Source organism: Melospiza georgiana, chromosome 33, assembly GCF_028018845.1.
Source record: "Melospiza georgiana isolate bMelGeo1 chromosome 33, bMelGeo1.pri, whole genome shotgun sequence".
Classification (NCBI taxonomy): Eukaryota; Metazoa; Chordata; class Aves; order Passeriformes; family Passerellidae; genus Melospiza; species Melospiza georgiana.
In genome coordinates this window covers 3,420,375-3,492,463 of record NC_080462.1, presented here as the reverse complement: position 1 = coordinate 3,492,463, position 72,089 = coordinate 3,420,375, and the positions used below count along the sequence as shown (strand labels likewise).

The window sequence follows — 72,089 nt, the reverse complement described above, 5'->3', positions numbered from 1 at the left end:
TGTGGCAGCAGCTTGGGTCTGGGAGGCATCCTGCGCCATGTGGAATTTCAGAAGTCAGCCGGCCACTAAGGGCCTCTGGGCCCTGAAAACCAAAGCCGCCCTTTACACAGGGAAGTGTAACTCACCAGCTCAGGTTCCTGATGGCAGATTGCTGGGCCCATTTGGGACCTTCAAACCAGCCTGACTTTGAGGTGGTGGCGGCTGGGGTCGGGGAGGCATCCTGCGCACTGCAGAATATGAAGAGCCAGCCGGCCACTAAGGGCCCCTGGGCACTGGAACCAAATGCCGCCCATTACACAGGGAACTGTAACTCACCAGCACAGGTTCCTGATGGCAGATTGCTGGGCCCATTTGGGACCTTCAAACCAGCCTGACTTTACGGTGGGGGCAGCTTGGGTCTGGGAGGCATCCTGCACAATGTGGAATTTCAGAAGTCAGCCGGCCACTAAGCGCCCCTGGGCCGTGAAAACCAAAGCTGCCCTTTACACAGGGAAGTGTAACTCACCAGCTCAGGTTCTTGATGGCAGATTGCTGGAGGCACTGGGGACCCTCAAACCAGCTTGACTTTGCGGTGGTGGCAGCTTTGGTCGGAGAGGCATCCTGCGCAGTCTTAAATTTCAGAAGACAGCCGGCCCCTCCGGTCCCCAGGCTCCTGAACACTAATGCTGACCCTTTCCCCAGGTAAGCAAAAGTCAGCAGCCCAAGTTCCTGGTGGCATATTCCTCGAGGCGCTTGGGACTCTCAATCGAGCTCAACTCGGCTGTGGCAGCAGCTTGGGTCTGGGAGGCATCCTGCGCAATGGAGAACTTCAGCAGGCAGACGGCCGGCCACTCCAGACCACAGGCCCCTGATCATTAGGGCTGACCCTTTCCCCACGTAAGCAAAAGTCAGCAGTCCAAATTCCTGGTGGCAGATTGCTCAAGGCGCTTGGGACTCTCAAATGAGCTTGACTCAGGTGAGGTGGCAGCTTGAGTCTGGGAGGCATCCTGCACAATGTGGAATTTCAGAAGTCAGCCGGCCACTAAGAGCCCCTGGGCCCTGAAAACAAAAGCCGCCCTTTACACAGGGAAGTGTAACTCACCAGCTCAGGTTCCTGATGGCAGATTGCTGGGCCCATTTGGGACCTTCAAACCAGCCTGACTTTGCGGTGGTGGCAGCTTTGGTCGGGGAGGCATCCTGCGCACTGCAGAATATGAAGAGCCAGCCGGCCACTAAGACCCCCTGGGCACTGGGACAAATGCCGCCCATTACACAGGGAAGTGTAACTCACCAGCTCAGGTTCTTGATGGCAGATTGCTGGAGGCACTGGGGACCCTCAAACCAGCTTGACTTTGCGGTGGTGGTAGATTTGGTCGGGGAGGCATCCTGCGCAATCCTAAATTTCAGAAGACAGCCGGCCCCTCTGGTCCCCAGGCTCCTGAACAGTCATGCTGACCCTTTCCCCAGGTAAGCAAAAGTCAGCCGCCCAAGTTCCTGGTGGCATATTCCTTGAGGCGCTTGGGACTCTCAATCGAGCTCAACTCGGCTGTGGCAGCAGCTTGGGTCTGGGAGGCATCTTGCGTAATGTGGAATTTCAGAAGTCAGCCGGCCACTAAGGGCCCCTCGGCCCTGAAAACCAAAGCCGCCCATTACACAGGGAAGTGTAACTCACCAGCACAGGTTCCTGATGGCAGATTGCTGGAGTTACTTGGGACTCTCAAACCAGCCTGACTTTACAGTGGGGGAAGCTTGGGTCTGGGAGGCATCCTGCGCAATCTTAAATTTCAGAAGACAGCCGGCCACTCTGGTCCCCAGGCTCCTGAACAGTAATGCTGACACTTCCCCCAGATAAGCAAAACTCAGATGCCCAGGTTCCTTGTTGCAGATTGCTGGTGGTGCTTGGACTCTCAAACGAGCTCGACTCGGCTTAGGTGGCAGCTTACCTCTGGGAGGTATCCTGCGCAATGCGGAATTTCAGAAGGCACACAGACAGCCACTCCGGGCCACAGGCTCCTGAAAACTAATGATGACCCTTTCCCCAGGAAAGCAAAAGTCAGCAGCCCAAGTTCCTGGTGGCATATTCCTCGAGGCGCTTGGGACTCTCAAACAAGCTCGACTCAGCTGAGGTGGCAGCTTGGATCCGGGAGGCATCCTGCGCACTGGAGAACTTCAGCAGGCAGACGGCCAGCCACTCAGACCACAGGCCCCTGATCATTAGGGCTGACCCTTTCCCCACGTAAGCAAAAGTCAGCAGCCCAAGTTCCTGGTGGCAGATTGCTCAAGGCGCTTGGGACCCTCAAATGAGCTTGACTCAGGTGAGGTGGCAGCTTGGCTCTGGGAGGAATCCTGCGCCATGTGAAATTTCAGCAGGCAGCCGGCCCCTCCAGGCCGCAGGTTCCTGAAAACTAATGCTGCCCCTTACCCAGGTAAGAAAACCTCAGCCCCCCATGTTCCTAGTTGCAGATTGGTGGAGGCGCTTGGGACTCTCAAATGAGCTCGATTCGGCTGAGGTGGCAGCTTGGCTCTGAGAGGCAGCCTGCGCAATGCAGAATTTCAGCAGACAGCCTGTCACTAAGGGCCCCTGAGTCCTCAACACCAATGCTGCCCTTTACACAGGTAAGTGTAACTCACCAGCTCAGGTTCCTGATGGCAGATTGCTGGACACATTTGGGGGCCCTCAAAGCAGCCTGACTCTCCAGTGCTGGCAGCTTGGGTCTGGGAGGCATACTGCGCAATGCAGAATTTCAGCAGGCAGACGGCTGGCCACTCCGGGCCACAGGCTCCTGAACACTAGTCCTGTCTCTTTTCTCAGGTAAGCCAAACTCAGCCGCCCAGGTTCCTTGTTGCAGATTGCTGGTGGTACTTGGGACTCTCAAATGAGCTCGATTTGGCTGAGGTGGCAGCTTACATCTAGGAGGCATCCTGTGCAAGGCAGAATATCAGAAGTCACACAGACAGCCACTCCGGGCCGCCGGCTCTCTAAAACTAATGCTGACCCTTTGCCCAGGTAAGCAAAACTCAGCCCCCCAGGTTCCTTGTTGCAGATTGATGGAGCTGCTTGGGACTCTCAAACGAGCTCGTCTCAGGTGAGGTGGCAGCTTGGGTCTGGGAGGCATCCAGGTGTTCCCCCCGACCCTGTGAGAAGCTCTCGCAGTCCTTCCATGAGACAGCGCCGGGAGCGGCTCATAAACCCCTCCACTCAGCAGCTCCATGCAAAAGGGAGCTGAGGCAAAGCCTCCCCCTAAAACAGCCTCGCCCCGGCAGGAGCCACCCCCTCATCATCCTCACACTCACACCTGGGCTGCTCCGAGCCCCCATCATCCTAACAGCTCATACCTGGGCTGCTCCCAGCCCCCATCATCCTCACACTCACACCTGGGCTGCTCCGAGCCCCCATCATATATTTTTCATATTTATATTCACATGTATATTTAGAATTTATATTACTGTATAATAAAAATTATATTATATATTGCATCTCTTCATGTTACTTACATAGATTTCTATTTCTATTTCTATTCATAGTTTGGTATTATATAATAAATATATAGAGATATAAAGATATATTTCTGTATGTCGATTTACATTTCTATAGTACTTATATTATTTAAAATAAAACCCCTGCCTCTAACGACATAAAAAGCTAAGACACCCCTTTCTTTAAAACACATTTAAAATTTTAAAAATAATTTTGTTTGTCATAATTCTATTCACATCTATATTTGTAATTTTCATTTGTTATATTTATAGATATTATATATATTGGAGAGAATACCTTTTTATATAATAATAGATACATTCTTTTGATACAATATATTTCTTTTACTTATATAAATATATATTAAATATTTATTGATATCGACATATATCTGATATATTTGCATTTCTAGTTTTATATTTTTTATGAAATCTCCAGCCCATACCCCAATAAAAGCCAAACAATCCCCAATTCATTTAAACTATATTTAAACATAAATCCTGTCACAGCTGCGTTGCTCAGCAGTGCCCCAAGCTAATCTGACACTTGTTCATCTCCTGGACCTGAATCTGAACCCGCTCACCTTGATCGCACCTGGCAGAACCATTTTCGTACCTTTTTCTGGCATGTCTTGTTTTTGTTTTTTTTTGTCTTGAGTTTTTGTGCCCTTTATTGCCTCTCTTTCTTGCCTTGTTTCTTGGGGCTTTTACTCCCTTTTTCCTTGATTTTTTTCTGGCATTTCTTGGGGTTTTTTCTTCGTTTCTTCTTGCCCATTTTGGTGTTTATTCTGGTTTTTCCTTGCCCCCCTTGGGGGTTTTTTTTCAGTTTGTTTTTTTTTTTTTTTTCTTCCCCATCTTGGTTTTTTGTTGTGATTTTGTTTCTTGCCCATCTTGGGGTTTTTCTCTGGTCTGTTTTCAGGGATTTTTCTTGCCCATCTTGGTTTTCTTCTGTGAGTTTGTTTTTTGTTTTTTTTTTTCTTTTCTTTTCTTTTTCTTTTTTTCCCCCCTAGGTTTCTCCTCGCCCTCCTTGTTTTTGGTTTTTTTTGTCTGTCTTCCTCCCTTCCTTCTTTCTTCCTTTCAGTTCCTTTCCTTATTTTCTTTTTTTCTTTCTCTTCCTTTCTTTCTTTCTTTCTTTCCCTGTATTTCTAATCTTGGTTTTCATTTCTAGCTTTAGAATAAAAAAGCAGCAGTAGAAACTTTCAGGCTATCTGGGATTAAAAAAACTCCAAAATGTAAATGATTTAAAGAAAACTATTTATTTCCTGGGAACCTGAAATTTTCTACTGCTGCACGTGACATAGAGCGTTTATTCCTTCTTATAGATAGTTGATATTTCATACTTACTTTATACAGCGCTCCCTGCTGTGTGCACCGGCGCGCTGCAGGCACAGCGCCCCCTGCTGTCTGCACAGGCACACTGCAGGCACAGCGGTGCGGCGACGTTCAGTTCTGTTTAATGAAACTCGGCTGAATTCGGCTTGGTTCGGCTCTTGGTCTAAACACATTTAAGTTCGGCTCTTCGAAACAATTCGCACAGTAACGCTTTACGGCACCTTTTACGACAGTCGCGCTTTACGGCACCTTTTACGACAGTCGCGCTTTACAGCCGTATTTACGACAGTCGTGCTTTACGACGTCTTTTACGACAGTCGTGCTTTACGACGTCTTTACGACAGTCGCGCTTTACGGCACCTTTTACGACAGTCATGCTTTACGGCAGACTTTACGACAGTCGCGCTTTACGACGTCTTTACGACAGTCGTGCTTTACGACGTCTTTTACGACAGTCGTGCTTTACGACGTCTTTACGACAGTCGCGCTTTACGGCACCTTTTACGACAGTCGGGCTTTACGACGTCTTTACGACAGTCGTGCTTTGCGGCACCTTTTACGACAGTCGTGCTTTACGACGTCTTTTACGACAGTCGTGCTTTACGACGTCTTTACGACAGTCGTGCTTTACGGCACCTTTTACGACAGTCGTGCTTTACGACGTCTTTTACGACAGTCGTGCTTTACGACGTCTTTACGACAGTCGCGCTTTACGGCACCTTTTACGACAGTCGCGCTTTACGGCCGTATTTACGACAGTCGTGCTTTACGACGTCTTTACGACAGTCGCGCTTTACGGCACCTTTTACGACAGTCGTGCTTTACGACGTCTTTACGACAGTCGTGCTTTGCGGCACCTTTTACGACAGTCGTGCTTTACGACGTCTTTTACGACAGTCGTGCTTTACGACGTCTTTACGACAGTCGTGCTTTACGACGTCTTTACGACAGTCGCGCTTTACGGCACCTTTTACGACAGTCGCGCTTTACGGCCGTATTTACGACAGTCATGCTTTACGACGTCTTTACGACAGTCGCGCTTTACGGCACCTTTTACGACAGTCGTGCTTTACGACGTCTTTACGACAGTCGTGCTTTGCGGCACCTTTTACGACAGTCGTGCTTTACGACGTCTTTTACGACAGTCGTGCTTTACGACGTCTTTACGACACTCGTGCTTTACGACGTCTTTACGACAGTCGCGCTTTACGGCACCTTTTACGACAGTCGTGCTTTACGGCAGACTTTACGACAGTCGCGCTTTACGACGTCTTTACGACAGTCGTGCTTTGCGGCACCTTTTACGACAGTCGTGCTTTACGGCCGTATTTACGACAGTCGTGCTTTACGACGTCTTTACGACAGTCGCGCTTTACGACGTCTTTACGACAGTCGCGCTTTACGGCACCTTTTACGACAGTCGTGCTTTACGACGTCTTTACGACAGTCGCGCTTTACGGCACCTTTTACGACAGTCGCGCTTTACGGCAGTCTTTACGACAGTCGCGCTTTACGGCACCTTTTACGACAGTCGCGCTTTACGGCACCTTTTACGACAGTCGCGCTTTACAGCCGTATTTACGACAGTCGTGCTTTACGACGTCTTTTACGACAGTCGTGCTTTACGACGTCTTTACGACAGTCGCGCTTTACGGCACCTTTTACGACAGTCATGCTTTACGGCAGACTTTACGACAGTCGCGCTTTACGACGTCTTTACGACAGTCGTGCTTTACGACGTCTTTTACGACAGTCGTGCTTTACGACGTCTTTACGACAGTCGCGCTTTACGGCACCTTTTACGACAGTCGTGCTTTACGGCAGACTTTACGACAGTCGCGCTTTACGACGTCTTTACGACAGTCGTGCTTTACGACGTCTTTTACGACAGTCGTGCTTTACGACGTCTTTACGACAGTCGTGCTTTACGACGTATTTACGACAGTCGCGCTTTACGGCACCTTTTACGACAGTCGCGCTTTACGGCAGTCTTTACGACAGTCGCGCTTTACGGCACCTTTTACGACAGTCGCGCTTTACGGCACCTTTTACGACAGTTCTGCTTTACGGCACCTTTTACGACAGTCGCGCTTTACGGCCGTATTTACGACAGTCGTGCTTTACGGCACCTTTTACGACAGTCGCGATTTACGGCAGTCTTTACGACAGTCGCGCTTTACGGCACCTTTTACGACAGTCGCGCTTTACGGCACCTTTTACGACAGTCGCGCTTTACGGCAGTCTTTACGACAGTCGCGCTTTACGGCACCTTTTACGACAGTCGCGCTTTACGGCACCTTTTACGACAGTCTCGCTTTACGGCACCTTTTACGGCAGTTCTGCTTTACGGCACCTTTTACGACAGTCGCGCTTTACGGCACCTTTTACGACAGTCGCGATTTACGGCAGTCTTTACGACAGTCGCGCTTTACGGCACCTTTTACGACAGTCGCGCTTTACGGCAGTCTTTACGACAGTCGCGCTTTACGGCAGTCTTTACGACAGTCGCGCTTTACGGCACCTTTTACGACAGTCGCGCTTTACGACAGTCTTTACGACAGTCGCGCTTTACGGCACCTTTTACGACAGTCGCGCTTTACGGCACCTTTTACGACAGTCGCGCTTTACGACACCTTTTACGACAGTCGCGCTTTACGGCCGTATTTACGACAGTCGTGCTTTACGGCACCTTTTACGACAGTCGCGCTTTACGGCACCTTTTACGACAGTCGCGCTTTACAACACCTTTTACGACAGTTCTGCTTTACGGCACCTTTTACGACAGTCGCGCTTTACGACACCTTTTACGACAGTTTTTTTTTCTTCCCAATTTGGAGTTTTTCCTGGGTTTTTTTTGCCAGTCTTGCGGGGTTTTTCCAGGTTTATTCTTGCCCATCTTGAATTTTTTTTCTGGGTTTTTTTTCTGGGTTTTTTCTTGCCCATCTTGGTGGTTTTTTCCCCTTTTTTTTTTCCTTTTTTTTTTTTTTTTTTCTTGGTTTTTTCAGGTTTTTTCTGTTCCATCTTGCTTTTTTTCTTGCCCATCTTGGGGGGATTTTCTGTGATTTTTCTGGGTTTTTTGAGGATCTTCTCCTTGCCCATCTTGGTTTTTTTTTTTTTGCGTTTTTTCCTGCCAGTCTCGGGTTTTTGTTCTTGGTTTTTTTCTGGGTTTTTCCTTGCCCATCTTGGGAATTTTTTTCCGTTTTTTTTTCCTGGTTTATTTTTCCTGGTTTTTCCTGCGTTTTTTCTGGTTCATCTTGTGGGGGTTTTTTGGGATTCTTCTTGCCCATCTGGTTTTCTGTGGGTGTTTTCTGCGTTTTTTCTTGCCCATCTTGGGGTTTTTTTCTGGGTATTCTCGCCCATGTTTGGTTTTTTTCCTTGGTTTTTTCTGGGTTTTCCTTGCCCACCTTGGGGGTTCTTCCGGTTTCTTTTTCCTGTTTTTTTTTTTTTTTCTGGGTTTTTTCTGGGCTATTCTTGCCCATCTTGGTTTTTTTTCCTGGTTTTTTCTTGCCCATCTTGGGGTTTTTAGCTTTTTTTCCCGGGTTTGCTCTTGCCCCTCTTGAGATTTTTTCCCTGGGATTGTTCTGGGTTTTTTCTTGATTTTTTTCTTCCCCATCTTGCAGTTTTTTTCCTGGATTTTTGTGGGGTTTCTTTGTTGCCCATTTTGGGGTTTTTTCTGCTTTTTTCTGGGTTTTTCTTGCCCATCTTGGGTTTTTTTACTGGGTTTTTTGGGCCTTTTCTTGCCTATCTTGGAGTATTTTTCTGGGTTTTTACTTGGCCGGGACCAAAAAAAAAAAAAACAGCCAGGGTGGAAGGCAGCTGGGGATTTTTTATTCTCAATTTAACAATGAGTTGCAAAACCTGAAAAGCAAAAGTCATATACACAAGGTTAAATCCAGTCAGCATGCGCTCACACACGCAGAGACGAACAGACAGACACAGCCACGTGCTCTCACACACACTCCTTCTTACACGCTCACTGTGGCCCTTCTCTGAGATGCTGAAGAAGGTGCTTTGACACATCTTCTGGCTGCCACTCCTTGAGCTAAATGGCAGATCCTGGGGAAATCAGCAGCCTCGGGGACCTGTGAGACAACAGGAAGGGTCAACAAGTGGCTATCTGACAGCTAGGACTTGTCCCCACTCTGGACTGATGAATTTTCTACCCAAAATCCCACAAAAGACAGATGAACAGTAAAGTTGTTATAACTGTTCTACCTAACTGTGACTATGTGCCAGGGCAGGGCAGCTCCGATCATAAGTGGTACAGTCTACACACAATATAAGCTGACGCATACAGTGCAAGTGTACACAGAGTGTAAGTACACACAATATAAGGCGACATGCTTACATGCAGTGTAAGTACAGACAATATAAGGTGATGCACTTACATTGCATGTACCTATGCTGGCTTATACTGTACGTACTTATACTGTATGTAAGTACATACAATATAAGCCAACATAGGAACATACAATATAAACCACGACTTAAGAAAACTCTCTGGAAGATTACTTATTGAGCCCTGTATCCTTTGAGAAGATGGAACCTATAGAACTACTGCAGTCACGTGAGGAGGGTGTAAGATGCTCCCTCTAGAAGTTCAAGAAAATGGAAAAAAACCCACTACCAAAGCTGATAGTGAGAAGGAAGATGGATGAGAACATCTTGTCCCTGTGAGACATTCCTGTCTCAAAGAGTAAAAATGTAAAGATGCTGGAATAAGAGATATCCGGCAAGGAATGTGAGTAGAATATGGCACAGAAGAGAGCTGATAAAGCATTGAGATGTAACAAAGGCCTATGCCGTGGAAGACAATGGACACACACACCATAACATAGACACAGATGACATAACACAGAGACAAGTTGCAACTGCTTGGCACTTTCCCTTTAGGGACCCGAGAGTCCTAGCACAAGACGAGCCAGAGGCCAATGAGGCCAAGGGAAAGGAAGCCCTATGACAACAGCACGTGATGATGAAATGCAACTCATTAAAGGAAGTTAGGGCCAAAGCAGTTAGGAGGATGCTCGAGAGGCTCAGCAAGCCTAGAGAAGGAAGCGGACTGCCAGGTGACTGCGGCTACAGCTCCGGACCTGAAGGCAAGCTCCACGGGGGAAAGAGCCGTGACGACTTCAAGTCGAGGAAGGCAGATGACGCAAAGTTCACGAGAATGTGGAGATGGGTAGGAACTGCCCTGCCCGGCAAAGGCTCTGGTGAGGCTGAGGAGAAACCCTCTCCCTTTACTTCCAGGGAGCCTGTCCCACTACAGACCTCTCCACTAAGCTGACATCAGATTGCCTCCTGTGATAGTAAAGGCTTTTCCCCTTCTCCCAACCACTGGCCCCGACACTTAGCTTTTGGAAGACAAGCAGACAAAATCCATCCTCGGTCGGACGTGGACGTTGAGACGTTCTCAATGTGTGCGCTTCGGTGCTGCCGCTTCCAAGCTGTGGCTACAAGCCTGCCCAGGGTACCTAAGGCAAAACAGAAAACGTGACTATTGCCCTCAAAAACAGTAATCCCCGGGACTCCTTCGCACCCCTGCCCCAGCTCACCTCAAGTCTTGATTTGACTCCAGAGGCCGCCTGGAAGATACCTGCAAAAAGAAAATGTACACACTTAGCATGCTGCTGCATAACGCTCACCTAGGAATCAGCCCGCCTAAACTCCGAGTCACCTGCCCTCCTCTCTTCCCCGACATGCCTAGGGCAGCGACAGCACCTGCAAAGAAACAAAGCAGAAAAGCATGCTGAGATACTGTGAAAACACAACCTCCCAACCCTGACAAGTATGCCACACTGATACCTTAAGCTTGAACCCACCTGGCATGGGCATGCTGGGCTAGGATAGATGGCAAGCAGTCCATCTAAAATAAAAAGAGGAATAATACATACCTAGAGCTGCACCAGAAACTGAGACCTCAGCAATAACAACTGTTTCGGTACCCTACTGAATGCTCACCTTGCCCACTCAGCCTTGACAGCTGCTCTCTGCCTTGACTTCCTAAAAATAAAGACAAAGAGCAGAGCTGCAGCAGCCACAATTTATGCTTCCTCTGCAGAGACAAACAGTGACTGACCTTCACAGGGGAATCCCCTCACCCAGAATGGGGGGCTCTGCCCTGGATTTATCCTTCTGCAACTAAAAGAAAGTTAGGATGAAAGTGAAAGGGCTGCAGGATAACTTATGGGCTCCACGTATCCTGTGTCCATCTACAAATCCCATCTAGAATCCAACTACACATTACAAATTCCAAGTCCCTGAGACTTCTCATATTGCAGCAGGGCAGAACAGCAGCTCCAGCACAAATGTGTGCAGACACCCGTGACACAGGACAGACAAGACGTGACAAACACTGGGGACACAACAGGAACGGAAATCTCTTAGCAAGGAAAATGGCTGCAAGGACTGAGAGAATGCAAAAGAAGAAGAGTTGAAGCTGATGGCGAGCTGATGAGGCTCAGAGAACCCTGGAGGAAGAAGATGCAAACAGAATGATTTATTCCAAAAACTGCAAAGATGGATGCCCGAGAATCCTACAGTCAGAATCCTCTCCCTAACCTCACATCCTTACAAGTCCTACTCTGCTATAATGGATCATTGTGCACAATGGCTGTCCGTACAGGTCAGAACAAGACATGACAAGACATTTGACTGGACGCTTCTAAAGAGAGATGCATTTCTGATGCCTGTGTGAGCTCCCCAGTCAAAAGATCTATGGCATGGGTGCCAGGGCGAGGAACGCTGAGATCACGGATGCTAGGAAAGGTTTCTGAGAGGCCCCTCACAGGGCTAAGATAAGAGACATGAGATATCCAGGAAAACACACAATACACAAGTGACACAAGACACACCAGGACTGCTCTGCCCTGCTGCGCACCTCAGCACTGTGACCAAAAGGGAGACTTTGCTTTCATGGGGCCTAAGGGGCAACATCTTGGCTAACCTCATTGCCAGAGCCAACTCAGACCCCCACCTCAGGGAGTCCTGACAAAGCACCCCACGTTCATCCCCTCTGAGGGTTGCAGCCCTCTGCTTATCTCTCAGACATCTGGGGATGCCTGTGTCAGGTGCAAAGAAAGGCCACCTCGTCACCTGGTAAGGTCCTGCTGGCACCGGGCTGGTGTCTCTCAGACAGCTAGATTAAAGAGAACCAAACATCAGTGCCTGACCTTGGCACCGCATCGGCCAAAACCCCACCACTCTGCTACTCACCATGCTCCTAGGAATGCCCAGCACCTCCTAACCCTGACCCTCTGCCATGGATGCAATGCATCCACACCTGAAAGAAAGTTAGAACATATGTCACACACCTCCACAATAACTTTAACTTTCAAGCTGGAAACACCTTATGTAAACCTAGGAATAGCACCTAGTGCCCAAGTAGAGCCCACATTCAAATTTCAACTCCCCAGGCTTGTCCCATTGCAGCACGCCATGCGGCAGGGCAGAACAGCTCCGGCACAAATACCTGCAGACACCCGTGACACAGAACGTGACAAACAGGGGGACACCAAACACAACACATCATGCTTGTGGTGAGGGCCTCGAGGGAAGAGGGCAAAAGGGACCCCAAAGACACACTAGGGAACACAGCACACCAGACAACAGGATACAGACCGGAGCTGTTCTGCACTGCCCGCCTGAAAGCTGCCATCAAAAGAAGAGCCTCTCCCTTTAGCTGTCCTAACAGGCCCTTGGAGAAGATTGCTTTTCCCTCTGCTGCTTTTTAACTCTGCCCCAAGAACTCCCAACCTGCTACACTCCCATCTCCAGGCCGTGGCCCCCAACTTATCTTTTGGATGATTGGTGAGGGGAATCCACGCTGCACCTGAAATGAGTCTGCCTCGGGGGGCTCTGTGATGGCCTGTTAGCCTCCCAGTCAGCTACAATAAAGAAAACCAAAACCAAAGTATGAGTTCAGACTTATGTGGGCCAAATCCCAGCAAGGCAGCTACTTGCCCTTTCCTGAGCGTGCCTGGCTCCCTCAGGCTCCAGCTTCATCCTGATTCCAAGGCTGTGGCCTTCCTTAGGAGTGGCACCTGGGTTAGAGAAAGGCAAAGTTAAATGGCATTGCTGTGAGTGCAGTGGATGACCTTGTGTGCTCTAAGACATGGCAATGCCTCTGCTAGGCTTCTGAACAGCCTTGTGTTGGGGGGGCCCTCAAATAAACAAATAAACACCCTTTCTCACCCTGCTGCCTGCAAACCCCCTCCCAAGAACTCCTTACTGGATACCTGATCACCCTCCCTCTCCCAGTCACCATCCTCAACTCACCTGAAGCCTCAATCCCAAACATCATCCTTGACACTGGGCAGATCCCTCTTGTGACACGATGAATCTGCTGAAAAATTGTTGTGCTTCAGAGCTGAGCAATAACAACCACTTCTCTCTGCTGCTCACCTTGGCTGCTGGTATCCAGAGTTACTTCCTAAAAAGAAAGACAAAGAACAGAGCTGTAACACAGTCACCATACACACTTCTGCTGCAGAGACAAATGGGGCCTCACCTGCTCAGGGGAATCCCCTCAACGGGACGGGGCCCTCTGGCACAGATTTAATCCATCTCAATCTGAAAAAAAAGGTAGGACAAGAGTCAAACTGTTGCAGGATAACTGAGGAGCTCCAGATATCCTGTGTCCATCTACAAATCCCATCTAGAGTCCAACTACACCCCGCATTACACATTCCAAGTCCCCAGGACTTCTCCTATCGCAGCTGGCTATGCCGCAGGGCAGAGCAGCCCCGTCCCAAATGTGTGCAGACACCCGTGACACAGGACAGACAGGACAGGACAGACAACGGGGACACAACGGGAACAGAAATCTCTTGGCAAGGAAAATGGCTGCAAGGACTGAGAGAACGCAAAAGGAGATGACCGAGCTGAGACCAATGGTGAGCTGATGAGGCTCAGAGAACCCTGGAGGAAGAAGATGCTAACTGAAGGATTTATTTCAATAACTGCAAAGATCAATGCCTAGGAATCCTATGGTCAGAATCCTCTGCCTGCCCTCACATTTTTTACAAGTCCTAATCCACCACAATGGATCCAGGTGGGGCATAGCTGTCCGGACAGCTCAGAACAAGACCTGACAAGACACCTGACTGGATGCTTCCAAAGAGAAAAGAGAGTCTGATGCCTGTCTGAGCTCCCCAGTCAAAAGTTCTGTGGCCCGGGTGCCAGGCCAAGGAATGCAGAGATCACAGATGCTAACAAGGATGCCAAGGTTTCTGACAGGCCCCCCTAAGGTAAAAGACATGGGATACACAAACAACACATAATGCACAACAGACAAGTGACACGAGACACACCGGGACTGCTCGGCCCTGCACACCGCAGCACTGCGATCAAAAGTGAGACGTGGCTTTTATGGGGCCTAAGGGGCCACTTCATGAACACCCCCCACCTCCAAATTGGACTCAAAAACCCCTCCCGGTAATTCCCAAACCAGCACCATGCCTTCATCCCCTCTGTGGGTCACAGCCCTCTACTTATCTCTCAGACATCTGGGGATGCTGGTCCCTGTCAGGTGCAAAGAAAGGCCACCTCGTCACCTGGGAAGGTCCTGCTGCCACCGGGCTGGTGTCTCTCAGACAGCTAGATTAAAGAGAACCAAACATCAGTGCCTGACCTTGGCACCGCATCGGCCAAAACCCCACCACTCTGCTACTCACCGCGCTCCTAAGAAGGCCCAGCACCTCCTAACCCTGACCCTCTGCCACACACGGAATGCATCTGCACCTGAAAGAAAGTTACAACATATGTCAAACACCACCAGGGTAACTCACAAGCTGCAAACACCTTATGTCAATCTAGGAACAGCATCTAGAGCCCAAGTACAGCCCACATTACAAATTTCAACTCCCCAAGGCTTGTCCTACTGCAGCAGGCCATGGGCAGGGCAGAACAGCTCCAGCACAAACGTGTGCACACACCCGTGACAGAGAACGTGACAAACAGGGGGGACAAGAAACACGACACATCATGCTTGTGGTGAGGGCCTCAAGGGGAGAAGGGAAAAGGGACCCCAAAGACACACTAGGGAACACGGCACACCGGACAACACCAGACAGACCAGAGCTGTTCTGCACTGCCCGCCTGAAAGCTGCCATCAAAAGTAGAGCCTCGCCCTTTAGCTATCCTAAGAGGCCCTTGGAGAAGATTGCTTTTCCCACTGCCAATTTTTAAATCTGGCACAAGAACTCCCAACCTGATACACTCCCATCTCCAGGCCGTGGCACCCGACTTATCTTTTGGATGATTGGTGATGGGAATCCACGCTGCACCTGAAATGCGTCTGCCTCGGAGGGCTCTGTGATGGCCTGTGAGCCTCTCGGTCAGCTGCAATAAAGAAAACCAAAACCAAAGTGTGAGTCCAGAGTTATGCGGGCCAAATCCCAGTAATGCAGCTACTTGCCCTTTCCTGAGCGTGCCTGGCTCCCTCAGGCTCCAGCTTCATCCTGATTCCAAGGCTGTGGCCTTCATTAGGGGTGGCACCTGGGTTAGAGAAAGGCAAAGTTAAATGCCATTGCTGTGAGTGCAGTGGATGACCTTGTGTGCTGCAAGACATGGCAATGCCTCTGCTAGGCTTCTGAACAGCCTTGTGTGGGGGGGAGCCCTCAAATAAACAAATAAACACCCTTTCTCACCCTGCTGCCTGCAAACCCCCTCCCAAGAACTCCTAACTGGATACCTGATCACCCTCCCTCTCCCAGTCACAATCCTCAATCACCTGAAGCCTCAATCTCAAACATCATCCTTGACACTGGGCAGATCCCCTCTTGTGACACAATCAATCTGCTGAAAAATTGTTGTGCTTGAGAGCTGAGCAATAACAACGACTTCTCTCCGCTGCCCACCTTGGCTGCTGGAATCCAGATTTATTTCCTAAAAAGAAAGACAAAGAACAGAGCTGTAACACAGTCACCATACACACTTCTGCTGCAGAGACAAATGGGGCCTCACCTGCTCGGGGCAATCCCCTCACCCGGGATGGGGCCCCCTGGCACAGATTTAATCCATCTCAATCTGAAAAAAAAGGTAGGACAAGAGTCACACTGTTGCAGGATAACTGAAGAGCTCCAGATATGATGTGTCCATCTACAAATCCCATCTAGAGACCAACTACACTCCACATTACAAATGCCAAGTCCCCAGGACTTCTCCTATTGCACCAGGCTGTGCGGCAGGGCAGAGCAGCCCCGGCACAAATGTGTGCAGACACCCGTGACACAGGACAGGCAGGACAGGACAGGACAGACAACGGGGACACAACAGGAACAGACATCTCTTGGCAAGGAAAATGGCTGCAAGGACTGAGAGAATGCAAAAGGAGATGACTGAGTTCAAACTGACGGTCAGCTGATGAGGCTCAGAGAACCCTGGAGGAAGAAGATGCTAACTGAAGGATTTATTCCAAGAACAGCAAAGATCGATGCCTAGGAATCCTATGGTCAGAATCCTCTGCCTGCCCTCACATTCTTACAAGTCCTAATCCACCATAATGGATCCAGGTGGGGCATAGCTGTCCGGACAGCTCAGAACAAGACCTGACAAGACACCTGACTGGATGCTTCCAAAGACAGAAGAGAGTCTGATGCCTGTCTGAGCTCCCCAGTCAAAAGTTCAATGGCCCGGGTGCCAGGCCAAGGAATGCAGAGATCACAGATGCTAACAAGGATGCCAAGGTTTCTGACAGGCCCCCCTAAGGTAAAAGACATGGCATACACAAACAACACATAATGCACAAGAGACAAAGGACACGAGACACACCAGGACTGCTCTGCCCTGCGCTCCTCAGCACTGTGATCAAAAGTGAGACGTGGCTTTTATGGGGCCTAAGGGGCCACCTCATGAACACCCCCCCCTCCAAATTGGACTCAAAAACCCCTCCCGGTAATTCCCAAACCAGCACCATGCCTTCATCCCCTCTGTGGGTCACAGCCCTCTACTTATCTCTCAGACATCTGGGGATGCCGGTCCCTGTCAGGTGCAAAGAAAGGCCACCTCGTCACCTGGGAAGGTCCTGCTGCCACCGGGCTGGTGTCTCTCAGACAGCTAGATTAAAGAGAACCAAACATCAGTGCCTGACCTTGGCACCGCATCGGCCAAAACCCCACCACTCTGCTACTCACCGCGCTCCTAAGAAGGCCCGGCACCTCCTAACCCTGACCCTCTGCCACACGTGGAATGCATCTGCACCTGAAAGAAAGTTAGAACTTATGTCAAACAAAACCAGGGTAACTCACAAGCTGCAAACACCTTATGTCAATCTAGGAACAGCATCTAGAGCCCAAGTACACCCCACATTACAAATTCCCACTCCCTATGGTTTGTCCTACTGCAGCAGGCCATGGGCAGGGCAGAACAGCTCCGGCACAAACGTGTGTACACACCCGTGACACAGAACGTGACAAACAGGGGGGACAAGAAACACGACACATCATGCTTGTGGTGAGGGTCTTGAGGGGAGAAGGCAAAAGGGACCCCAAAGACACACCAGGTAACACGGCACACAAGACAACACCAGACAGACCAGAGCTGTTCTGCACTGCCCGCCTGACATCTGCCATCAAAAGTAGAGCCTCTCCCTTTACCTGTCCTAAGAGGCCCTTGGAGAAGACTGCTTTTCCCACAGCCAATTTTTAAATCTGGCGCAAGAACTCCCAACCTGATACACTCCCATCTCCAGGCCGTGGCCCCCGACTTATCTTTTGGATGATCGGCGATGTGGATCCACGTTGCACCTGAAATGAGTCTGCCTCGGAGGGCTCTGTGATGGCCTGTGAGCCTCTCGGTCAGCTGCAATAAAGAAAACCAAAACCAAAGTATGAGTTCAGACTTATGTGGGCCAAATCCCAGCAAGGCAGCTACTTGCCCTTTCCTGAGCGTGCCTGGCTCCTTCAGGCTCCAGCTTCATCCTGATTCCAAGGCTGTGGCCTTTATTAGGAGTGGCACCTGGGTTAGAGAAAGGCAAAGTTAAATGGCATTGCTGTGAGTGCAGTGGATGACCTTGTGTGCTGTAAGATATGGCAATGCCTCTGCTAGGCTTCTGAACAGCCTTGTGGGGGGGGGGAGCCCTCAAATAAACAAATAAACACCCTTTCTCACCCTGCTGCCTGCAAACCCCCTCCCAAGAACTCCTAACTGGATACCTGAACACCCTCCCTCTCCCAGTCACCATCCTCAATCACCTGAAGCCTCAATCTCAAACATCATCCTTGACACTGGGCAGATCCCTCTTGTGACACGATGAATCGGCTGAAAAATTGTTGTGCTTGAGAGCTGAGCAATAACAACCACTTCTCTCCGCTGCCCACCTTGGCTGCTGGAATCCAGATTTATTTCCTAAAAAGAAAGACAAAGAACAGAGCTGTAACACAGTCACCATACACACTTCTGCTGCAGAGACAAATGGGGCCTCACCTGCTCGGGGCAATCCCCTCACCCGGGATGGGGCCCCCTGGCACAGATTTAATCCATCTGATTCTGGAAAAAACGGTAGGACAAGAGTCACACTGTTGCAGGATAACTGAAGAGCTCCAGATATGATGTGTCCATCTACAAATCCCATCTAGAGACCAACTACACCCCACATTACAAATTCCAAGTCCCCAGGACTTCTCCTATTGCACCAGGCTGTGCGGCAGGGCAGAGCAGCCCCGGCACAAATGTGTGCAGACACCCGTGACACAGGACAGACAGGACAGGACAGGACAGACAACGGGGACACAACAGGAACAGACATCTCTTGGCAAGGAAAATGGCTGCAAGGACTGAGAGAATGCAAAGGGAGATGACCGAGCTGAGACCGATGGTGAGCTGATGAGGCTCAGAAAACCCTGGAGGAAGAAGATGCTAATTGAATGCAGTTATTGGAATAAATCAAAGATGGATGCCTAGGAAACCTACAGTCAAAACCCTCTACCTAACCTCGTAATATTACAAGTCCTAATCCACCATAATGGATCCAGGTGGGGCATAGCTGTCCGGACAGCTCAGAACAAGACCTGACAAGACACCTGACTGGATGCTTCCAAAGACAGAAGAGAGTCTGATGCATGTCTGAGCTCCCGAGTCAAAAGTTCTGTGGCCCGGGTGCCAGGCCAAGGAATGCAGAGATCACAGATGCTAACAAGGATGCCAAGGTTTCTGACAGGCCCCCCTAAGGTAAAAGATATGGGATACACAAACAACACATAATGCACAACAGACAAGTGACACGAGACACCCCGGGACTGCTCTGCCCTGCACACCTCAGCACTGCGATCAAAAGTGAGACGTGGCTTTTATGGGGCCTAAGGGGCCACTTCATGAACACCACCCACCTCCAAATTGGACTCAAAAACCCCTCCCGGTCATTCCCAAACCAGCACCATGCCTTCATCCCCTCTGTGGGTCACAGCCCTCTACTTATCTCTCAGACATCTGGGGATGCTGGTCCCTGTCAGGTGCAAAGAAAGGCCACCTCGTCACCTGGGAAGGTCCTGCTGCCACTGGGCTGGTGTCTCTCAGACAGCTAGATTGAAGAGAACCAAACATCAGTGCCTGACCTTGGCACCGCATCGGCCAAAACCCCACCACTCTGCTACTCACCGCGCTCCTAAGAAGGCCCGGCACCTCCTAACCCTGACCCTCTGCCACACATGGAATGCATCTGCACCTGAAAGAAAGTTAGAACATATGTCAAACACCACCAGGGTAACTCACAAGCTGCAAACACCTTATGTCAATCTAGGAACAGCATCTAGAGCCCAAGTACAGCCCACATGACAAATTTCAACTCCCCAAGGCTTGTCCTACTGCAGCAGGCCATGGCAGGGCAGAACAGCTCCGGCACAAATGTGTGCACACACCCGTGACACAGAACGTGACAAACAGGGGGACATGAAACACGACACATCATGCTTGTGGTGAGGGCCTCGAGGGAAGAGGGCAAAAGGGATCCCAAAGACACACTAGGGAACACGGCACACACCGGAGCTGTTCTGCACTGCCCACCTGAAAGCTGCCATCAAAAGTAGAGCCGCTCCCTTTACCTGTCCTAAGAGGCCCTTGGAGAAGAATGCTCTTCTCTTTGCTAATTTCTAAATCTGCCCCAAGAACTACCAACCCACTATTCTCTCATCTCCAGGCCCTGGCCCCCAACTTATCTTTTGGATGATCGGCGATGTGGATCCACGTTGCACCTGAAATGAGTCTGCCTCAGAGGGCTCTGTGATGGCCTGTGAGCCTCTTGGTCAGCTACAATAAAGTAAACCGAAACCAAAGTGTGAGTCCAGAGTTATGTGGGCCAAATCCCTGCAAGGCAGCTACTTGCCCTTTCCTGAGTGTGCCTGGCTCCCTCAGGCTCCAGCTTCATCCTGATTCCAAGGCTGTGGCCTTCATTAGGGGTGGCACCTGGGTTAGAGAAAGGCAAAGTTAAATGCCATTGCTGTGAGTGCAGTGGATGACCTAGTGTGCTGAAAGACACGGGAATGCCTCTGCTAGGCTTCTGAACAGCCTTGTGGGGGGGGGCCCTCAAATAAACAAATAAACACCCTTTCTCACCCTGCTGCCTTCAAACTCCCCCCCAAGAACTCCTAACTGGATACCTACTCACCCTCCCTCTCCCAGTCACAATCCTCAACTCACCTGAAGCCTCAATCTCAAACATCATCCTTGACACTGGGCAGATCCCTCTTGTGACACGATGAATCGGCTGAAAAATTGTTGTGCTTGAGAGCTGAGCAATAACAACGACTTCTCTCCGCTGCTCACCTTGGCTGCTGGTATCCAGATTGATTTCCTAAAAAGAAAGACAAAGAACAGTGCTGTAACACAGTCACCACATACACTTCTGCTGCAGAGACAAATGGGGCCTCACCTGCTCGGGGCAATCCCCTCACCCGGGACGGGGCCCTCTGGCACAGATTTAATCCATCTGATTCTGGAAAAAAAGTTAGGACAAGAGTCACACTGTTGCAGGATAACTGATGAGCTCCAGATATGATGTGTCCATCTACAAATCCCATCTAGAGACCAACTACACCCCACATTACAAATGCCAAGTCCCCAGGACTTCTCCTATTGCACCAGGCTGTGCGGCAGGGCAGAGCAGCCCCGGCACAAATGTGTGATGACACCCGTGACACAGGACAGGCAGGACAGGACAGGACAGACAACGGGGACACAACAGGAACAGACATCTCTTGGCAAGGAAAATGGCTGCAAGGACTGAGAGAATGCAAAAGGAGATGACTGAGTTCAAACTGACGGTCAGCTGATGAGGCTCAGAGAACCCTGGAGGAAGAAGATGCTAACTGAAGGATTTATTCCAAGAACAGCAAAGATCGATGCCTAGGAATCCTATGGTCAGAATCCTCTGCCTGCCCTCACATTCTTACAAGTCCTAATCCACCATAATGGATCCAGGTGGGGCATAGCTGTCCGGACAGCTCAGAACAAGACCTGACAAGACACCTGACTGGATGCTTCCAAAGACAGAAAAGAGTCTGATGCCTGTCTGAGCTCCCCAGTCAAAAGTTCAATGGCCCGGGTGCCAGGCCAAGGAATGCAGAGATCACAGATGCTAACAAGGATGCCAAGGTTTCTGACAGGCCCCCCCTAAGGTAAAAGACATGGCATACACAAACAACACATAATGCACAACAGACAAGTGACACGAGACACCCCGGGACTGCTCTGCCCTGCACACCTCAGCACTGCGATCAAAAGTGAGACGTGGCTTTTATGGGGCTTAAGGGGCCACTTCATGAACACCACCCACCTCCAAATTGGACTCAAAAACCCCTCCTGGTAATTCCCAAACCAGCACCATGCCTTCATCCCCACTGTGGGTCACAGCCCTCTACTTATCTCTCAGACATCTGGGGATGCCGGTCCCTGTCACGTGCATAGAAAGGCCACCTCGTCACCTGGGAAGGTCCTGCTGGCACCGGGCTGGTGTCTCTCAGACAGCTAGATTAAAGAGAACCAAACATCAGTGCCTGATCTTGGCACCGCATCGGCCAAAACCCCACCACTCTGCTACTCACCGCGCTCCTAAGAAGGCCCGGCACCTCCTAACCCTGACCCTCTGCCACACGTGGAATGCATCTGCACCTGAAAGAAAGTTACAACATATGTCAAACACCACCAGGGTAACTCACAAGCTGCAAACACCTTATGTCAATCTAGGAACAGCATCTAGAGCCCAAGTACAGCCCACATTACAAATTTCAACTCCCCAAGGCTTGTCCTACTGCAGCAGGCCACGGGCAGGGCAGAACAGTTCCGGCACAAATACCCGCAGACACCCGTGACACAGAACGTGACAAACAGGGGGACATGACACACGACACATCATGCTTGTGGTGAGGGCCTCGAGGGAAGAGGGCAAAAGGGACCCCAAAGACACACTAGGGAACACGGCACACACCGGAGCTGTTCTGCACTGCCCGCCTGACATCTGCCATCAAAAGTAGAGCCTCTCCCTTTACCTGTCCTAAGAGGCCTTTGGAGAAGATTGCTTTTCCCACTGCCAATTTTTAAATCTGGCGCAAGAACTCCCAACCTGATACTCTCCCATCTCCAGGCCGTGGCCCCCGACTTATCTTTTGGATGATCGGCGATGTGGATCCACGTTGCACCTGAAATGAGTGTGCCTCGGAGGGCTCTGTGATGGCCTGTGAGCCTCTTGGTCAGCTACAATAAAGAAAACCAAAACCAAAGTGTGAGTCCAGAGTTATGTGGGCCAAATCCCACACAGGCAGCTACTTGCCCTTTCCTGAGTGTGCCTGGCTCCTTCAGGCTCCAGCTTCATCCTGATTCCAAGGCTGTGGCCTTCCTTAGGAGTGGCACCTGGGTTAGAGAAAGGCAAAGTTAAATGCCATTCCTGTGAGTGCAGTGGAGGACCTTGTGTGCTGTAAGACATGGGAATGCCTCTGCTAGGCTTCTGAACAGCCTTGTGGGGGGGGGAGCCCTCAAATAAACACCCTTTCTCACCCTGCTGCCTGCAAACCCCCTCCCAAGAACTCCTAAACTGGATACCTACTCACCCTCCCTCTCCCAGTCACAATCCTCAACTCACCTGAAGCCTCAATCTCAAACATCATCCTTGACACTGGGCAGATCTCTCTTGTGACACGATGAATCGGCTGAAAAATTGTTGTGCTTGAGAGCTGAGCAATAACAACCACTTCTCTCCGCTGCTCACCTTGGCTGCTGGTATCCAGATTTATTTCCTAAAAAGAAAGACAAAGAACAGAGCTGTAACACAGCCACCATACACACTTCTGCTGCAGAGACAAATGGGCCTCACCTGCTCGGGGCAATCCCCTCACCCGGGATGGGGCCCTCTGGCACAGATTTAATCCATCTCAATCTGAAAAAAAAGGTAGGACAAGAGTCACACTGTTGCAGGATAACTGAGGAGCTCCAGATATGATGTGTCCATCTACAAATCCCATCTAGAGTCCAACTACACCCCAAATTACAAATTCCAAGTCCCCAGGACTTCTCCTATCGCACCAGGCTATGCGGCAGGGCAGAACAGCTCCGGCACAAATGTGTGCACACACCCGTGACACAGAACGTGACAAACAGGGGGACATGAAACACGACACATCATGCTTGTGGTGAGGGCCTCGAGGGAAGAGGGCAAAAGGGATCCCAAAGACACACTAGGGAACACGGCACACACCGGAGCTGTTCTGCACTGCCCACCTGAAAGCTGCCATCAAAAGTAGAGCCGCTCCCTTTACCTGTCCTAAGAGGCCCTTGGAGAAGAATGCTCTTCTCTTTGCTAATTTCTAAATCTGCCCCAAGAACTACCAACCCACTATTCTCTCATCTCCAGGCCCTGGCCCCCAACTTATCTTTTGGATGATCGGCGATGTGGATCCACGTTGCACCTGAAATGAGTCTGCCTCAGAGGGCTCTGTGATGGCCTGTGAGCCTCTTGGTCAGCTACAATAAAGTAAACCGAAACCAAAGTGTGAGTCCAGAGTTATGTGGGCCAAATCCCTGCAAGGCAGCTACTTGCCCTTTCCTGAGTGTGCCTGGCTCCCTCAGGCTCCAGCTTCATCCTGATTCCAAGGCTGTGGCCTTCATTAGGGGTGGCACCTGGGTTAGAGAAAGGCAAAGTTAAATGCCATTGCTGTGAGTGCAGTGGATGACCTAGTGTGCTGAAAGACACGGGAATGCCTCTGCTAGGCTTCTGAACAGCCTTGTGGGGGGGGGCCCTCAAATAAACAAATAAACACCCTTTCTCACCCTGCTGCCTTCAAACTCCCCCCCAAGAACTCCTAACTGGATACCTACTCACCCTCCCTCTCCCAGTCACAATCCTCAACTCACCTGAAGCCTCAATCTCAAACATCATCCTTGACACTGGGCAGATCCCTCTTGTGACACGATGAATCGGCTGAAAAATTGTTGTGCTTGAGAGCTGAGCAATAACAACGACTTCTCTCCGCTGCTCACCTTGGCTGCTGGTATCCAGATTGATTTCCTAAAAAGAAAGACAAAGAACAGTGCTGTAACACAGTCACCACATACACTTCTGCTGCAGAGACAAATGGGGCCTCACCTGCTCGGGGCAATCCCCTCACCCGGGACGGGGCCCTCTGGCACAGATTTAATCCATCTGATTCTGGAAAAAAAGTTAGGACAAGAGTCACACTGTTGCAGGATAACTGATGAGCTCCAGATATGATGTGTCCATCTACAAATCCCATCTAGAGACCAACTACACCCCACATTACAAATGCCAAGTCCCCAGGACTTCTCCTATTGCACCAGGCTGTGCGGCAGGGCAGAGCAGCCCCGGCACAAATGTGTGATGACACCCGTGACACAGGACAGGCAGGACAGGACAGGACAGACAACGGGGACACAACAGGAACAGACATCTCTTGGCAAGGAAAATGGCTGCAAGGACTGAGAGAATGCAAAAGGAGATGACTGAGTTCAAACTGACGGTCAGCTGATGAGGCTCAGAGAACCCTGGAGGAAGAAGATGCTAACTGAAGGATTTATTCCAAGAACAGCAAAGATCGATGCCTAGGAATCCTATGGTCAGAATCCTCTGCCTGCCCTCACATTCTTACAAGTCCTAATCCACCATAATGGATCCAGGTGGGGCATAGCTGTCCGGACAGCTCAGAACAAGACCTGACAAGACACCTGACTGGATGCTTCCAAAGACAGAAAAGAGTCTGATGCCTGTCTGAGCTCCCCAGTCAAAAGTTCAATGGCCCGGGTGCCAGGCCAAGGAATGCAGAGATCACAGATGCTAACAAGGATGCCAAGGTTTCTGACAGGCCCCCCTAAGGTAAAAGACATGGCATACACAAACAACACATAATGCACAACAGACAAGTGACACGAGACACCCCGGGACTGCTCTGCCCTGCACACCTCAGCACTGCGATCAAAAGTGAGACGTGGCTTTTATGGGGCTTAAGGGGCCACTTCATGAACACCACCCACCTCCAAATTGGACTCAAAAACCCCTCCTGGTAATTCCCAAACCAGCACCATGCCTTCATCCCCACTGTGGGTCACAGCCCTCTACTTATCTCTCAGACATCTGGGGATGCCGGTCCCTGTCACGTGCATAGAAAGGCCACCTCGTCACCTGGGAAGGTCCTGCTGGCACCGGGCTGGTGTCTCTCAGACAGCTAGATTAAAGAGAACCAAACATCAGTGCCTGATCTTGGCACCGCATCGGCCAAAACCCCACCACTCTGCTACTCACCGCGCTCCTAAGAAGGCCCGGCACCTCCTAACCCTGACCCTCTGCCACACGTGGAATGCATCTGCACCTGAAAGAAAGTTACAACATATGTCAAACACCACCAGGGTAACTCACAAGCTGCAAACACCTTATGTCAATCTAGGAACAGCATCTAGAGCCCAAGTACAGCCCACATTACAAATTTCAACTCCCCAAGGCTTGTCCTACTGCAGCAGGCCACGGGCAGGGCAGAACAGTTCCGGCACAAATACCCGCAGACACCCGTGACACAGAACGTGACAAACAGGGGGACATGACACACGACACATCATGCTTGTGGTGAGGGCCTCGAGGGAAGAGGGCAAAAGGGACCCCAAAGACACACTAGGGAACACGGCACACACCGGAGCTGTTCTGCACTGCCCGCCTGACATCTGCCATCAAAAGTAGAGCCTCTCCCTTTACCTGTCCTAAGAGGCCTTTGGAGAAGATTGCTTTTCCCACTGCCAATTTTTAAATCTGGCGCAAGAACTCCCAACCTGATACTCTCCCATCTCCAGGCCGTGGCCCCCGACTTATCTTTTGGATGATCGGCGATGTGGATCCACGTTGCACCTGAAATGAGTGTGCCTCGGAGGGCTCTGTGATGGCCTGTGAGCCTCTTGGTCAGCTACAATAAAGAAAACCAAAACCAAAGTGTGAGTCCAGAGTTATGTGGGCCAAATCCCACACAGGCAGCTACTTGCCCTTTCCTGAGTGTGCCTGGCTCCTTCAGGCTCCAGCTTCATCCTGATTCCAAGGCTGTGGCCTTCCTTAGGAGTGGCACCTGGGTTAGAGAAAGGCAAAGTTAAATGCCATTCCTGTGAGTGCAGTGGAGGACCTTGTGTGCTGTAAGACATGGGAATGCCTCTGCTAGGCTTCTGAACAGCCTTGTGGGGGGGGGAGCCCTCAAATAAACACCCTTTCTCACCCTGCTGCCTGCAAACCCCCTCCCAAGAACTCCTAAACTGGATACCTACTCACCCTCCCTCTCCCAGTCACAATCCTCAACTCACCTGAAGCCTCAATCTCAAACATCATCCTTGACACTGGGCAGATCTCTCTTGTGACACGATGAATCGGCTGAAAAATTGTTGTGCTTGAGAGCTGAGCAATAACAACCACTTCTCTCCGCTGCTCACCTTGGCTGCTGGTATCCAGATTTATTTCCTAAAAAGAAAGACAAAGAACAGAGCTGTAACACAGCCACCATACACACTTCTGCTGCAGAGACAAATGGGCCTCACCTGCTCGGGGCAATCCCCTCACCCGGGATGGGGCCCTCTGGCACAGATTTAATCCATCTCAATCTGAAAAAAAAGGTAGGACAAGAGTCACACTGTTGCAGGATAACTGAGGAGCTCCAGATATGATGTGTCCATCTACAAATCCCATCTAGAGTCCAACTACACCCCAAATTACAAATTCCAAGTCCCCAGGACTTCTCCTATCGCACCAGGCTATGCGGCAGGGCAGAACAGCTCCGGCACAAATGTGTGCACACACCCGTGACACAGAACGTGACAAACAGGGGGACATGAAACACGACACATCATGCTTGTGGTGAGGGCCTCGAGGGAAGAGGGCAAAAGGGATCCCAAAGACACACTAGGGAACACGGCACACACCGGAGCTGTTCTGCACTGCCCACCTGAAAGCTGCCATCAAAAGTAGAGCCGCTCCCTTTACCTGTCCTAAGAGGCCCTTGGAGAAGAATGCTCTTCTCTTTGCTAATTTCTAAATCTGCCCCAAGAACTACCAACCCACTATTCTCTCATCTCCAGGCCCTGGCCCCCAACTTATCTTTTGGATGATCGGCGATGTGGATCCACGTTGCACCTGAAATGAGTCTGCCTCAGAGGGCTCTGTGATGGCCTGTGAGCCTCTTGGTCAGCTACAATAAAGTAAACCGAAACCAAAGTGTGAGTCCAGAGTTATGTGGGCCAAATCCCTGCAAGGCAGCTACTTGCCCTTTCCTGAGTGTGCCTGGCTCCCTCAGGCTCCAGCTTCATCCTGATTCCAAGGCTGTGGCCTTCATTAGGGGTGGCACCTGGGTTAGAGAACGGCAAAGTTAAATGCCATTGCTGTGAGTGCAGTGGATGACCTAGTGTGCTGAAAGACACGGGAATGCCTCTGCTAGGCTTCTGAACAGCCTTGTGGGGGGGGGCCCTCAAATAAACAAATAAACACCCTTTCTCACCCTGCTGCCTTCAAACTCCCCCCCAAGAACTCCTAACTGGATACCTACTCACCCTCCCTCTCCCAGTCACAATCCTCAACTCACCTGAAGCCTCAATCTCAAACATCATCCTTGACACTGGGCAGATCCCTCTTGTGACACGATGAATCGGCTGAAAAATTGTTGTGCTTGAGAGCTGAGCAATAACAACGACTTCTCTCCGCTGCTCACCTTGGCTGCTGGTATCCAGATTGATTTCCTAAAAAGAAAGACAAAGAACAGTGCTGTAACACAGTCACCACATACACTTCTGCTGCAGAGACAAATGGGGCCTCACCTGCTCGGGGCAATCCCCTCACCCGGGACGGGGCCCTCTGGCACAGATTTAATCCATCTGATTCTGGAAAAAAAGTTAGGACAAGAGTCACACTGTTGCAGGATAACTGATGAGCTCCAGATATGATGTGTCCATCTACAAATCCCATCTAGAGACCAACTACACCCCACATTACAAATGCCAAGTCCCCAGGACTTCTCCTATTGCACCAGGCTGTGCGGCAGGGCAGAGCAGCCCCGGCACAAATGTGTGATGACACCCGTGACACAGGACAGACAGGACAGGACAGGACAGACAACGGGGACACAACAGGAACAGACATCTCTTGGCAAGGAAAATGGCTGCAAGGACTGAGAGAATGCAAAAGGAGATGACTGAGTTCAAACTGACGGTCAGCTGATGAGGCTCAGAGAACCCTGGAGGAAGAAGATGCTAACTGAAGGATTTATTCCAAGAACAGCAAAGATCGATGCCTAGGAATCCTATGGTCAGAATCCTCTGCCTGCCCTCACATTCTTACAAGTCCTAATCCACCATAATGGATCCAGGTGGGGCATAGCTGTCCGGACAGCTCAGAACAAGACCTGACAAGACACCTGACTGGATGCTTCCAAAGACAGAAAAGAGTCTGATGCCTGTCTGAGCTCCCCAGTCAAAAGTTCAATGGCCCGGGTGCCAGGCCAAGGAATGCAGAGATCACAGATGCTAACAAGGATGCCAAGGTTTCTGACAGGCCCCCCTAAGGTAAAAGACATGGCATACACAAACAACACATAATGCACAACAGACAAGTGACACGAGACACCCCGGGACTGCTCTGCCCTGCACACCTCAGCACTGCGATCAAAAGTGAGACGTGGCTTTTATGGGGCTTAAGGGGCCACTTCATGAACACCACCCACCTCCAAATTGGACTCAAAAACCCCTCCTGGTAATTCCCAAACCAGCACCATGCCTTCATCCCCACTGTGGGTCACAGCCCTCTACTTATCTCTCAGACATCTGGGGATGCCGGTCCCTGTCACGTGCATAGAAAGGCCACCTCGTCACCTGGGAAGGTCCTGCTGGCACCGGGCTGGTGTCTCTCAGACAGCTAGATTAAAGAGAACCAAACATCAGTGCCTGATCTTGGCACCGCATCGGCCAAAACCCCACCACTCTGCTACTCACCGCGCTCCTAAGAAGGCCCGGCACCTCCTAACCCTGACCCTCTGCCACACGTGGAATGCATCTGCACCTGAAAGAAAGTTACAACATATGTCAAACACCACCAGGGTAACTCACAAGCTGCAAACACCTTATGTCAATCTAGGAACAGCATCTAGAGCCCAAGTACAGCCCACATTACAAATTTCAACTCCCCAAGGCTTGTCCTACTGCAGCAGGCCACGGGCAGGGCAGAACAGTTCCGGCACAAATACCCGCAGACACCCGTGACACAGAACGTGACAAACAGGGGGACATGACACACGACACATCATGCTTGTGGTGAGGGCCTCGAGGGAAGAGGGCAAAAGGGACCCCAAAGACACACTAGGGAACACGGCACACACCGGAGCTGTTCTGCACTGCCCGCCTGACATCTGCCATCAAAAGTAGAGCCTCTCCCTTTACCTGTCCTAAGAGGCCTTTGGAGAAGATTGCTTTTCCCACTGCCAATTTTTAAATCTGGCGCAAGAACTCCCAACCTGATACTCTCCCATCTCCAGGCCGTGGCCCCCGACTTATCTTTTGGATGATCGGCGATGTGGATCCACGTTGCACCTGAAATGAGTGTGCCTCGGAGGGCTCTGTGATGGCCTGTGAGCCTCTTGGTCAGCTACAATAAAGAAAACCAAAACCAAAGTGTGAGTCCAGAGTTATGTGGGCCAAATCCCACACAGGCAGCTACTTGCCCTTTCCTGAGTGTGCCTGGCTCCTTCAGGCTCCAGCTTCATCCTGATTCCAAGGCTGTGGCCTTCCTTAGGAGTGGCACCTGGGTTAGAGAAAGGCAAAGTTAAATGCCATTCCTGTGAGTGCAGTGGAGGACCTTGTGTGCTGTAAGACATGGGAATGCCTCTGCTAGGCTTCTGAACAGCCTTGTGGGGGGGGGAGCCCTCAAATAAACACCCTTTCTCACCCTGCTGCCTGCAAACCCCCTCCCAAGAACTCCTAAACTGGATACCTACTCACCCTCCCTCTCCCAGTCACAATCCTCAACTCACCTGAAGCCTCAATCTCAAACATCATCCTTGACACTGGGCAGATCTCTCTTGTGACACGATGAATCGGCTGAAAAATTGTTGTGCTTGAGAGCTGAGCAATAACAACCACTTCTCTCCGCTGCTCACCTTGGCTGCTGGTATCCAGATTTATTTCCTAAAAAGAAAGACAAAGAACAGAGCTGTAACACAGCCACCATACACACTTCTGCTGCAGAGACAAATGGGCCTCACCTGCTCGGGGCAATCCCCTCACCCGGGATGGGGCCCTCTGGCACAGATTTAATCCATCTCAATCTGAAAAAAAAGGTAGGACAAGAGTCACACTGTTGCAGGATAACTGAGGAGCTCCAGATATGATGTGTCCATCTACAAATCCCATCTAGAGTCCAACTACACCCCAAATTACAAATTCCAAGTCCCCAGGACTTCTCCTATCGCACCAGGCTATGCGGCAGGGCAGAGCAGCTCCGGCACATACGTGTGCCGACACCCGTGACACAGGACAGACAGGACAGGACAGACAACGGGGACACAACAGAAACAGAAATCTCTTGGCAAGGAAAATGGCTGCAAGGACTGAGAGAATGCAAAGGGAGATGACCGACCTGAGACCGATGGTCAGCTGATGAGGCTCAGAAAACCCTGGAGGAAGAAGATGCTAATTGAATGCAGTCATTGGAATAAATCAAAGATGGATGCCTAGGAAACCTACAGTCAAAACCCTCTACCTAACCTCGTAATATTACAAGTCCTAATCCACCATAATGGATCCAGGTGGGGCATAGCTGTCCGGACAGCTCAGAACAAGACCTGACAAGACACCTGACTGGATGCTTCCAAAGAGAGAAGAGAGTCTGATGCCTGTCTGAGCTCCCCAGTCAAAAGTTCTGTGGCCCGGGTGCCAGGCCAAGGAATGCAGAGATCACAGATGCTAACAAGGATGCCAAGGTTTCTGACAGGCCCCCCTAAGATAAAGATATGGGATACACAAACAACACATAATGCACAACAGACAAGTGACACGAGACACCCCGGGACTGCTCTGCCCTGCACACCTCAGCACTGCGATCAAAAGTGAGACGTGGCTTTTATGGGGCTTAAGGGGCCACCTCATGAACACCCCCCACCTCCAAATTGGACTCAAAAACCCCTCCCAGTAATTCCCAAACCAGCACCATGCCTTCATCCCCACTGTGGGTCACAGCCCTCTACTTATCTCTCAGACATCTGGGGATGCCGGTCCCTGTCACGTGCATAGAAAGGCCACCTCGTCACCTGGGAAGGTCCTGCTGGCACCGGGCTGGTGTCTCTCAGACAGCTAGATTGAAGAGAACCAAACATCAGTGCCTGATCTTGGCACCGCATCGGCCAAAACCCCACCACTCTGCTACTCACCGCGCTCCTAAGAAGGCCCGGCACCTCCTAACCCTGACCCTCTGCCACACGTGGAATGCATCTGCACCTGAAAGAAAGTTAGAACTTATGTCAAACACCACCAGGGTAACTCACAAGCTGCAAACACCTTATGTCAATCTAGGAACAGCATCTAGACCCCAAGTACAGCCCACATGACAAATTTCAACTCCCCAAGGCTTGTCCTACTGCAGCAGGCCATGGGCAGGGCAGAACAGCTCCGGCACAAATGTGTGCACACACCCGTGACACAGAACGTGACAAACAGGGGGACATGAAACACGACACATCATGCTTGTGGTGAGGGCCTCGAGGGAAGAGGGCAAAAGGGACCCCAAAGACACACTAGGGAACACGGCACACACCGGAGCTGTTCTGCACTGCCCACCTGACATCTGCCATCAAAAGTAGAGCCTCTCCCTTTAGCTGTCCTAAGAGGCCCTTGGAGAAGAATGCTCTTCTCTTTGCTAATTTCTAAATCTGCCCCAAGAACTACCAACCCACTATTCTCTCATCTCCAGGCCCTGGCCCCCAACTTATCTTTTGGATGATCGGCGATGTGGATCCACGTTGCACCTGAAATGAGTGTGCCTCGGAGGGCTCTGTGATGGCCTGTGAGCCTCTTGGTCAGCTACAATAAAGAAAACCAAAACCAAAGTGTGAGTCCAGAGTTATGTGGGCCAAATCCCTGCAAGGCAGCTACTTGCCCTTTCCTGAGCGTGCCTGGCTCCCTCAGGCTCCAGCTTCATCCTGATTCCAAGGCTGTGGCCTTCATTAGGGGTGGCACCTGGGTTAGAGAAAGGCAAAGTTAAATGGCATTGCTGTAAGTACAGTGGATGACCTTGTGTGCTGCAAGACATGGGAATGCCCCTGCTAGGCTTCTGAACAGCCTTGTCGGGGGGGGGCCTCAAATAAACAAATAAACACCCTTTCTCACCCTGCTGCCTGCAAACCCCCTCCCAATAACTCCTAAACTGGATACCTGAACACTCTCCCTCTCCCAGTCACAATCCTCAACTCATCAGAAGCCTGAGTCTCAAACATCATCTTGGACACTGGGCAGATCCCTCTGAAGACATGATGAATCTGCTGAGAATCTGTTGTGCTTGACACAGCTTGGAATTTCAGGGAGTCTCACTCCTCCATTAAAGAAAAAAAAAAAAAAAAAAAAAAAAAACCAATAACAACAACAACAACAAAAAAAAAACTAAACCAGAAAACAAAAATAAAAAAACCCAAAACACCTAAATCCCCACAAAAAAAAAAAATACAGAAACTACCAAAAAATCAAAGAAAGCAATGAAAACCAACCAAGAACCCCAAAAAGAAAACCTAAGAAACAAAAAATTCCACCAAAAAAAAATCCAACCAAAAAAAAAAAAAAACAGTGCAAAACCAAAAATTTCAAAGGCACTTTACCACCCCTAAACACAAAACCCAAAATCACAAACCTAAATATTCCCTGTGTTCTATGCTGTTTTCTTCACAGAATCTTCCAAGCCTCTGTGCTTTAGATGCCCAGAAACACCTGCTGAAAATAAGCTGAGACAAGCTGAAAGAGCCTCTTCGCTGAAATGGGAGGAGAGCTCTTACCCCAACACATCCCAGAGAGGGAATGAAGCCCCTCAGCCACGGCTGGGGTTAATATACCCCTGATGGTGCCCGCCTCTCGTTCCCATGGCACCCAGGAAAAGGGAGGGGGCTAATCCCACCAAGCCCTCAGAGCAGCTGCAGCTGTTTAGCTCCTCTGACTCACATTCAAGGGCAGTAAAGGGCTTGTTATAGAAGAAAACTCTTCAGAAAAGTAACCGTGCTTTCTTTTTTGCAACAACTACTTGGAGTAGAAGAACAGAAAACTGGCAAGATATAAAACTTTGTGGTAAAGTTACATAGCTGGATAAATTGGGTGATTGGGTAATTTGCTGTTACCTTACATAATTATTCTGTGTTTAACAAAAGCCATCTAATAAATTCACACCCAAAACTCCAGCAGCCCAGCTGGCCCTACCAAATCTCTATGTTTATGCATACAGTAAACAAAACCAAAATCCCAGTAATACCTATGAGAACTCTGTGAAAGAAACCTATTGAAATTGATCCTACCTCAAATACAAAACAACCCATCCAAAGTTAGCTTCACTCAAAAAACAATTTACACAGAGTTAATAATACCAAGAAATAAAACAACACACCATATATCACCAATGAATATAACAGTGAAGAAAAAAAAACACTTTTTTTTTTGTTTTTTAAACTAACTTCTTTTATTAGCTAGAACAAAAGATTTTGCCAGGACTGTAACAACAACTTCTTCTCCTTCTGAAATGTCCCTTCTTCTTCCCAAATTCCTTACAACTTCTGAATTTACATCCAAGCAAAAAGCAAAATTCGTGCACTTGTGCATTCGATGCTCCTGTCAGATTCTCTGTTTCCCTCCACATCTTCTTACACTTTCAGTCTTCACGCTGTCCTGCCGTGATGAGTTTGACGGAAGAATTGGTAAACGTTAAGAGAGGATTTCCCTGCCTCCCTCCCTAGAGCTGGTTTCCTTAGCGCATTTCAATCAATCCCAAGCCGGCAACGATGCACGCTCACCTCAAGGCTCACAGCTGCTCGGCTAAACTCGGCTCTAGTCGGCTAAACTCGGCCATTGTCATCTGCATTCGGCTGGACTCGACCCTTCGGCACGGCTCGGCTCCCTTCGGCCGAACTCGGAGCTGTTCTGTGCGCTCGGGGCGCCTCGGCTCGCTTCGGCCGAACTCGGAGCCGATCAGTGCGCTCAGCGCGGCTCGGCTCGCTTCGGCAGAACTCGGAGCCGCTCTGTGCGCTCGGCGCGGCTCGCCTCGCTTCGGCCGAACTCGGAGCCGCTCTCTGCGCTCGGGGCGCCTCGGCTCACTTCGGCAGAACTCGGAGCCGCTCTGTGCGCTCGGCGCGGCTCGCCTCGCTTCGGCCGAACTCGGAGCCGCTCTGTACGATCGGCGCGGCTCGGCTCGCCTCGCTTCGGCCGAACTCGGAGCCGCTCAGTGCGCTCGGTGCGGCTCGGCTTCATTCGGCCGAACTCGGAGCCGCTCTGTGCGCTCGGGGCGCCTCGGCTCACTTCGGCAGAACTCGGAGCCGCTCTGTGCGCTCGGCGCGGCTCGCCTCGCTTCGGCCGAACTCGGAGCCGCTCTGTACGATCGGCGCGGCTCGGCTCGCCTCGCTTCGGCCGAACTCGGAGCCGCTCAGTGCGCTCGGTGCGGCTCGGCTTCATTCGGCCGAACTCGGAGCCGCTCTGTGCGCTCGGCGCGGCTCGGCTCGCCTCGCTTCGGCCGAACTCGGAGCCGCTCAGTGCGCGCGGCTCGGCTCGCCTCGCTTCGGCCGAACTCGGAGCCGCTCAGTGCGCTCGGCGCGGCTCGGCTTCATTCGGCCGAACTCGGAGCCGCTCTCTGCGCTCGGCGAGGCGAGGCTTCATTCGGCCGAACTCGGAGCCGCTCTCTGCGCTCGGCGCGGCCCGGCTCCCTTCGGCCCAACTCGGAGCCGCTCTGTACGTTCGGCGCGGCTCGGCTCCCTTCGGCCCAACTCGGAGCCGCTCTGTACGTTCGGCGCGGCTCGGCTCGGCTCGGCTCCCTGACGGCGGGCAAGCGGCGCCGCCTCACGTTAAACTCGCCCGGCTCGGGGCTCTCCTGCTGCCGCGTCCCGCGGGCGGCCCGGCCATCGCACGGACACGATCGGGAGCGCGGCGTTGCACAGGAGCTCATTGGGCTGTGACCGCACTCGCGCTAATTAGCGCGCACGAGAGCAGCGGGCTCGGTTCGGCTGAGCTCGGCTCGGTTCACGCAGCCTCGCAAGCCTGGCCTCGGTTCGCTCGAGGCCGTCAGACTCCGCCGGTCTCGCCTTGGTTCGGCTGAGCTCGTTCCATTAGGCCGGAGGAGGCGTCGTTCGCTCGTGTTTTTTACAAATATCTTTCCATATTGACTGTATATTTCTATATTTAGTTTTATACTTCTATAATACTTCCATTATTTCAAATAAAAACCCCGTCTCTAACCAAATAAATAAAAAAAACCCTTCTTTTAAAGGATATTGAAATATTTTTTATTTATACTTTGTATAATTATACATTCATATTTTAATTTATCGTTTCTTTGGATGTATTACATTAATAATGATATATTATATATATAAAATTTTAAAATAGATTTAAATTATTATTTAAATTATGTATAATATCTACTGCTACAACTAATTTTTTCTTATATTTTTAATTTTTATATTTATCTGTATGTATTTATTATATATTTCTAAACTTAGATTTCTACCTTTATATTATTTGTATTTATAATTTTTACTATCAAAACCCTGCCTATTGACCAATAAAGAAAACCCGCTTTATTTAAGTATTTTAAAAATATTTTCATGCTTATAATTGTCATATTTATATTTATAATTTGTTCATTATTAGATGAGAACACACCTGCTCCTGCACCCCAGTGGGGCTCCTTCTCCTTGGGACCTTGGGGTGCCCCAACGGCATCAGAGCCCCGAGTCTTCACCCCCTTCTCCTCTATTTAGAAACTACACTACAACTTTTTTCTGGAAACAAAGACATTACCTAAATCCTCTCCCCGTGTCCCAGACAGATGGATATTCAGTTATTAGTTGGCTGGGCAGCAGTTTCTTAAATATAATGATAAACAAGATGTGAACATTTTAGCTACAAGCAAATAGGCAAATCTGAACAAGGTACTGATGGCCAGCCACTGAAGTTATTTTGAAGGAATTTTTTAAACAATAAAATACTGATACCACAAAAATAAAGCAAAAAGCTAACTACTGGCTAAGAAAAAATTAACTTTTGACAGCAACAACATTCTAACCACACAGGCTTTTTCCCGATGTCATACCTTATAACTACCTCTCTTGGGAATTCTCATCACGTATCCCAAAAGGAATAAATACCTCAGAGTGTCCTAAAGCAAAAAGTAGCACACATGAGCTCCTCACACTCCCGGGAGGCCAGCACAGCGTGCACTGAGTCTGCAATGAATTCTGCTCAGTGAGGGTCTGCAAACAAAGGTTCAACTGATGAATTTAACTGATTTTAAAGGGAGGTTTTCTAAGCACTGAGGCACAACAAAGAACAAGAAACAACAATTCTTAAAAAAATCTGCAAGTTTTATTTAGCATATATGCGACTGATTTCCACGCTGTGGCTTCTCACTTTGATTCGTCTGTAGGTTCAGGAAGATGACAATGCACACTCTGCCTTCCGTGAGCCCCCCACAGCAGCTGAGTGCTTCTCCGTGTGCTCAGATCATCAGGAACTGGATTACACGTGCCCGGATGGACTGGAACTGCTCTGCTGCAGATTCAGGAGACGATGGCAGAGAGGGGCTGGCCGAGGCGTTGTCCCAATTCCATTGCTGTGTGACGAGAAGCGGTTTGTTCCCAACAGCTGCAACAATCCCCAGCTCCCTTCTGTGGTGAGTACCGATGGCACACAAATGGCAGCCCGAGGAAATCGTGTTCTGGGCTCTAAGTGGGTGGGACAGGGTCTGATTTTTTGTTTTGTACTTGTATGATGATTAGTACAGCAGGGCTCTGATGGATGACATGGCAACACAGAATTAAAAACTCCTCGACAGGATTACATCGACTTCTAGGCAAAGACAAAAGCTTAGGACCCTTCTGAAATCTACTTTTAATCCAAAGCACGGGGATTGTCAGCATGCTGCACCTTCCAGCTTTTCAAAGCAGCTTACCTCTGAAGACCAGGAAACATTGATTTCTACAGAAACAATGGGCAACCCCCAGGCTAATCTCAGCACTACTGTTTAATAGGGGACCTGCCAGCATGCCAGTCCAGCTTCAAGTGTGCTTTACTTCAGTCTAACATCCCCACACAATTCTTCTCACATCTCCCAACCCTAAAATCTTATTTTCCCCTAAAGCTTCTCTTCATTAGCCATTTCCAAGTAACATGGTATTTTTACAACATTCAAAAATGTCATGCTGGACTGTGCTAGAGAGTAATCTGCAAATATAAGCTTAGCAAAGTTTGAATTGCCTTGTCCAGAGAAAAAACCTACAAGTGAACACCTACACCTGCCTACAAAGAGCTAACAAGCCCCCGGCAGCTGCCAGCATCAAAGCACAGCGGATGTTTCTAATACAGGGTAAGGATAACAATATCACCTTCTGTTCTCTCCAGCTTCTTTTCCCTGCAGTCATATTTTGCTTCTTATGATTTTTTTAGTCCCCGTATCTTCTTGGACAGCACCGAGCCTGACGACAAGGATACGAGAGTCTTTCCCTGCTGGACGGAGAGAACCAGGAAAACAGTTAAAATAGGAACAGGGCAGTTTGAAATTCATACTTGCAACGAGAAGCAGCGCCTAACTAACAGAACAAAAGTAAACAAAGCACGACACCTCCCTGGGGACAGAAGACTTATAAACACTCCAGGATTTACAATTCTAGCGACCATCCCCTTCAGGACAGCAGCCAAGTGTCCCATGGGGTGGTGCTGCACCAAAGAACCATCTGAGAGTGCCCAAAGAGTGAAATGCACAATATTTTGCAAAGACAAAAAATCTTGCAAAATAACAAACATACAATAGATGTAAACTACAGGGCAAGAGTACAAGTGTTACCTTTGGGAGCTGGAACCATCCAGGTGAGCACCTGATAACTGGATCCTCACCAGAGTTTGAACCCTTCAGGACACAGAAGGGTTTTCCCCAGAAACTTCACAGACTGAGTTTTGACAGAAGCACGCTCGCCGGATCCTCAGAAACGTCGCCCATTCTCCAGGCGTCTGGAGAGAACTGCAAATGGCTCTCACGTAGTTGGAGCTGGTTCTGTAAGGTCTCAGGGTGAATTTCACCAGATGCAACCAAATTGGGCCACTCCCAGTGGGACAGAAGGAACCCAAAGCTTGGGTAAGCAGAGCTGCAGCAAATACTGAGGAAACAAACATAACAGCGTAAAAAATAATAAACCATCCTTTTTTTTTTCTCTTGCTTTTGTTTTTTCTTTTCTTAGTCAGATCAGCATAGCAATTAAAGAGAAGGTGAAAAACTCACCATTACTGAACATTTCATCATCGGTAAGCTGAGCATCCTTAGCATAGGGGACTCCAAAGTTAAAATTCACCGATCCCTGGGAAATAAAGCCAAATATCGTATCGTAAACAATCAAACAGCAGACATAAAAATTTGTTTCCTCTCAGGACTTTCAGGTATGTATGTATCTTTGCATTACACATCAGAACATACACTTTATACCATCACCTAATACATAATAATTTACCTTTAAATTTTGATAGTATAGCATGAATTTTTAACTTAAACTGGTGATCTATCATTATTAAGTTGGTGCATAAAGTTATTTCTGCTGTCACGTTCAAAAAAACATTAATTTTTTTTAACTGTAATGAGCAATTGATTTCGAAGTCATCACAAGCCCATCAAAATACAAAGCTGGGTTCACCGGACGGGTCTGTGAGCTAGAAGAAGTTAGGCTTGTACTTCCCTCTTGTTCTTCCAGAACCAATAAATCCTGTCAACAAAACCAGGATCTTTAGCCTGCTGCTGTGAAAGATTCTACAAGGATGATGGTTTGATTTGTGTTTAGAAGTTTTGATTTGAAATGGCCAGTCCAATGGATAAAGACAGTTTAAGTAGTATTACATTACTATTATTATTATTTCTATTATTATTTTTGCTAGTACTACTACTATTATTATCACCTGCTACTGGAAGAAACAAACCAGTAGCACCTATACTTAATTACTTTTATTTCCAGGAAATAATAAAGAAAAAGAACCAAACCAAAAAAAGTCACTTCCTACCTTTTATATCAAGGGATGAAAAATTTCTCTTGGGCTCTTCTCCAATTTATCAAGACTCATAGCACTGAAAGGCAAACAAAACAGTGCTTTATAGAAGGTCAAGTGCACGTTTCAAGGCTGAACCACCAACTGATTGCAGTGACAGCAGTTACAAAATGAATCCTTCCAAGGGCCTCTCTTAAATGGAATGTTCTGTGGAACTGCCATTTCTTTCCCAAAACACTAACTTCCAACACTTCCTAAACTTATTTTGCATTTTAAAAATAGAAATTAGTAAGACTCTGTGTGGAGGTCAGGTTTATTTCCTTCTAACGCACAGAGCTCTGTTCCATCACCCTTCCCTATGGCTCTACACTGAATCATGGTGAGCTTTTTAGGAGGGCTCAATAATCAATTCTATTTCTCTCTTTTCCTAGTTCTCTCTCTTCTTCAATAATTCAAGGCAAGTCAAATGAAAAATGACAAGTTCAGCATCAGAGTCACACTTTTTCCCTTTGTCTGGTCAAGAACAGGCTCTAAATCCACTTATTGCTGCCTTCAACGATTCAGACTTGCAAAACCATTCTTACATGTTTTACAGGTTTATCATAAAACCCACAGAACGCAAGCTCTGAATTACAGGAAAAGGTACACAGGCAAATATCTAAAGGGATCACTTAATTTTAAATACATACCTTGATAGAGAGCGCACTGAGAACCTTTTCGTGGGACTCTAAGGGACGCATGCTTTCTGAGCACCCTGTAAACAAGAAAAGCTACGATATGCTACAGGACATCCCCACTTTTTCCACATATTCAAATAGGATTTTTAATAAAAACAGTTCAGTTACAAAGAAGGAAGAAAGCCAAGCTAATTTTACTCAGCTGTATTTACTGCCGATTTAGAGAAAAATGCCGGGCCGCGTCGCCCGTTGCGTCACACGCCGCGCCGGCAGCAGGGCCTGGCGGGAGCTGGAGTCTCGGGCTGACAGCCACTCATGTGCCGCGTCAGCCGTTGCGTCACACGCCGCGCCGGCAGCACGGCCTGCCGGGAGCTGTAGTCTCGGGCTGACAGCCACGGCTCCGTCCCCCGCCACCGGGAGTTGCAGTCCTTCCCGGGCATCAAATGGATCCTTCGCCCCCGGGCAGGGAAGGACCTGAGGCAGCACCGCTCCTCCCGAATGCCCTCTCTTTTTCCCTCCAACTCTTTTTCTTTTTTTAACTCTGTTTTTCACCCCTTTCCCTTCCCTTCCCTTCTGCTCTCCTGCTTTCTTTCCTTTCCTTTCCTTTTTTTTTTCCCCCCCTTTTTTTCCCCTTTCCCTTTCCCTTTCTTTTTCTTGTATTTCTAATCTTGGTTTTCCTTTCTAGCTTTAGAATAAAAAAGCAGCAGTAGTAACTTTCAGGCTACCTGGGAGTAAAAAAAATCCCAAAACTATAATGACTGAAAGAAAACTATTTATTCCCTGGGAGCCTGAAATTTTCTACTGCTGCACATGACACAGAGCTTTTTATTCCTTCTTATATATAGTTGATATTTTATACTCACTTTATACACCGCCCCCTGCCGTCTGCACCGGCGCTGTGCAGGCACAGCGCTGCGGCGTCGTTCGGTTCTGTTTAATGAAACTCGGCTAAATTCGGCGCGGTTCGGCTCTTGGTCTAAACTCGTTTCAGTTCGGCTCTTCGGCTAAACTCGGTCGTATTCGGCACATTGTCTAAATGCGGCTCTAGTCGGCTACACTCGGCTATCGGTTGCAGTCGGCTATCATCGGCTCTTGGTGTAAACTCGGCTGTTTTCGGCCGCACTGGGCTCTTCGGTTCAAGTCGGCTCTTTCCGGCCACACTCGGCTCTTCGGGGAAACTCGGCTCTTTCCGGCCACACTCGGCTCTTCGGCTCTTCGGAACTATTCGGCCCGGCTCGGCTCCCTCGGGGCGGGAAAGCGGACGTGAGAGGACCCCGGCACAGCGAGGCGTTTACCCAGATGCCTCTCACAAACCCGCCAAAATACGCCCGCCCGCGGCGCCCCTGAGACCACAGCATGTCTCGGGTACACATGAAACGCCACAGAAAAATCCGTCGGGGCCGCCATGACGTCGGTATTCCGTGCAGGCAGTGCAGTTAAACACCCACACGGTCCTCCACTTCCCCGCCCTTTTCGCCGCCATGCTGAGAAGGTCAACCAAAACTCCGCGACATCGCCCACGCGCCACTCCCAAGGTGGCGGCCTCTCGCTGCACGGCTGCAGTACCGCGCTTTGCCCACGAGATGGCAGCACTGCCGCCCGCCCCAGCCGGGGGCGCAGCGCGCCTCGGGGCTGCGGCAGCGAAGGCGGCAAAAGAGAACAGGGGCGACCCCCGCCGAAAACTGCTCTGAAATAAATGCCCCAAAACAACCGGGAAGAGGGAAAAAAAACTTCTGCCTCTAATCTAATAGGATAAAAGACAAAACAAAACAAAACACAACACAAAAAAAAACCTTATTTTAAAAAATATTTAAATATTTTTTAAAATATTTTTTCATATTAATATTCACATTTCTATTTACAATGTATATTGATGTACACTGTCCATTTATATATTTCCTTTTATAAATACATTTCTATTCCATATTGCATATATCCCTAAAACTTAAATTTATTTTTATATTTTTATAAATATTTTTACATAGTAAGTATATATTTCTGTTACGATTTTTACTTCTGTAACACCTGGATTATTTAAAATAAAACCTTTGCCTCCATCCACATTAAAGCCAGAAAGAACCCCTGTCTTCAAAACTGTACTTAAATATTTTTTTAAATTCTATTTTTCAGGTTCATATTCACATTTACATTTAAAATGTATACTTATGTATACTGTTATTTGTATTCTTCATTACATCTCTTCCTATTATTTGTATTTATTTATATTTTGTGTTTATATATATATATTTATATCTTGATTGTATATCTCAATATTTAGAAATATATAACAATAATATCTACATTCATATTATTGAAAATAAAAACCCTGCCTCTAACACAAGATTAAAAAAAGATCCCAACCCTTTGTTTTAAAAAATATTTAAATAGATTTTATCCTAATGTTCAATTTTTATATTCATATTTGTATTTATAATGTATATTAATGTATATTGCTTACTTACATATTTATCTTAACCAATGTCAAGTTATAAATAAATTTATATTCTATATTACATGCGATGCGAGTAGGTATTTATATTTTTTATATATTTTTATTCATATTTTTTATGTTGATTATATTTCTGCATCAAGATTTTTACTTCTGGAACACTTATAATATTCAAAATAAAAACCCTGCCTCTACTTAAATAAAAGCCAAAACATTCCATTTCTTTTAAACGATATTTACATATTTTTATATTTATATTCCCATTTATAATTTATATTGCCACATAATGTTATTTATATTCCATGCTACAACTCTTCATATTACTTACATATATTTATATTTAAATTTATATACATAGTTTAGCAATTTCTCTTTATATATTTATTATATATTTCTATCTTAAGATCCGCATTTCTATATTGCTTATATTATTTAAAATAAAACTCCTGCCTCTAACCAAATAAAAACCAAGGACAACCCTTTATTTGAACCAGATTTAAAATTTAGGAAGTTAATTTATTTTTCAAATTATAATGATATTTATATGGATATTTTTATTTATTTTATTCATAGATATAATATTTATTAGAGAGAATACCTTCTAATATAATCATAGATATATATTTTCTGTATTATATATATTTTCTTACTTATATTTGTTTAAATTAAATATGTATAGATATTTGTATTTCTATATATATTTGTATATCTGAATTTATATTTTATTTCTATCATTTAAAAACCCCAGCCTATAACCTAATAAACCCCCCCAATTTACTTTAACTCTATTTAAATATTTTTATATTTACAATCTATATTTATATATCTTTGTGTATATATATATATATAAAATAGACTATCATTTACCTATATGATAATATGTTACAATTATATACCATATATTACAGTTTTATGTATGTATCTGTTATCTATATTTATGTTTACAACTCTAATGTTATATTTATTTTTAAATGTATATTTATTTCTATTTTCATCTCTATATTAACCCATGTAAGTTCATTAACCCGACACACCAGAGCCACAACAATACTGTACCTTTGTCAGCACCGGCACGCAGCACACGCCCATCCCATCGCAGCACAGCAAAACAAAACCTATTTCTGTTACTAACGGAACAAACATCCCACAACGTCATTGAACCCTAATAAAAACTCAAATAAACCTAACTGTAAATAAATTTTAAATCCCACTATAAAGTAGCCCAAAACCTCCACACATGCTCATCATAAACTTCCTCCTAAACCAGTATCTCAAAAACCCCAAAAAACTCAAACACAACTCGAAAATGACACAACTGCTAATAACAACAAACACCCAATAAAAATTAAATCAAACCAACTCACTAGACTCAAAAATGTACAACGGACCCTAAACATTACTAAAAAAAGTCCCCAAAGCTCTACCTTTATGCTAATGCACAAATAATAACCTATCATCTATAAAAGTTATTTGAAAAAATTTAAAAAAATAATTAAAACCATGAAAATAAAAAACCTAAACTATTAAAATACTAAAAAATATCACTACCTAAATTAAAAAACTTATTGCCTATAAAAACCCACAATATAAATGCCCCTGTCCCAAAAAAATAAAAATAAAAAAAAACTATCGAACCAGAAAGAAATCAGAACTTAGGAACACCAAAACCATAATGTTCAAAAAGTCACACCACATCCCTTATCATACACCAACTACAAACAAGATTAAACAATACGATGAATTCTTAAATCCACCTTAAGACCACTACATTGAAAAACATTTCAAAAATTAAAAACTGCATCTAACAAAAGCCATCTCATAAATTCACACCCAAAACTCCAGCAGCCCAGCTGGCCCTACCAAAGCTCTATGTTTATACATACAGCAAACAAAACCAAAATCCCAGTAATACCCATCAGAAATCTATGAAAGAACCCTACTGAAATTAATCCTGCCTCAAATACAAACCAACCCATCCAGAAAGTCAGCTTCACTCAAAAAACAATTTACACAGAGTTAATAATACCAAGAAATGAAACAACACACCATATACCACCAATGAATATCATAGTGAAGGAAAAAAAAAACACTACATTTTTTCCTTTTTGTTTTTTAAACTAACTTCTTTTATTAGCTAGAACAAAAGATTTTGCCAGGACTGTAACAACAACAACTACTTCTTTTTCTTCTTCTCCTTCTAAAATGTCCCTTCTCACTCCCAAATTCCTTTCGACTCCTGAGTTTACGTCCAAGCAAAAAGCAAAATTCGTGCACTCGTGCGTTCGCTGCTCCTGTCAGATTCTCTGTTTCCCTCCGCAGCTTCTTACACTTTCAGTCCTCACGCTGTCCCGCCGTGATGAGTCTGACAGAAGAATTGGCACATGTTAACAGAGCATTTCCCTCCCTCCCTCTGCTTTCCTCAGCGCATTTCAATCCATCCCAGGCCTGCAGTGATGCACGCTCACCCCAAAGCTCACAGCAAGCATGCAGCAGCTCAGGCTCACTCGGCTCCAGGGCCCAGAGCCTGCAGGCCCTGCAGCTGCCACACGGATGGACCTGGTTCCCGCCCCGGGTGCCCAGAGGGAAACCTGAGGGCAGGCGTCCACCCGAGGGTGCACCCGGAGCCCCGGGCAGGCATGGAGTCGCCGGCTGCTCTCTGGGGACGACACCCTCCCTGCAGGCCACACTGCCTCGTCCTCTCCCTCCCTGGGGGACAGGCACCTCCAGGGTCTGTGACCAGCCCCCTTCCGTCAGCATCCAGGGGCTCTGTCAGAGCCACAGGGCTCAATTCGTGGTGAGTACCGATGGCACACAAATGGCAGCCCGAGGAAATCGTGTTCTGGCCTCTAAGTGGGTGGGACAGGGTCTGATTTTTTGTTTTGTACTTGTATGATGATTAGTACAGCAGGGCTCTGATGGATGACATGGCAACACAGAATTAAAAACTCCTCGACAGGATTACATCGACTTCTAGGCAAAGACAAAAGCTTAGGACCCTTCTGAAATCTACTTTTAATCCAAAGCACGGGGATTGTCAGCATGCTGCACCTTCCAGCTTTTCAAAGCAGCTTACCTCTGAAGACCAGGAAACATTGATTTCTACAGAAACAATGGGCAACTCCCAGGCTAATCTCAGCACTACTGTTTAATAGGGGACCTGCCAGCGTGCCAGCCCAGCTTCAAGTGTGCTTTACTTCAGTCTAACATCCACACAAAATTCTTCTCACATCTCCCAACCCTAAAATCTTATTTTCCCCTAAAGCTTCTCTTCATTAGCCATTTCCAAGTAACATGGTATTTTTACAACATTCAAAAATATCATGCTGGACTGTGCTAGAGAGTACTCTGCAAATATAAGCTTAGCAAAGTTTGAATTGCCTTGTCCAGAGAAAAAACCTACAAGTGAACACCTACACCTGCCTACAAAGAGCTAACAAGCCCCCGGCAGCTGCCAGCATCAAAGCACAGCGGCTGTTTCTAATAGAGGGTAAGGATAACAACATCACCTTCTGTTCTCTCCAGCTTCTTTTCCCTGCAGTAATATTTTGCTTCTTATGATTTTTTTAGTCTCTGTATCTTCTTGGACAGCACCGAGACCGACGACAAGGATACGAGAGTCTTTCCCTGCCGGACAGAGAGAACCAGGAAAACAGTTAAAATAAGAACAGGGCAGTTTGAAATTCATACTTGCAACGAGAAGCAGCGCCTAACTAACAGAACAAAAGTAAACAAAGCACGACACCTCCCTGGGGACAGAAGACTTATAAACACTCCAGGATTTACAATTCTAGCGACCATCCCCTTCAGGACAGCAGCCAAGTGTCCCATGGGGTGGTGCTGCACCAAAGAACCATCTGAGAGTGCCCAAAGAGTGAAATGCACAATATTTTGCAAAGACAAAAAATCTTGCAAAATAACAAAAATACAATAGATGTAAACTACAGGGCAAGAGTACAAGTGTTACCTTTGGGAGCTGGAACCATCCAGGTGAGCACCTGATAACTGGATCCTCACCAGAGTTTGAACCCTTCAGGACACAGAAGGGTTTTCCCCAGAAACTTCACAGACTGAGTTTTGACAGAAGCACGCTCGCCGGATCCTCAGAAACGTCGCCCATTCTCCAGGCGTCTGGAGAGAACTGCAAATGGCTCTCACGTAGTTGGAGCTGGTTCTGTAAGGTCTCAGGGTGAATTTCACCAGATGCAACCAAATTGGGCCACTCCCAGTGAGAGAGAAGGAACCCAAAGCTTGTTTTACCCAAACCTTGGGTAAGCAGAGCTGCAGCAAATACTGAGGAAACAGACATAACAGGGTAAAAATAATAAAACTATTGCTTTTTCTTTAATCTTGCCTTTTTTTTTTTATTCAGATGAGCAAAACAATGAAGGAGAAGGTGAAAAACTCACCATTACTGAACATTTCATCATCTGTAAGCTGAGCATCCTTAGCATAGAGGACTCCAGAGTTAAAATTCACTGATCCCTGGGAAATAAAACCAAATATATGACAAACAGTCAAACAGAAGGCGTAAAAATTTGTTTCCTCTACAGACTTTCAAGAATGTATCTTTGTATATATCCTACACATTACAACATACACTTTACACCATCTCCTAATATATAATAATTTACCTTTAAACTTTGATAGTATAGTGTGGAGAAATGGCTCCATGACAGAGGTCACGCAGACATTCTCTCGTTAGCCGACCAGGAGCTGGGAAAGTACCGAACACAGGTATTTTTGAGTTTTGCACCTGCAAGATAGCGTGTGCCTGGGCCTAGCTGGGTAGGATAACAAGTAGACAGAGAGACGTGGGAAATAGGGAATGTAGGCCCAAAGGAATGAGGAAGAGTTGATGGTATAGTTTAACCAATAGATCGCTTGGCTTACAGAATATTCATAAGCTTATTATGTGCTGTATAAGTGTCTGATACTCTCTGCAATAAACATAGCTTGCTGATCTCATATTGAGTGTCCGAGTCTTCCCTCACCCAAGAGTATAGCATAAAATTATTAACTAAAATTGGTGATCTATTATTATTAAGTTGTGCTTAAAGTTATTTTTGCTGTCATGTTCAAAACTTTTTTTTTTTTTTTACTGTAATGAATGAGCAATTGATCTCAAAGTCATCACAAGCCCATCAAAAAAACAAAGCTCTATTCACCGGGCAGGTCTGTGAGCTAGAGGGTAGTTAGGCTTGTACTTACCTCTTGCTCTTCACGAACCAATAAATCCTGTCAACAAAACCAGGATCTTTAGCCCACTCCTATTAAAGATTCTACAAGGATGATGGTTTGATTTGTGTTTAGAAGTTTAGATTTAAAATGGCCAGTTCAATGGATAAATAAAGACAGTTGAAGTAGTATTACTTTACTCTTATTATTATTATTATTGGTATTAGTATTATCAGCTACTGGAAGAAACAAACCAGTAGTATCTATACTTAATTACTTCTATTTCCAGAAAACAATAAAGAAAAAGAACCAAACCAAAAAAAGTCACTTCCTACCTTTTGTATCTCAGGATGATGAATTTCTCTTGGGCACTTCTCCAATTTATCAAGACTCATAGCACTGAAAGGCAAACAAAACAGTGCTTTATAGAAGGCCAAGTGCATGTTTCAAGGCGGAACCACCAACTGACTGCAGTGACAGCAGTTACAACATGAATCAGTCCAAGGGCCTCTCTTAAATGGAATGGAATGTTTTGTGGAACTGCCATTTCTTTCCCAAAATACTAACTTCCAACACTTCCTAAACTTATTTTGCATTTTAAAAACAGAAATTAGTAAGACTCTGTGTGGACATCAGGTTTATTTCCTTCTAATGCACAGAGCTCTGTTCCATCATCCTTCACTTTGGCTCTACACAGAATCATGGTGAGCTTTTTAGGAGTGCTCAATAATCAATTCTATTTCTTTTCCTAGTTCTCTCTCTTCTTCAATAATTCAAGGCAAGTCAAATGAAAAATGACAAGTTCAGCATCAGAGTCACACTTTTCCCCTTTGTCTGCTCAAGAACAGGCTTTAAATCCACTTATTGCTGCCTTCAACGATTCAGACTTGCAAAACCATTCTTACATGTTTTACAGGTTTATCATAAAACCCACAGAACACAAGCTCTGAATTACAGGAAAAGGTAATTCACAGGCAAATATCTAAACTGATTACTTATTTGAAAACACATACCTTAATTCAGATTTCACCCAGAATGTTTCTGTGGGACACTAAGGGAGACATATTTTGTGAGTACCCTGTAAACGAGAAAAGCTAGCATAGATTACAGGACATACCCACTTTTTCTGCATATTCAAATAGAATTATTAATAAAAACAATTAAGTTTAAAAAGAAGGAAGATAACCAAGGTAATTTTACTCAGCTATATTTACTCCCGATTTAGAGAAAAAAAAAAAGGCCCGGGTGCTGCAAAGAAAAAAAAAGTGAACCACAAACGCTTACAGTAGAATTTTAAAACAATCGCTTGGATGAAAGAATCCCATGGTACGTGAAGTAGAAAAAAAGTGAAACCACTATCAGACCTGCCTATTTTCTCACCACTGTACAAGAAAATCCTAAAAGCAGTATGAAGTCACTGCCTAAAACCGGTCATGGGATGTAACCAAGAACAATTTAGGCATTTGCTAATCTAGACAGAAACCTTTTCTGGATGCAAGTGTTAAATCACAAGTTTTGTCTCTCAGAAGCTCGACAATGCTGTAAAGCATTTTCCCCGGGGCTCGGGAGGGCAGGGGCGGAAGCGGGGGTGACTTTGCAGCTCGCACCTGTGCCATCCGAAGCACACAGCCCGCCCGCTCCCTGCGCTGGGCATTCTCCCGGCCATCTCTGGCTTTACCGCCCAGCGCCGCTCCATCCGCTGTCACGGCACAAAGAGCCACGAGCACTAACGCAGGCAGCAGCCCCGTCATGCCGGCGATACCGCAGCGCTCCCTGCTCGCAGCGCCCAACACGCGGCGGAGCCGCCTCCGCCCGCAGCACCGGCAGCAGCCCGAGGGAGACGGCTGCAGCTCGGGGGCTCCTCCGGCGCCTCCGCCAGCCCGAGGGCGGCCGCCCCACCGGGACCGCGGCAGCGCCCGGCGCCGCTCGCCCGGGGCGGCTCCTGCAGCTCCCGGCCCGCGGCAGCAAAGCACCGCCTCGCCCTCCGCCATCGGCGGGCGGCAGCGCCCCCGCCCCCGGCACCGCTGAGGGAGGCCGAGGAACCGGGCGGACGCTCATTCCGCGCTGCTCAGCACCGGGCGGGCGGCCAGACGGAGGCTTCGCCCCTCCAGCGTCGCTGACCCGCGCGGGAGAGGCGCCGGCAGCTGCCCGCGCACAGCCCCGCGCGACCGCCTGGCACGCCAGCCACTCATGTGCCGCGTCAGCCATTGCGTCACACGCCGCGCCAGCAGCACGGCCTGCCGGGAGTTGTAGTCTCGGGCTGACAGCCACAGCTCCGTCCCCCGGGAGCCACCGGGAGCTGCAGATCCTCCTGGGCATCAAACGGGTCCTTCGCCCCACGGCGGGGAAGGACCTGAAGCAGCACCGCTCCTCCCCAATGCCCTCTCTTTTTCCCTCCAACTCTTTTTACTGTTTTCACTCGGTTTTTTTTTTTCACCACTTCCCTTCCTTCTTGCTCTCCTGCTTCCTTTCCTTTCCTTTCCTTTCCTTTCCTTTCCTTTCCTTTCCTTTCCTTTCCCCTTCCCCTTTCCCTTTCTTGTATTTCTAATCTTGGTTTACCTTTCCACCTTTAGAATAAAAAAGCAGCAGTAGAAACTTTCAGGCTACCCGGGAGTAAAAAAAAAAACTCCAAAACGAAAATGATTTAAAGAAAACTATTTATTCCCTGGGAGCCTGAAATTTTCTACTGCTGCACGTGACACAGAGCTTTTATTCCTTCTTATAGATAGTTGATATTTTATATAAATTTATAGTTTATATTGATGCATTATATTAATAACTATATATAATATGCACCTTGTTCAAAAAATATACGGGAATTATTTTTTAAATTATTTACCATATCTACTGCTACAACTTATTTTTCCTTATATTTCTAATTTTTATATAAATCTTTAATGTGTTTATGATATATTTCTATGCTTGTATTTCTACCTTTATATTATTTGTATTTGTAATTTTTACACGAAAACCCCTGCTTTGGCAAAGAAAAAACAAAACCATCCATTATTTTAAACTACCTAAATTTTTTTTATATTTATATTTATCATAATATACAACAAATGATAGATATAGATAGATAGTTACATATATCACATCCATATTTATATCTATTTTATATCCATTTCCTATAATATATTTAATAAAATATATGCAGTATTACGTGTATTATATACTTTACAATTCATGTTATTTTACATTTACAATTCATTATTAATTTTTTATATATCTGCATATAGTTGCAATACATTTATATATTTGTATTTTTGTTTGGGTTGTATTTACATTTATATTCTCTATTCATATATCTATAAACATACACAATACTCTATTAAAATTAGAGTAACTTATTGTAACATATAATGACTTATGTTACATGTTAAATTTTAAAAATTGACCGAATATATAAAAATAAAATTGGCCCATTCCCATTGCTACACATCTATTTCTTTTGTTTCAATATAGTTAGAGTCATAATTGCATATTTAAAATCCAATTCCTAAATGAAATGACAGAACAAACAGCATCAAATTCCCACCAATATCTTCCAAAAACATCAAGATACCTCCAACAGCCAAACAAGTGTCAGCGAAAAAACAAAGAACACTCTTTTCAATAACAATTCTCATCACGACAGAAAAATGGAACCAAAATAAAAGAAAATCCTCTAGAAACACACACAGCAAATTACAAAAAGTACTAAAAAAATGTCAAACCAATCTACTAAACTCAAGCCAGTGCCACTCACCCTGAACGACGTTACTAAAAAAAAAAAAAAAAACCAACAAAATTCTACCTCTACACTAACTCAAAGAATAAACAATCCTCTGTAAAAATAACTTTAAAACCTGAACTAATTAACAAAATGGAAAAACATCTCAACCACTAAAAACTAAGAAATTAACTACCCAAAATTAATAAATACTTTAAAAACCCACCATATAAATACCCATGTTCCCAAAAAAAACCCTGATAAACAATACTCAAATACATTAAAAGACAACAACAACAATAACAAAAAAAAAGAAAATAAAGAAACCAACAACGAGAATAATACCAAAAAACAGATAAACTTAAATCTGCAACAAAAAAATAATTCACAACTGAATAAACCCATAGTGCCTCAAGCTATCAAAATAAAAATACCACCTAGAAACAAACACAAAGACTAAAGACAAACGTAACCATAAACAATGTCCCCCAAATTACCCGTAACCATAAAACATACACTACAATCAAACAAACCAAACAAATAAAAGCCCTGGAAGACGATAAACACACATGCAATTATAAAGATTAAAAACCCGCTGCTATGAACGACAGGACGCTTCCCCAAGCCCCCCAAAACAAACACTACACACTCACGCTAATAAAAGCCACCGCAACAGAATTAAAATGCGAACCGCTGCTTCACGCTACGACCCGTAAAAACCATTGCGCGCCTTTCTAAACATAACACCCCGGGGAAAAAAAAATCCGACTACAAAACCCAATCCAAAACAAACCATTATCATCCCTACCAGCACCGAGAACCGTGCCGCTCAGGAAGAACACCGTACCCCTTAGCGGACACCCGCTGCAAACCGAACCCAGCGATGCCATCGACGCCTCCAAAGCGCCTCCGAGCCACGGCACCGCCGAACTTGGAGCGGCCGAACCCCGCGCTCGCTGCCGGCCCCGGACGGAGCGCGGCTCCCGGCAGGAAAGCGGCTCCTGCGGCGGCCGCTCCGGCGCGCGGGGCCGGCGCCGTCCCGGGGAGCCCCGCCCGCTGCCCCTGCCCGGCGGGGCCGGCACCGGGCCCGGGGCTACCGGCGGCGCCCGAGCCCCGCGCCCGGAGCGGACGGAGCGGCCGGCACCACCCGGGCCGGCGCAGCAGCGCCCGCGCCGCCTCTGCCGCCCTTGGCCGGCCCGGCCCGGCTCCGCTCGGCTCCGCACGGCTCGCACCGGCGCGGCTCCGCCACTGCCGCCCTCGGCCGGCCCGGCCGCGCCGAATGCCCCGTGCGCCCCGGCAGCTGCCCGGGCCGTGCCAGCAGCGCTCCCGAGCGGGAACGTTCCGCGCCGGGCCGCGGGCACGGGCAGCGCCCTCCAATGCAGCGGCACAGCCCCATTGCAGCCCTGCAAACGCTGCCGGAGCTGCGGCTTCCCGCAAGCCAGCCCCGAAACCGCAGACGGGGCGCACCTCACTTCAACAAGGGCAAAGAAATGTGTTCTCCCCTCCAATTTCACCCCCTAGGAGAGCAGAAAAGAAGGGGCGCTCCCCAAATGAAAGCCTTCGACTGATGGGAAAGGGCGATTTCGACCTCCATTCAAACCCTTGAAAAGGAGGGACACCAGGGCTGCCCCCTCCATTTAAACCCGAGGGTGGTGCAAATGGGGTGGCTGCCTTCAAATCAAACCCATAATACCACAAGAATACTTTTCCCATTCCCCTTAGAATAGAACGCAGGGATTCCCTGTCACCCCCGGGATACCCCTAACAGCCTGGAAAAGGCAGCTTTTCCTGCAATCAACACCCTTAAAACCACAAGTGAAGAGGGATTCCCTCAGGTCAAACGCAGACAATAAAAGAAGAGGAGCCGCTTCCTTCTCCTTAATCCCTTTTGTCCTCACAAGCTCCACTTTTGTTCCTGGGGAACCGGGGAGGGACTGGCAAGATGAAATTGCAAAGGGGAAGGAGAAAATTCCCCGCTCCGAACCCACACGGGCTCACCTGTTCGGCCGCTGCTCCCCGGCACAAAGATTCGTCCCTCGGCACCTCCTTTAAGCGATGCTCCACGTACCCAAGCGCGAATCCAGGTGTTGCCCCCGACCCTGTGGGAAGCTCTCGCAGTCCTTCCATGAGACAGCGCCGGGAGCGCCCCATAAACCCCTCCACTCAGCAGCTCCATGCAAAAGGGAGCTGAGGCAAAGCCTCCCCCTAAAACAGCCTCGCCCCGGCAGGAGCCGGCCCCTCATCATCCTCACACTCACACCTGGGCTGCTCCGAGCCCCCACCATCCTCACACTCACACCTGGGCTGCTCTGAGCCCCCATCATCCTCACACTCACACCTGGGCTGCTCCGAGCCCCCATCACCGTCACACTCACACCTGGGGTGCTCCGAGCCCCCATCATATATTTTTCATATTTATAGTCGCATGTATATTTAGAATTTATATTACTGTATAATAAAAATTATATTATATATTGCATCTCTTCATGTTACTTACATAGGTTTCTATTTCTATTCATCGTTTGGTATTATATCTTTATATCTCTATATATTTATTATATATTTCTGTATGTCGATTTACATTTCTATAGTACTTATATTATTTAAAATAAAACCCCTGCCTCTAACGAAATAAAAAGCAAAAACAACCCTTTCTTTAAAACACATTTAAAATTTTAAAAATAATTTTGTTTGTCATAATTTTATTCACATCTATATTTGTAATTTTCATTTGTTATATTTATAGATATTATATATATTGGAGAGAATACCTTTTTATATAATAATAGATATATTCTTTTGACACAATAGATTTCTTTTACTTATATTTATATGTATTAAATATTTATTGATATCGACATATATATATGATATATTTGGATTTCTAGTTTTATATTTTTTATGAAATCTCCAGCCTATACCCCAATAAAAGCCAAACAATCCCCAATTTATTTAAACTATATTTAAACATAAATCGTGTCACAGCTGCATTGCACAGCAGTGCCCCAAGCTAATTTGACACTTGTTCATCTCCTGGACCTGAATCTGAACCCGCTCACCTTGATCGCACCTGGCAGAACCGTTTTCGTACCTTTTTCTGGCATGTCTTGTTTTTGTTTTTTTTTGTCTTGAGTTTTTGTGGCCTTTATTGCCTCTCTTTCTTGCCTTGTTTTTTGGGGCTTTTACTCCCTTTTTCCTTGATTTTTTTCTGGCACTTCTTGGGGTTTTTTCTTCGTTTCTTCTTGCCCATCTTGTTGGGTTTTTTTGGTTTTTCCTTGCCCCCCTTGGGGTTTTTTTTTCAGGTGTTTTGGTTTTTTTTTTTTTTTTCCTTGGATTTTCTTGGCCTTCTTTTTTTTTCTTTTCTGGATTTTTTCTTCCCCATCTTGGTTTTTAGTTCTGATTTTATTTCTTGCCCATTTTGGGGTTTTTCTCTGGTCTGTTTTCAGGGATTTTTCTTGCCCATCTTGGGTACTTTTCTGTTTTGTTTTGTTTTTTTTTTTTTTTTTTTTTCTCTGCCTTTCTTACGGTTTTTTCCGGTTTATTTTTTTTTTCTGGGATTTTTCTCGCCCATCTTGGGGGTTTATTCTGGGCTTTTTCATGCCCATCTTGGGGTTTTCTTCAGCGTTTTTTTCTTGCTCATCTTGTTCTTGTTTTTCGGGTTTTTTTTCTTTTTTTTTTTTTTTTTTTTTGTCTTTATTTTGTTTTATTCCTGTTTTTATTTCTGTGGTATTTCTGGGATTTTTCTTGCTCATCTTGGATTTTTCGGGGAGGGGGGTTTCTCACCCATCCCGAGGTTTTTTTTTTTTTTTATGTGGGTTTGTTTTTTTGGTTTTTTTTTTTTTTTTTTTTTTTGGTTGGTTTTTTTTTTTTCCGTAGGTTTCTCCTTGCCCTCCTGGTTTTTGGGTTTTTTGTCTGTCTTCCTTCCTTCCTTCCTGTCCTTCCTTCTTTCTTCCTTTCATTTCCTTTCCTTATTTTCTTTTTTTCTTTTTCTTTCTTTCTTTCCCTGCATTTCTAATCTTGGTTTTCCTTTCTAGCTTTAGAATAAAAAAGCAGCAGTAGTAACTTTCAGGCTACCTGGGAGTAAAAAAAACTCCAAAACGAAAATGATTTAAAGAAAACGATTTATTCCCTGGGAGCCTGAAATTTTCTACTGCTGCACGTGACATAGAGCTTTTATTCCCTCTTATAGATAGTTGATATTTTATACTTTATACAGCGCCCCCTGCCGTCTGCACAGGCGCACTGCATGCGGCTATCGGTTCCAGTCGGCTATCATCGGCTCTTGGTGTAAACTCGGCTGTTTTCGGCCGCACTGGGCTCTTCGGTTCATGTCGGCTGTTCCCGGCCGCAGTCGGCTCTTCGGGGAAACTCGGCTGTTTTCGGCCGCAGTCGGCTCTTCGGGAAAACTCGGCTGTTTTCGGCCGCAGTCGGCTCTTCGGGAAAACTCGGCTCTTCCCGGCCGCAGTCGGCTCTTCGGGGAAACTCGGCTGTTTCCGGCCGCAGTCGGCTCTTCGGGGAAACTCGGCTGTTTCCGGCCGCAGTCGGCTCTTTGGTGAAACTCGGCTGTTTTCGCCCACACTCGGCTCTTCGGAACTATTCGGCCCGGCTCGGCTCCCTCAGGGCGGGAAAGCGGACGCGTGAGGACCCCGGCACAGCGAGGCATTTACCCAGATGCCTGTCACAAACCCGCCGAAATACGCCCGCCCGCGGCGCCCCTGAGCCCACAGCATGTCTCGAGTACACATGAAACGCCACAGAAAAATCCGTCGGGGCCGCCATGACGTCGGTATTCCGTGCAGGCAGTGCAGTTAAACACCCACACGGTCCTCCACTTCCCCGCCCTTTTCGCCGCCATGCTGAGAAGGTCAACCAAAACTCCGCGACATCGGCCACGCGCCACTCCCAAGGTGGCGGCCTCTCGCTGCACGGCTGCAGTACCGCGCCCTGCCCACGAGATGGCAGCACTGCCGCCCGCCCCGGCCGGGGGCGCAGCGCGCCTCGGGGCTCCGGCAGCGAAGGCGGCAAAAAAGAACAGGGGCGACCCCCGCCGAAAACTGCTCTGAAATAAATGCCCCAAAACCGGGAAGAGGGGAAAAAAACTTCTGCCTCTAGCCTAATAGGATAAAAGACAAAACAAAACAAAACACAACACAAAAAAAAAAAACAAAAAAAAACAAAGAAAAAAAAACCCCAACAATTTCTTTAAAAAAATATTTAAATATTTTTAAAATATTTTTTCATATTGATATTCACATTTCTATTTACAATGTATATTGATGTACACTGTCCATTTACACATTTCTTTTTATAAATACATTTCTATTCGATATTGCATATATCCCTACAACTTAAATTTATTTGTATATTTTTATAAATATTTTTACATAGTAAGTATATATTTCTGTTACGATTTTTACTTCTGTAACACTTGGATTATTTAAAATAAAACCTTTGCCTCCATCCAAAATAAAGCCAAAAAGAACCCCTTTCTTCAAAACTGTATTTAAATATTTTTTTAAATTCTATTTTTCAGGTTCATATTCACATTTACATTTAAAATGTATACTTATGTATACTGTTATTTGTATTCTTCATTACATCTCTTCCTATTATTTGTATTTATTTATATTTTGTGTTTATATATATATTTATATCTTGATTGTATATCTCAATATTTAGAAATATATAACAATAATATCTACATTCATATTATTTAAAATAAAAACCCTGCCTCTAACACAAGAAGAATAAAAAAAAAACCCAACCCTTTGTTTTAAACAATATTTAAATAGATTTTATCCTCATGTTCAATTTTTATATTCATATTTGTATTTATAATGTATATTAATGTCTATTGCTTACTTATACATTTATCTTTACCAATGTCAATTTATTAATAAATTTATATTCTAGATTACATCCGATGCGAGTAGGTATTTATATTTTTTATATATTTTTATTCATAATTTTTATATTGATTAAATATTTCTGCGTCAAGATTTTTACTTCTGGAACACTTATAATATTCAAAATAAAAACCCTGCCTCTACTTAAATAAAAGCCAAAACATTCCCTTTCTCTTAAACCATATTTACATATTTTTACATTTATATTCCCATTGATAATTTATATTGCCATATAATGTTATTTATATTCTATACTACAACTCTTCATATTACTTACATATATTTATATTTAAATTTATAGTCATAGTTTAGCAACTTCTCTTTATATATTTACTATATATTTCTATCTTAAGATCCACATTTCTATATCACTTATATTATTTAAAATAAAACTCCTGCCTCTAACCAAATAAAAACCAAGGATACCCCATTATTTGAACCAGATTTAAAATTTAGGAAGTAAATTTATTTTTCAAAATTATAATGATATTTATATGGATATTTTTATTTATTTTATTCATAGATATTATATATATTAGAGAGAATACCTTCTAATATAATCATAGATATATATTTTCCGTATTATATATATTTTTACTTATATTTATTTAAATTAAATATGTATAGATATTTGTATTTCTATATATATTTGTATATCTGAATTTATATTTTATTTCTATCATTTATTTAAAATTCCCAGCCTATAACCTAAAAAAAAAACCCAATTTACTTTAACTCTATTTAAATATTTTTATATCTACAATCTATATTTATTTATCTTTGTGTATATATATATATATATATAAAATAGACAATCATTTATCTATATGATGTTACAATTATATACTATGTATTTTAGTTTTATGTATGTATCTGTTATCTATATTTATGTTTACCACTCTAATGTTATATTTATTTTTAAATGTATATTTATTTCTGTTTTCATCTCTATATTAAACCATGTCAGTTCATTAACCCGACGCACCAGAGCCACAACAATACTGTACCTTTGTCAGCACCGGCACGCAGCACACGCCCATCCCATCGCAGCGCAGCAAAACAAAACCTGTTTCTATTACTAACGGAACAAACATCCCACAACGTCATTGAACCCTAATAAAAACTCAAATAAACCTAACTGTAAATAAATTTTAAATCCCACTATAAAGTGGCCCAAAACCTCCGCACATGCTCATCATAAACTTCCTCCTAAAATGATATCTCAAAAACCCCAAAAAACTCAAACACACCTTGAAAATGACACAACTGCTAATAAAAACTAACACCCAATAAAAATTAAATCAAACCAACTCACTAGACTCAAAACTGCACAACTGACCCTAAACATTACTAAAAAAAGTCCCCAAAGCTCTACCTTTATGCTAATGCACAAATAATAACCTATGATCTACCAAAGTTATTTGAAAAAATTAAAAAAAATAATTAAAACCATGAAAATAAAAAACCTAAACTATTAAAATACTAAAAAATATCACTACTAAATTAAAAAACATATTGCCTATAAAAACCCACCATATAAATGCTCCTGTCCCAAAAAATAAAAATAAAAAAAACTATCCAACCAGAAAGAAATCAGAACTTAGGAACACCAAAACCATAATGTTCAAAAGGTCACACCACATCCCTTATCATACACCAACTACAAACAAGATAAAACAATACAATGAATTCTTAAAAACCACCTTAAAACCACTACACTGAAAAACATTTCAAAAATTAAAAACTGCATCTAACAAAAGCCATCTAATAAATTCACACCCAAAACTCCAGCAGCCCAGCTGGCCCTACCAAAGCTCTAGGTTTAAACATACAGTAAACAAAACCAAAATCCCAGTAATACCCATCAGAAATCTATGAAAGAACCCTACTGAAATTAATCCTGCCTCAAATACAAACCAACCCATCCAGAAAGTCAGCTTCACTCAAAAAACAATTTACACAGAGTTAATAATACCAAGAAATAAAACAACACACCATATACCACCAATGCATATCATAGTGAAGGAAAAAAAAAACACTACATTTTTTCCTTTTTGTTTTTTAAACTAACTTCTTTTATTAGCTAGAACAAAAGCTTTTGCCAGGACTGTAGCAACAACAACTACTTCTTTTTCTTCTTCTCCTTCTGAAATGTCCCTTCTCACTCCCAAATTCCTTTCAACTCCTGAGTTTACATCCAAGCAAAAAGCAAAATTCGTGCACTCGTGCGTTCGCTGCTCCTGTCAGATTCTCTGTTTCCCTCCACATCTTCTTACACTTTCAGTCCTCACGCTGTCCCGCCGTGATGAGTCTGACAGAAGAATTGGCACATGTTAACAGAGCATTTCCCTCCCTCCCTCCCTCTGCTTTCCTCAGCGCATTTCAATCCATCCCAGGCCTGCAGTGATGCACGCTCACCCCAAAGCTCACAGCAAGCATGCAGCAGCTCAGGCTCACTCGGCTCCAGGGCCCAGAGCCTGCAGGCCCTGCAGCTGCCACACGGATGGACCTGGTTCCCGCCCCGGGTGCCCAGAGGGAAACCTGAGGGCAGGCGTCCGCCCCGAGGGGGCACCCGCAGCCCCGGGCAGGCATGGAGTCGCCGGCTGCTCTCTGGGGACGAGACCCTCCCTGCAGGCCACACTGCCTCGTCCTCTCCCTCCCTGTGGGACAGGCACCTCCAGGGTCTGTGACCAGCCCCCTTCCGCCAGCATCCAGGGGCTCTGTCAGAGCCACAGGGCTCAATTCGTGGTGAGTACCGATGGCACGCAAACGGCAGCCCGAGGAAATCGTGTTCTGGGCTCTAAGTGCTTGGGACAGGGTCTGATTTTTTGTTTTGTACTTGTATGATGATTAGTACAGCAGGGCTCTGATGGATGACATGGCAACACAGAATTAAAAACTCCTCGATAGGATTACATCGACTTCTAGGAAAAGACAAAAGCTTAGGACCCTTCTGAAATCTACTTTTAATCCAAAGCACGGGGATTGTCAGCATGCTGCACCTTCCAGCTTTTCAAAGCAGCTTCCCTCTGAAGACCAGGAAACATTGATTTCTACAGAAACAATGGGCAACCCCCAGGCTAATCTCAGCACTACTGTTTAATAGGGGACCTGCCAGCGTGCCAGTCCAGCTTCAAGTGTGCTTTACTTCAGTCTAACATCCCCACACAATTCTTCTCACATCTCCCAACCCTGACATCTTATTTTCCCCTAAAGCTTCTCTTCATTAGCAATTTCCAAGTAACATGGTATTTTTACAACATTCAAAAATGTCATGCTGGACTGTGCTAGAGAGTACTCTGCAAATATAAGCTTAGCAAAGTTTGAATTGACTTGAACAGAGAAAAAAACTACAAGTGAACACCTACACCTGCCTACAAAGAGCCAACAAGCCCCTGGCAGCTGCCAGCATCAAAGCACAGCGGATGTTTCTAATACAGGGTAAGGATAACAATATCACCTTCTGTTCTCTCCAGCTTCTTTTCCCTGCAGTCATATTTTGCTTCTTATGATTTTTTTAGTCTCTGTATCTTCTTGGACAGCACCGAGCCCGACGACAAGGATACGAGAGTCTTTCCCTGCCGGACAGAGAGAACCAGGAAAACAGTTAAAAAAAGAACAGGGCAGTTTGAAATTCATACTTGCAACGAGAAGCAGCGCCTAACCAACAGAACAAAAGTAAACCAAGCATGACACCTCCCTGGGGACAGAAGACTTATAAACACTCCAGGATTTACAATTCTAGCGACCATCCCCTTCAGGACAGCAGCCAAGTGTCCCATGGGGTGGTGCTGCACCAAAGAACCATCTGAGAGGTTCCAAAGAGTGAAATGCACAATATTTTGCAAAGACAAAAAATCCTGCAAAATAACAAAAATACAATAGATGTAAACTACAGGGCAAGAGTACAAGTGTTACCTTTGGCAGCTGGAACCATCCAGGTGAGCACCTGATAACTGGATCCTCACCAGAGTTTGAACCCTTCAGGACACAGAAGGGTTTTCCCCAGAAACTTCACAGACTGAGTTTTGACAGAAGCACGCTCGCCGGATCCTCAGAAACGTCGCCCATTCTCCAGGCGTCTGGAGAGAACTGCAAATGGCTCTCACGTAGTTGGAGCTGGTTCTGTAAGGTCTCAGGGTGAATTTCACCAGATGCAACTGAATTGGGCAACTCCCAGTGAGACAGAAGGAACCCAAAGCTTGTTTTACCCAAACCTTGGGTAAGCAGAGCTGCAGCAAATACTGAGGAAACAGACATAACAGGGTAAAAATAATAAAACTATTGCTTTTTCTTTAATCTTGCCTTTTTTTTTTTTATTCAGATGAGCAAAACAATGAAGGAGAAGGTGAAAAACTCACCATTACTGAACATTTCATCATCTGTAAGCTGAGCATCCTTAGCATAGAGGACTCCAGAGTTAAAATTCACTGATCCCTGGGAAATAAAACCAAATATATGACAAACAGTCAAACAGAAGGCGTAAAAATTTGTTTCCTCTTCGGACTTTCAAGTACGTATCTTTGTATATATCCTACACATTACAACATACACTTTACACCATCTCCTAATATATAATAATTTACCTTTAAACTTTGATAGTATAGTGTGGAGAAATGGCTCCATGACAGAGGTCACGCAGACATTCGCTCGTTAGCCGACCAGGAGCTGGGAAAGTACCGAACACAGGTATTTTTGAGTTTTGCACCTGCAAGACAGCGTGTGCCTGGGCCTAGCTGGGTAGGATAACAAGTAGACAGAGAGACGTGGGAAATAGGGAATGTAGGCCCAAAGGAATGAGGAAGAGTTGATGGTATAGTTTAACCAATAGATCGCTTGGCTTACAGAATATTCATAAGCTTATTATGTGCTCTATAAGTGTCTGATACTCTCTGCAATAAACATAGCTTGCTGATCTCATATTGAGTGTCCGAGTCTTCCCTCACCCAAGAGTATAGCATAAAATTATTAACTAAAATTGGTGATCTATTATTATTAAGTTGTGCTTAAAGTTATTTTTGCTGTCATGTTCAAAACAATTTTTTTTTTTTTACTGTAATGAATGAGCAATTGATCTCAAAGTCATCACAAGCCCATCAAAAAAACAAAGCTCTATTCACCGGGCAGGTCTGTGAGCTAGAGGGTAGTTAGGCTTGTACTTACCTCTTGCTCTTCACGAACCAATAAATCCTGTCAACAAAACCAGGATCTTTAGCCCACTCCTATTAAAGATTCTACAAGGATGATGGTTTGATTTGTGTTTAGAAGTTTAGATTTAAAATGGCCAGTTCAATGGATAAATAAAGACAGTTGAAGTAGTATTACTTTACTCTTATTATTATTATTATTGGTATTAGTATTATCAGCTACTGGAAGAAACAAACCAGTAGTATCTATACTTAATTACTTCTATTTCCAGAAAACAATAAAGAAAAAGAACCAAACCAAAAAAAGTCACTTCCTACCTTTTGTATCTCAGGATGATGAATTTCTCTTGGGCACTTCTCCAATTTATCAAGACTCATAGCACTGAAAGGCAAACAAAACAGTGCTTTATAGAAGGCCAAGTGCATGTTTCAAGGCGGAACCACCAACTGACTGCAGTGACAGCAGTTACAACATGAATCAGTCCAAGGGCCTCTCTTAAATGGAATGGAATGTTTTGTGGAACTGCCATTTCTTTCCCAAAATACTAACTTCCAACACTTCCTAAACTTATTTTGCATTTTAAAAACAGAAATTAGTAAGACTCTGTGTGGACATCAGGTTTATTTCCTTCTAATGCACAGAGCTCTGTTCCATCATCCTTCACTTTGGCTCTACACAGAATCATGGTGAGCTTTTTAGGAGTGCTCAATAATCAATTCTATTTCTTTTCCTAGTTCTCTCTCTTCTTCAATAATTCAAGGCAAGTCAAATGAAAAATGACAAGTTCAGCATCAGAGTCACACTTTTCCCCTTTGTCTGCTCAAGAACAGGCTTTAAATCCACTTATTGCTGCCTTCAACGATTCAGACTTGCAAAACCATTCTTACATGTTTTACAGGTTTATCATAAAACCCACAGAACACAAGCTCTGAATTACAGGAAAAGGTAATTCACAGGCAAATATCTAAACTGATTACTTATTTGAAAACACATACCTTAATTCAGATTTCACCCAGAATGTTTCTGTGGGACACTAAGGGAGACATATTTTGTGAGTACCCTGTAAACGAGAAAAGCTAGCATAGATTACAGGACATACCCACTTTTTCTGCATATTCAAATAGAATTATTAATAAAAACAATTAAGTTTTAAAAGAAGGAAGATAACCAAGGTAATTTTACTCAGCTATATTTACTCCCGATTTAGAGAAAAAAAAAAAGGCCCGGGTGCTGCAAAGAAAAAAAAAGTGAACCACAAACGCTTACAGTAGAATTTTAAAACAATCGCTTGGATGAAAGAATCCCATGGTACGTGAAGTAGAAAAAAAGTGAAACCACTATCAGACCTGCCTATTTTCTCACCACTGTACAAGAAAATCCTAAAAGCAGTATGAAGTCACTGCCTAAAACCGGTCATGGGATGTAACCAAGAACAATTTAGGCATTTGCTAATCTAGACAGAAACCTTTTCTGGATGCTAGTGTCAAATCACAAGTTTTGTCTCTCAGAAGCTCGACAATGCTGGAAAGCATTTTCCCCGGGGCTCGGGAGGGCAGGGGCGGAAGCGGGGGTGACTTTGCAGCTCGCACCTGTGCCATCCGAAGCACACAGCCCGCCCGCTCCCTGCGCTGGGCATTCTCCCGGCCATCTCTGGCTTTACCGCCCAGCGCCGCTCCATCCGCTGTCACGGCACAAAGAGCCACGAGCACTAACGCAGGCAGCAGCCCCGTCATGCCGGCGATACCGCAGCGCTCCCTGCTCGCAGCGCCCAACACGCGGCGGAGCCGCCTCCGCCCGCAGCACCGGCAGCAGCCCGAGGGAGACGGCTGCAGCTCGGGGGCTCCTCCGGCGCCTCCGCCAGCCCGAGGGCGGCCGCCCCACCGGGACCGCGGCAGCGCCCGGCGCCGCTCGCCCGGGGCGGCTCCTGCAGCTCCCGGCCCGCGGCAGCAAAGCACCGCCTCGCCCTCCGCCATCGGCGGGCGGCAGCGCCCCCGCCCCCGGCACCGCTGAGGGAGGCCGAGGAACCGGGCGGACGCTCATTCCGCGCTGCTCAGCACCGGGCGGGCGGCCAGACGGAGGCTTCGCCCCTCCAGCGTCGCTGACCCGCGCGGGAGAGGCGCCGGCAGCTGCCCGCGCACAGCCCCGCGCGACCGCCTGGCACGCCAGCCACTCATGTGCCGCGTCGGCCGTTGCGTCACACGCCGCGCCGGCAGCACGGCCTGCCGGGAGTTGTAGTCTCGGGCTGGCAGCCACAGCTCCGTCCCCCGCCACCGGCAGCTGCAGTCCCTCCTGGGCATCAAACGGGTCCTTCGCCCCAGGGCGGGGAAGCACCTGAGGCAGCACCGCTCCTCCCGAATGCCCTCTCTTTTTCCCTCCAACTCTTTTTACTTTTTTCACTCTGTTTTTCACCACTTCCCTTCCCTCTTCCTCTCCTGCTTCCATTCCTTTCCTTTCCCTTTCCTTCCCTTCGCCTTTCTTGTATTTCTAATCTTGGTTTACCTTTCCACCTTTAGAATAAAAAAGCAGCAGTAGAAACTTTCAGGCTACCCGGGAGTAAAAAAAAAAATCCAAAACGAAAATGATTTAAAGAAAACTATTTATTCCCTGGGAGCCTGAAATTTTCTACTGCTGCACGTGACAAAGAGCTTTTATTCCTTCTTATAGATTGTTGATATTTTATATATATTTATAGTTTTTATTGATGCATTATATTAATAACTATATTTAATATGCACCTTATTCAAAAATATACGGAAATTATTTTTTAAATTATTTACCATATCTACTGCTACAACTTATTTTTCCTTATATTTCTAATTTTTATATAAATCTTTAATGTGTTTATGATATATTTCTATACTTATATTTCTACCTTTATATTATTTGTATTTGTAATTTTTACACTAAAACCCCTGCTTTGGCAAAAAAAAAACCAAAACCATCCATTATTTTAAACTACCTAATTTTTTTTTATATTTATATTTATCATAATATACAAAAAATGATAGATATAAATAGATAGGTATATCACATCCCTATTTATATCTATTTTATATCCATTTCCTCTAATATTTTTCATAAAATATATGCAGTATTACGTGTATTATATATTGTATCAATTTATGTTATTTTACATTTACAATTTATTATTAATTTTTTATAGATCTCCATATAGTTGCAATAAATTTATATATTTGTATTTTTTTTGGGTTGTATTTACATTTATATTCTCTATTCATATATCTATAAACATACACAATACTCTATTAAAATTAGAGTAACTTATCATAACATATAATGACTTATGTTACATGTTAAATTTTAAAAATTGACCGAATATATAAAAATAAAATTGGCTCATTCCCATTGCTACACATCTATTTCTTTCGTTACAATATAGTTAGAGTCATAATTGCATATTTAAAATCCAATTCCTAAATGAAATGACAGAACAAACAGCATCAAATTCCCACCAATATCTTCCAAAAACATCAAGATACCTCCAACAGCCAAACAAATGTCAGCGAAAAAACAAAGAACACTCTTTTCAATAACAATTCTCATCACGACAGAAAAATGGAACCAAAATAAAAGAAAATCCTATAGAAACACACACAGCAAATTACAAAAAGTACTAAAAAAATGTCAAACCAATCTACTCAACTCAAGCCAGTGCCACTCACCCTGAACGACATTAATAAAAAAAAAACAAAAAAAAAAAAAAACAAAATTCTACCTCTACACTAACTCAAAGAATAAACAATCCTCTGTAAAGATAACTTTAAAACCTCAACGAATTAACAAAATGGAAAAACATCTCAACCACTAAAAACTAAGAAATTAACTACCCAAAATTAATAAATACTTTAAAAACCCACCATATAAATACCCATGTTCCCAAAAAAAACCCTGATAAACAATACTCAAATACATTAAAAAACAACAACAATAACAAAAAAAAAGAAAATAAAGAAACCAACAACGAGAATAATACCAAAAAACAGATAAACTTAAATCTGCAACAAAAAAATAATTCACAACTGAATAAACCCATAGTGCCTCAAGCTATCAAAATAAAAATACCACCTAGAAACAAACACAAAGACTAAAGACAAACGTAACCATAAACAATGTCCCCCAAATTACCCGTAACCATAAAACATACACTACAATCAAACAAACCAAACAAATAAAAGCCCTGGAAGACGATAAACACACATGCAATTATAAAGATTAAAAACCCGCTGCTATGAACGACAGGACGCTACCCCAAGCCCCCCAAAACAAACACTACACACTCACGCTAATAAAAGCCACCGCAACAGAATTAAAATGCGAACCGCTGCTTCACGCTACGACCCGTAAAAACCATTGCGCGCCCTTGTAAACATAACACCCCGGGGGAAAAAAAATCCGACTACAAAACCCAATCCAAAACAAACCATTATCATCCCTACCGGCACCGAGAACCGTGCCCACTCAGGAAAAACCCCATATCCCTTAGCGGACACCCGCTGCAAACCGAACCCAGCGATGCCATCAACGCCTCCAAAGCGCCTCCGAGCCACGGCACCGCCGAACTTGGAGCGGCCGAACCCCGCGCTCGCTGCCGGCCCCGGACGGAGCGCGGCTCCCGGCAGGAAAGCGGCTCCTGCGGCGGCCGCTCCGGCGCGCGGGGCCGGCGCCGTCCCGGGGAGCCCCGCCCGCTGCCCCTGCCCGGCGGGGCCGGCACCGGGCCCGGGGCTACCGGCGGCGCCCGAGCCCCGCGCCCGGAGCGGACGGAGCGGCCGGCACCACCCGGGCCGGCGCAGCAGCGCCCGCGCCGCCTCTGCCACCCTTGGCCGGCCCGGCTCCGCTCGGCTCGGCTCCGCACGGCTCGCACCGGCGCGGCTCCGCCACTGCCGCCCTCGGCCGGCCCGGCCGCGCCGAATGCCCCGTGCGCCCCGGCAGCTGCCCGGGCCGTGCCAGCAGCGCTCCCGAGCGGGAACGTTCCGCGCCGGGCCGCGGGCACGGGCAGCGCCCTCCAATGCAGCGGCACAGCCCCATTGCAGCCCTGCAAACGCTGCCGGAGCTGCGGCTTCCCGCAAGCCAACCCCGAAACTGACGCCGCAGGCGGGGATCACCTCACTTCAACAAGGGCAAAGAAATGTGTTCTCCCCTCCAATTTCACCCCCTAGGAGAGCAGAAAAGAAGGGGCGCTCCCCAAATGAAAGCCTTCGACTGATGGGAAAGGGCGATTTCGACCTCCATTCAAACCCTTGAAAAGGAGGGACACCAGGGCTGCCCCCTCCATTTAAACCCGAGGGTGGTGCAAATGGGGTGGCTGCCTTCAAATCAAACCCATAATACCACAAGAATACTTTTCCCATTCCCCTTAGAATAGAACGCAGGGATTCCCTGTCACCCCCGGGATACCCCTAACAGCCTGGAAAAGGCAGCTTTTCTTGCAATCAACACCCTTAAAACCACAAGTCAAGAGGGATCCCCTCAGTTCAAACGCAGACAATAAAAGAAGAGGAGCTGCTTCCTTCTCCTTAATTCCTTTTGTCCTCATAAGCTCCACTTTTGTTCCTGAGGATCCGGGGAGGGACTGGCAAGATGAAATTGCAAAGGGGAAGGAGAAAATTCCCCGCTCCAAACTCACACGGGCTCACCTGTTCGGCTGCTGCTCCCCGGCACAAAGATTCGTCCCTCGGCGCCTCCTTTAAGCGATGCTCCACGTACCCAAGCGCGGATCCAGGCGTTGCCCCCGACCCTGTGGGAAGCTCCCGCAGTCCTTCCATGAGACAGCGCCGGGAGCGCCCCATAAACCCCTCCACTCAGCAGCTCCATGCAAAAGGGAGCTGAGGCAAAGCCTCCCCCTAAAACAGCCTCGCCCCAGCAGGAGCCGGCCCCTCATCATCCTCACACTCACACCTGGGCTGCTCCGAGCCCCCAGCATCCTAACAGCTCACACCTGGGCTGCTCCGAGCCCCCAGCATCCTAACAGCTCACACCTGGGCTGCTCCGAGCCCCCATCACCGTCACACTCACACCTGGGGTGCTCCGAGCCCCCATCATCCTCACACTCACACCTGGTGCTGATCTGAGCCCCCATCATCCTCACACTCACACCTGGGCTGCTCCGAGCCCCCATCATATATTTTTCATATTTATATTCGCATGTATATTTAGAATTTATATTACTGTATAATAAAAATTATATTATATATTGCATGTCATGTTACTTACATAGATTTCTATTTCTATTTCTATTCATCGTTTGGTATTATATCTTTATATCTCTATATATTTTTTATATATTTCTGCATGTCGATTTACATTTCCATAGTACTTATATTATTTAAAATAAAACCCCTGCCTCTAATGAAATAAAAAGCAAAGACACCCCTTTCTTTAAAACACATTTAAAATTTTAAAAATAATTTTGTTTGTCATAATTTTATTCACATCTATATTTGTAATTTTCATTTGTTATATTTATAGATATTATATATATTGGAGAGAATACCTTTTTATATAATAATAGATATATTCTTTTGACACAATAGATTTCTTTTACTTATATTTATATATATTAAATATTTATTGATATCGACATATATATGATATATTTGGATTTCTAGTTTTATATTTTTTATTAAATCTCCAGCCTATACCCCAATAAAAGCCAAACAATCCCCAATTTATTTAAACTATATTTAAACATAAATCGTGTCACAGCTGCATTGCACAGCAGTGCCCCAAGCTAATCTGACACTTGTTCATCTCCTGGACCTGAATCTGAACCCGCTCACCTTGATCGCACCTGGCAGAACCATTTTCGTACCTTTTTCTGGCATGTCTTGGTTTTGTTTTCTTTTGTCTTGAGTTTTTGTGGCCTTTATTGCCTCTCTTTCTTGCCTTGTTTTTTGGGGCTTTTACTCCCTTTTTCCTTGATTTTTTTTGGCATTTCTTGGGGTTTTTTCTTCGTTTCTTCTTGCCCATCTTGGTGTTTTTTCTGGTTTTTCCTTGCCCCTCTTGGTTGTTTTTTTTTTTTTTTTTTTGTTTTTTTGTTTTTTTGTTTTTTTGTTTTTTTTTTCCCCTGGGATTTTCTTGTCCTTCTTTTTTTTTTTCTTTTCTGGATTTTTTCTTCCCCATCTTGGTTTTTAGTTCTGATTTTATTTCTTGCCCATTTTGGGGTTTTTCTCTGGTCTGTTTTCAGGGATTTTTCTTGCCCATCTTGGGTTCTTTTCTGGTTTTTTTTCTGGGTGTTCTTAGGGTTTTTTTCCGTTTTTTTTTTTTCTGGGATTTTCCTCGCCCATTTTGGGGTTCTATTCTGGGCTTTTTCATGCCCATCTTGGGGTTTTTTTCTGCGTTTTTTTCTTGCCCATCTTGTTGTTGTTTGGGTTTTTTTGTTTGTTTGGTTTTGGTTTTGGTTTTTTTTTTTCTGTTTTCTTTTTTCTGTGGTATTTCTGGGATTTTTCTTGCCCATCTTGGGGTTGTTTTTTGGGGGGGGGCGGTTTTCTCGCCCGTCTCGAGGTTTTTTTCTGTGTGTTTGTTTTTTGTTGGGTTTTTCTTCTTTTCTTTTTCCTTTTTTCCTCCCTAGGTTTCTCCTCGCCCATCCTGGTTTTTGTTTTTTTTTGTCTGTCTTCCTTCCTTCTTTCCTTTACGGCACCTTTTACGACAGTCGCGCTTTACGGCAGCTTTCACGACAGTGCTGCTTTACGGCACCTTTTACGACAGTCGCGCTTTACGACACCTTTTACGACAGTGCTGATTTACGACACCTTTTACGACAGTGCTGCTTTACGGCACCTTTACGACAGTCGCGCTTTACGGCAGCTTTTACGACAGTCGCGCTTTACGGCACCTTTTTACGACAGTCGCGCTTTACGGCAGCTTTTACGACAGTCGCGCTTTACGGCACCTTTTACGACAGTCGCGCTTTACGACACCTTTTACGACAGTCGCGCTTTACGGCACCTTTTACGACAGTCGCGCTTTACGGCACCTTTTACGACAGTCGCGCTTTACGGCAGCTTTTACGACAGTCGCGCTTTACGGCAGCTTTTACGACAGTCGCGCTTTACGGCAGCTTTTACGACAGTCGCGCTTTACGGCAGCTTTTACGACAGTGCTGCTTTACGGCACCTTTTACGACAGTCGCGCTTTACGGCAGCTTTTACGACAGTCGCGCTTTACGACACCTTTTACGACAGTCGCGCTTTACGGCACCTTTTACGACAGTCTCGCTTTACGGCACCTTTTACGACAGTCGCGCTTTACGGCAGCTTTTACGACAGTCGCGCTTTACGGCAGCTTTTACGACAGTGCTGCTTTACGGCAGCTTTTACGACAGTTGCGCTTTACGGCACATTTTACGACAGTCGCGCTTTACGGCACCTTTTACGACAGTGCTGCTTTACGGCAGCTTTTACGACAGTCGCGCTTTGCGGCACATTTTACGACAGTCGCGCTTTACGGCAGCTTTTACGACAGTCGCGCTTTACGGCAGCTTTTACGACAGTCGCGCTTTACGACACCTTTTACGACAGTCGCGCTTTACGGCAGCTTTTACGACAGTCGCGCTTTACGGCACCTTTTACGACAGATTTTCCTTGCCCATCTTGGGATTTTTTTCCGGTTTTTTTTCCCTGTTTTTTTTTTTCCTGGTTTTTCCGGGGTTTTTTCTGGTCCATCTAGCATTTTTTTTCTGGGATTCTTCTTGCCCATCTTGGTGTTTTTTCTGGTTTTTCCTTGCCCCCCTTGGGGGTTTTTTTTCAGGTTTTTTTTTTTTTCCTGGGTTTTTCTTTTCTGGATTTTTTCTTCCCCATCTTGGTTTTTTGTTGTGATTTTTTTTCTTGCCCATTATGGGATTTGTCTCTGGTCTGTTTTCAGGGATTTTTCTTGCCCATCTTGGTTTTTTTTCTGTGGTTTTTTTTTTTTCCTCTGGCTTTCTTACGTATTTTTCTGTTTTGTTTTTTTGTTTTTTTTTTCCTGGGCTTTTTCATGCACGTCTTGGGGTTTTCTTCTGCGTTTTTTTCTTGCCCTTGTTGTTGTTTTATGGGTATTTTTGGTTTTGTCTTTATTTTGTTTTTTTCCTGGATTTTTTTCTGTGGTATTTCTGGGACTTTTCTTGCCCATCTTGAATTTTTCGCGGGGTGGGGGGGGGTTTCTCGCCCATCCCGAGGTTTTCTTCTATGGGTTTTTTTTTTTTTGTTTTTTTTTGGTTTTTTTTCTTTTCTTTTTCTTTTCTTTTTTTTTTTTCCCTAGGTTTCTCCTTGCCCTCCTGGTTTTTGGGTTTTTTTGTCTGTCTTCCTTCCTTCCTCCCTTTCTTCCTGTCCTTCCTTCTTTCTTCCTTTCATTTCCTTTCCTTATTTTCTTTTTTTTTCTTTTTCTTTCTTTCTTTCTTTCCCTGCATTTCTAATCTTGGTTTCCCTTTCTAGCTTTAGAATTAAAGAGCAGCAGTAGTAACTTTCAGGCTACCTGGGAGTAAAAAAAAACTCCAAAACGAAAATGATTTCAAGAAAACTATTCATTCCCTG

The 72,089-nt window shown here is 46.0% G+C and overlaps 3 long non-coding RNA genes across 12 annotated transcripts; all 3 read right to left on the bottom strand.

The window, feature by feature from the left end:
- Positions 1–36,798: 36,798 nt before the first annotated feature.
- Positions 36,799–49,700, bottom strand: LOC131095334 (uncharacterized). 4 transcript variants are annotated; one of them, XR_009115855.1, is made up of 6 exons: positions 49,404–49,700; positions 48,810–48,874; positions 47,028–48,195; positions 38,312–38,621; positions 37,854–37,974; positions 36,799–37,081 (listed from the first exon to the last, which is right to left on the bottom strand). It is a non-coding gene; the product is annotated as an uncharacterized LOC131095334 (long non-coding RNA). The 4 variants fall into 4 exon arrangements; XR_009115854.1 differs by having other exon boundaries at positions 36,799–37,974; positions 47,028–47,103; positions 47,253–48,195; XR_009115852.1 differs by having other exon boundaries at positions 36,799–37,974.
- LOC131095335 (uncharacterized) lies at positions 39,146–40,250 on the bottom strand. The gene is made up of 3 exons (XR_009115856.1): positions 40,185–40,250; positions 39,511–39,574; positions 39,146–39,218 (listed from the first exon to the last, which is right to left on the bottom strand). It is a non-coding gene; the product is annotated as an uncharacterized LOC131095335 (long non-coding RNA).
- Positions 49,701–59,544: 9,844 nt separating the features above from the next.
- Positions 59,545–69,463, bottom strand: LOC131095333 (uncharacterized). 7 transcript variants are annotated; one of them, XR_009115848.1, is made up of 6 exons: positions 69,392–69,463; positions 68,217–68,338; positions 63,558–63,622; positions 61,776–62,943; positions 60,875–61,658; positions 59,545–59,725 (listed from the first exon to the last, which is right to left on the bottom strand). It is a non-coding gene; the product is annotated as an uncharacterized LOC131095333 (long non-coding RNA). The 7 variants fall into 7 exon arrangements; XR_009115846.1 differs by having other exon boundaries at positions 68,217–68,317; XR_009115849.1 differs by lacking the exons at positions 68,217–68,338; positions 69,392–69,463 and adding an exon at positions 64,152–64,448 and having other exon boundaries at positions 60,875–61,274; positions 61,383–61,658.
- Between the last annotated feature and the right edge of the window lie 2,626 nt (positions 69,464–72,089).